At 42.8% G+C, this 72,089-nt stretch overlaps 1 protein-coding gene across 1 annotated transcript; it reads right to left on the bottom strand.

Annotated features, from left to right (window-relative positions):
- Nucleotides 1-20,953: 20,953 nt before the first annotated feature.
- SEC13 (SEC13 homolog, nuclear pore and COPII coat complex component) lies at nucleotides 20,954-71,081 on the bottom strand. The gene is made up of 9 exons (XM_068557322.1): nucleotides 70,981-71,081; nucleotides 68,231-68,275; nucleotides 59,987-60,102; nucleotides 57,141-57,292; nucleotides 56,559-56,692; nucleotides 37,668-37,801; nucleotides 37,111-37,234; nucleotides 35,953-36,099; nucleotides 20,954-21,389 (listed from the first exon to the last, which is right to left on the bottom strand). The coding sequence occupies exons 1-9, from the start codon at nucleotides 70,981-70,983 to the stop codon at nucleotides 21,276-21,278; spliced, it is 969 nt and encodes a 322-aa protein (XP_068413423.1). The 5' UTR covers nucleotides 70,984-71,081; the 3' UTR covers nucleotides 20,954-21,275.
- Between the last annotated feature and the right edge of the window lie 1,008 nt (nucleotides 71,082-72,089).

The following is a 72,089-nucleotide window of genomic DNA, read 5'->3' as shown; positions in this document are numbered from 1 at the left end:
CCCTGGAACCGGGCGACGGGCAACTGACGGGAGGTGCAGCAGCTGTTGGATAGGGGAGCGGCTTCGAGCGACTTGAAAAGGCGCCTTAGTGTCTCATCTGGTCAGTGGGGGATGGGTGGAACTTGGTCTTGAAAGCTTCCAGCTCTGAAACTTGATTTCAGGAAAACTTTTGGAGGGGGTGTAGGGGCCTGGGATGAGTGAGGTGGGACCCCAGCCCTGGAGAGGTTCGGGGGGCACAGCCAGAGCTCTGCAGCCTGTGTCACAGGCCTCCCACCTGCCTCTGGCGTCCCACCACCGCCGACATTTCAGACTCCTGGTTCTAGCGGAGCCAGGGCCTGCCGTTTGCTCTGTGGAAACTGGAAACATCCAGCCGTGAGTCATCAGCCACTGGAACCTCTTCCCCGCCTGGGCTAACTTAGGGTGTCTCTGGCCCCACTGGACCTGGCAGTCTCACCCGGAAAGTTCCCTGGTTTTAGTCTAAGGATTTGCAGGCCGATGAGTGGGAATGTGGCGGGTGGGGTCTCACACGTGGCGGAGGAGGCGCCTGGTGAGGGTCAGAGGGCAAGGGTTGGGGATTTGACCCCTGAGGGGAGGAGAGGCTGGGAGTAGGTGGAGGGAGGCCGAGGCTGGGCAGAGGAGACTTCCTGGGCCACCTGCTCGCTCTCTGCCAGACCGGTGATGGGGACACAGGGCTTGGGGACTGGAGTCCCCCAGACTGTGGGTCCCACCTCTGCCCCATGCAGGCTGTGGCCCCTCAACCCAGTGAGCTCCCTCGGCTGAACCTCGGTTCCTCATCTCTAAATGAGGGCACAGAAACCAGCCCCGCTGACCTCACAGGCGGTTGTAGAGGTTAAATGCTACGCAGGAGGGTAAAGCAGCCAGAAAGTGAGACCGCAGTTACTAACAGTAGTTACTAGGCACCAGCCGGGGATTCTGGTTTCCCTGCGTGCGGGTATCTGTCCTCGCCTAAACTCTTGTCAGAACCATTCCCCGGACCGCGGCTGCCCGACGGGTAACTATAAAACGCCTTCTCTCCTAGTTCTCCGTTTCTCTCTAAATGGCTCCCCTGCCCCGTGAACTATTCATCAAAGCTCAAGCAAGCCTGATGAGCCCCATCCTCGTCTACAGGTGGGGTTTGGTGAGAGCTGGGCCTGCCGCTCACCTGTGCAGGCCGCCGTCTGGTAAGATTTGGTAAGGTAAGGTCTGAGGGGCCTGTGAGTCAATCAGAAAGTTTTCTGCAGGAAACGCCTCCAGTCTGTGACCAGCTCTTTCTTCCTGAGTGTCTATTTGCTGGCTCCCCTCTGAGATCACCTGTCGTCTGCTGGCGCCCCCTCTCCCCTCTGCTTGAGGCTCATCCTAATACAGCAAAGTTGCTTAGATGTTTGCCTGTTGATCGGCAAAGCCGATCTCACTGAGCCCAGTGGTGCAGAGTCCACTGTTTTTGTGCTATTTAATGTTCCTTGAGTGGCTGGTAAGTGAGTCCCTGTGGATGGCCGCCTCTCCACGCCCTCCCGCGCCCCATCCCCTCCACTGCTGAAAGTACAAAACTGCAGAGGGACCCACCTGGATTTCCAGCTCGTCCCCTGCGCCTTCCGCCTGACTTCTGACTTCTGCGTCAAGCCAGCCTTCCAGGGCCCGGGGCTTCGGTTTGGCTGACAGCTTCTTGGATTCCTTTCTCTGCTGGAAAGAGGAGGTGTTCTCCTTAGGGCCCTAAGCCCCCCTGTCCTTCCAGAAGCAGAGTGAGGTGTGGGCCCACGGTCAGACCCAGAGTCCTCCTTTGTGCTCTGGGAGAAGAAGGCTGAAGCGCAGAGAGGGTGAGCCGCTGCCCAGGTCACGCAGCTCATGGCAGGGCTGCAATGCGATTCCCCAGTCAGAACGCAGGGCTCGTGGGGGGATGTCTCACCTGCACTTTCTGGTGTTCGGGGCTCAGGAAGCTGGAGCCCGCCATGGCCAAGTCCACCCAGAGCACACTGAGGAGCAGCAGGCTGCAGACGGTCCCTGGGGAGGGCATGGCCTCGGCTGGCTGGGGACAGATGGGCCTGGAGGAGAGAGCGTCTCTGGGCAGCATGCGCCCCCCATTCCATCCCCTCTTTTCCCCCTGCTTCCCTCCCTGTGCCTCTGAGCCCAGCAGACAGGCTGAAGGGCTCTGACCTGGACCTGGGGCCATGACTGCGGAGTAGAGCGGCTCTTAGCGCCCTCTCTGCCCGCCTCCCCCAGGTAGGAGCGATGGAAGGATGTGTGTGCTCTTTTCCAAGACTGTTCATCTGGGGGCAGAATGCTTGGCAGTGGGGCTCCCCATGTCCTTTATCCCAGGCCCCGAGGACCTTGTGCCAAGTTTCTCGAGGATGTATGAGGAAGCTGAACTGGCAAGGTCCCAGGAGACATGGGGGCACTGGGGTGGCTCCCAAGCCCAGCTCTGAGCAGCCAGGCTGCCCCAGGTCATGCGACTTCCCCGAGTTCAGATGGGCCTGCGGATGCCTGGCAGTGGAGGTGAATTAACCCATAAACAGACCCACCTACATGGCAAGGGAGTCGCCAGAGTGCCTACCTGGGATTCCTGGTGGAGGTGGCGACTGTTGGCTGCCTGGTCATTATATAGGCAGCCTGTGTTTGTTTTAAACCAGCAACCCCACCTCAGGGCAGCCCAGTATCCGGGGGCTGATTGACATTCCTTGGGAACTAAAAATGCTCACGTCGTCCTCTGGGTAGAAATCAACAGCGGAGGGCAAACGCCCCGAGAGATGTCTGGGTGGCCTGGGACAGCCACGTGAGGCGGCCATCTGCTGCTCCTCTCCGCAAGCGCGCCTGGCCCTGGTTTAGGTGGGAGGGAGGAGAGAGGCCCTGGGTCTGGTCTGGCTTTGCTGCTCTGGGGCCTTGGCTTACTGGCCCTTCTGCCACTCCCTTCCTCCCGGGATAGAACGAGGTATCCTCACTCGAACTCAGGAGCTTATCCTGCCCCTGCGCTCGCTGCTCTCCATGAGGGATGCTGCTCTGGCTCCCACACACCCCGAGCACATGGGACGCTGGCTCTTGGAATTCTCACACGTCCCCGAGGGAAGCCCCATTGTTCAGATGAGGAAACCGCGGAGGAGCAGGGCAGGGATCATCTCCAACAGGGGCTGAACTCCAGTCCTTTTTTTTTTTAAAATGCGTAGTATGATCCCATTTTATGGAAGAAATACAAGACAGAAAAATACAACAAATATAGACAGCCAACTGTCTGGAAGGACATATGCTATTCAATTTTTTCTTCTTTGGAATTATTTTTAGTGCTTAGGTTGAATATTCATTTGGTAATAAGAAACAAGCAAATAAGGAAAGTCTTACTTTTGTGTAACTCTTGGTAGAATCACATGCTCCACCTTGCAAAAAAAAATCAAACCTAAGTCTATAGATGCTGTAGTTTCAATAACCAACTCCCAAGAAATACAGGGGATGGAAGAGTGTGTAAAGGGGACCCACAGGGATGCAATCAGCCCAATACAAGCTGAGGGCCACAAGAAGGGGCAAGTGTCCAATCCTTTCTTCTGGGTGGTGGTGATGGCTGCGCTCAGCTTGGTCTTTCTTAATGTGCGCGCTTGTCTCCCCTCGCCCAGCCAGGTTCTGAGAGGAAGCAGAGTGCCCTGGGGGCAGGAGAGCCGGGACCTGGTGCTGCCACAGGTGACCACACACAGATTGGCCTTACGCAGATCACTAAGCGCCCCCCTGCTCACGGCTGCCTCTCAGAGGGGCTCTGAGGATTAACTGAGGTGATGGGTGTGAAATCCTTTATAACCTGTCAGGTACCATTCAGATGACAACTGTTTTTTGTACCCTGGCCAGCCTTTGCCACGTCAGATGTTCACGGACGAAGAGTGCATCAACCACGTGGGGGATTCCTTACGTGCCCGCAGCGGCTCATCCCACGGGATGCCCAGGTGGTGACTCCTAAGGGCTCGGTGAGTTGTCTACGTAGACGTTCTAGCGTTTCAGAGGAGGAGCTCACTTCTGGCTGGGCTCGGGCTGGGAGGGTAGGAAGGGCTCCATGATCCAGGCGGCGGAAGTGGAGCAGGGCTTTGAAGGGAGGGCACCGCTGCAGGCAGAGGGGCAGGAGCGGAGGGGAACAGCAGGCGTGGGTGTAGACTGTTTGTGGCCCCAGTGAGAAGGCTGGGTGCTCGGAGGAGGGTGGTAATGGGGCGGGTTGTAAGAAACGGCCTAGACGGAGGTGCGGGGCTGGGATAAGCAGCTTGGAAGCTGGTGGCCCAAGGAGTTTGGGCTTGATCTGGAAGAGGGAGGCCACTGAAGGCTCTTGAGCAGAGGAGTGACAGAACACGACCTTAAAGACCTGGGAGGCTGCACCCTTATTTCACGGGGAGAAAACCTGAATGCCACAGGGACCACACTTTCCCTAAAGCCACGCAGCCCTCAGTGGCAGTGCCCGGACGCCCAGCCAGGCTCCTGAGCAGGACGGGATGGGGCAGGGGAGCCAGCAGAACGCTGGTCATCCAGTGACCGCCTGAGATGGTTGTCAGGGGGCACTGGACCCTTGTGGAGACTCTAGGGACAGTGGGTGCCCGGGAGGGGCTGGACTGAGCCCCTCAGTAGAATGTGGGGACTGAGTACCTCCTGCTGGAAAACTTCTCACCACCAGTGCACTGGGGGGCCGGAATCCTCCCGCAGTCCCAGCAGAGAGTAAGCGTGTCACCTGGAGGCCTTCGCTCTTGCGGGCCACCTGAGCTGATGCCTCTGGGCCTCGGGGCTCAGAAGGGCTGAAGGTGGAGCAGGTAGGGAGATGCTAGAGAAGGCCTGCAACTGTTTCAGAGCGTGGCCCCTCCTGCCCCCCCGCCCCAAAAAACCCCAAACGGACTATGGTGACCAGGCCCCACAGAGACGTGAGGCCTCCTTCAGTCCCGGCCCTGGAGACAGGAGCTGCCAGTGTTGATCTTAGATAACACCCCGCAGGCAAACACCCACGCCGGCTGCTGCGTTCCCTTCCGGAGCAGAAAGGTGGCCTGCGGGCTGGAAAGCACCCGGAGCACATCCCGCAGAGCGGAGGCTGGTTGGGGGAGGGAGGAAGGAAGGATGCCGGATCCACTGAGGGAGGGGGAGGCGGCACCCAGAAAGTACCTCGCTGCCCACCCCCGGCTGTGGACGGGGTGTAGATGGGGTGGGGACGCACGCAGACCTGAGCCCAGAGGCCTTTGAGGAGGACTGGGTGGCCCGGGGGGGAGGACCGACTTGCCCCCAGCACGTGTTTCCCCTCGTTTGAGTGTGGATAATGCCAAGGCCAGTCTGTCCGTCTGTCTCCTTCTCTGAACCTTCCTCTGGATTGCTTGCTGGTTGGTGGCTTCCTTCCCACGGCAGGGTCTTGAGGGCCCGGCCTCATCCACAGATAAGGACACATCATCACTGAATTAATTGCTATATGTCAGTGGTGTCTGAGAACAGATTGTGTACGCTTTCCACTGTCATTCTGTTTGTACTGTTAAGTAGTCGGCTGAGCAAGGAGTTTTTTCATGAATTTGGCCAAACCTTGGTCTGAATGAGGCAGATTCTGGGGTAATAGAAATGGGTTTCATTTTTTTGAGATAGCTAGGGCTCCTTGGCGGGGCTTATCTTTTTCTCCCTGTTCTGGCTTCCATAACTTGTAGAACAGCATCGATCACTAGAAGTATCATGCCAGTCATGCAGTTAAAAATTCCTTAGGAGTCACATTAAAAAATGCAGAAAGAAACAGATACAATCAATTTTAATAATATACTGTAATATATCCAAAATACTATCAATTTGACATGTAATCAATGTTAATTAGGTATTTTGCACTGGTTTTCTTTTTACTAAATTTTCAAAATCCATTGTGTATTATATTTTCACAGCACATTTCAGTTCAGACCAGCCACATTTCCAGTGCTCAGCAGCTACTTGTGGCTCACGGCTACTGCACTGGACGAGTTCTAGATCATCATGGGTGTCACTCTTACAACTTCCACATCCTTAGCCCAGGGCTGTCTCATCCCTCCTGCTCCAAACCCAGCCTCTCCCACTGGGGCTTCCCTGTTCTCCTGCCATCATGGGGCTGGAGCCCCCAGTATTGGTCTCCTATCTTAAGTCTTTCTCTCCAACAGCTTTTGCCCTCAGCGTTAAAATATGCCCAGGTCTCTCTAATCCTGGAAAGGTCTATTGATGCCTTCTTGCCCTCATGCTACTGTGTCCAGGCAGAATTTCCTGTCCCTGTATCCTGTTCCTTATGGGTACTGGCCCCTCCAAACTCTGTAGCTTGACTCCCCGCACCCCCTGCCAACCACTGTGCTGAAACTGTTCTCAGAGCTACAGGTAGCGCAGTCTAGGGATGGCTAAGAGCCCTAGGATCTCAGGGTGAGGCCTGTAGGGTCATCTAATCTCAACCGCAGGGTGCAGACTTGTGCTGGGCTGCAGTGGATTCACAGGGGAAGCAGTAAGAAAGCAGACTTTTTTATGCCTTATCTTCGGATTCTGATCCAGTAAGTCTGCAGTGGGGCCTGAGATTCTGTATTTTAAGAAGTATCTCAGGCACTTCCTTTCTGATTATAAACTAATGTTTCCAGCAGAAAATTTGGCCGTATGTAAGATAAACTCTCTCTCCATGTATATTTGAACTTCTTCTTCTGGAAAATTTCAAAGTTACAAAGAAAGCAGAGAGAGTAATACAATGAGTCTCCACAAGCATTCATCATCAGTTTCAACATTTATTAGCATTTTGCTTTGTGTATTTATCCCCCATACTGTTTTTCTTTTGGGGGGAATATTCTAAAAGCAAATCTCAGCAATCATGAAATTTCAGCCTTAAAATCTTCAGTGTGTATCTCTAACAGATGAAACACACTCTCTTAGTCTACAACAACCCCCTTACCTAAACCTGATTCTTTTTCTGTTGTTTGTTTCTACATTTATTAGCATTTTTTCCTTCAGCAATTATTTTATCACGTTGATATACAGTTTGTACAGGAAAGGCAAGAAAAATACATGATTTTTTTTCTACTTACTAATGTTCAAAATAAGGACAGTCTCTAGATCCATCCACGTCTCTACAAAGGACCCAATTTCATTCCTTTTTATGGCTGAGTAATATTCCATTGTATATATGTACCACATCTTCTTTATCCATTCATCTGTGGATGGGCATTTAGGTTGCTTCCATGTCCTGGCTATTGTAAATACTGCTGCAATGAACATTGGGGTGCGTGTGTCGTTTTGAATTACGATTTTCTCTGGGTATATGCCCAGGAGTGGGATTGCTGGGTCATGCAGTAATTCTATTTTTAGTTTTATAAGGACCCTCCATACTGTTCTCCATAGTGGCTGTATCAATTTACATTCCCACCCACAGTGCAAGAGGGTTCCCTTTTGTCCACACCCTGTCCAGCATTTGTTGTTTGTAGGTTGTCTGATGATGCCCATTCTAACTGGTGTGAGGTGATAACCTCATTGTAGTTTTGATTAGCATTTCTCTAATAATTAGTCATGTTGAGCAGCTTTTCATGTGCTTCTTGGCCATCTGTATGTCTTCTTTGAAGAAATGTCTATTTAGGTCTTCTGCCCATTTTTTGGATTGGGTTGTTTCTTTTTTTAATATTGAGCTGCATGAGCTGTTTATATATTTTGGAGATTAATCCTTTGTCTGTTGGTTCGTTTGCAAATATTTTCTCCCATTCTGAGGGTTGTCTTTTGGTGTTGTTTGTAGTTTCCTTTGCTTTGCAAAAGCTTTTAAGTTTCATTAGGTCCCATTTGTTTATTTTTGTTTTTATTTCCATTACTCTAGGAGGTGGATCAAAAAAGATCTTGCTGTGATTTATGTCAAAGAGTGTTCTTCCTTTGTTTTCCTCTTAAGAGTTTTATAGTGTCCGGTCTTAAATTGAGGTCTGTAATCCATTTTGAGTTTGTCTGTTTGTTTGTTTGTTTATTTATTCATTCATTCATTCACACACACACACACACACACACACTGTATTTTATTTTTACAAGAGGTAGACTGACACCAAGCATTGTACCTGGATGACCACAACAAAAGCAACAATGATTGCAATTACCAAACATGAAACACACTCATACTGTGTCATAATATTGACATTCAGTCCAGTAATCCTCCACTGTGACAGCTCCTTTACTTTGCAGTGAAAATTGATTTGTATATTCTTTGCCTCTGAGTCCTTGTGGGATTTTTTTTTTTAATTCAAACAGAAAGTCACAAAAATTATACTCATCCTCATCAGTTCACTCAGTCCCATGTAATTAATTTTTTTTTCATCTTGATCTTTTGTTAGCACTTTTATAAGTTCATCAGTTTTTCATTAGAGTTCTGAAAATGCTTATTCCTTCAGTTCAGCAGTACAGTCAGTTACCAGAAACCTGTACTTGTCAGAGTCTTTTCCATGAATTTCTTGAAGATGAAACCCTTTTATAGGGACATATTTGCAAAAGCATCAGAGTACACCCAGAACTGTCTGTAAATGACAAAAGACTTAAAAATGACCACGGTTAAAGATTTGATGAAAGTTCATAATAATGCAGTTGACAAGAAAATTAGTTATTTCTGAGATATACATTTTAAAGTAATAACTAGGATTATGACTTATAACATTATACCAGAACATATGATTTTTAGAAATTTCATGTAATGTCTGAAACATTTATATTAACATATTTCCATACAAATAACCCAATGAAAGTTTAGTATTAGTTGTTTGTTTTTTTATACTGCAGGTTCTTATTAGGCATCAATTTTATACACATCAGTGTATACATGTCAATCCCAATCGCCCAATTCAGCACACCACCATCCCCACCCCACCGCAGTTTTCCCCCCTTGGTGTCCATATGTCTGTTCTCTACATCTGTGTCTCAACTTCTGCCCTGCAAACCGGCTCATCTGTACCATTTTTCTAGGTTCCACATACATGCGTTAATATACGATATTTGTTTTTCTCTTTCTGACTTACTTCACTCTGTATGACAGTCTCTAGATCCATCCACGTCTCAACAAATGACTCAATTTCGTTCCTTTTTATGGCTGAGTAATATTCCACTGTATATATGTACCACAACTTCTTTATCCATTCGTCTGTTGATGGGCATTTAGGTTGCTTCCATGACCTGGCTATTGTAAACAGTGCTGCAATGAACATTCGGGTGCATGTGTCTTTTTGAATTACGGTTTTCTCTGGGGATATGCCCAGTAGTGGGATTGCTGGGTCATATGGTAATTCTATTTTTAGTTTTTTAAGGAACCTCCACACTGTTTTCCCTAGTGGCTGTATCCATTTACATTCCCACCAACAGTGCAAGAGGGTTCCCTTTTCTCCACACCCTCTCCAGCATTTGTTGTTTGTAGATTTTCTGATGATGCCCATTCTAACTGGTGTGAGGTGATAACCTCATTGTAGTATTGATTTGCATTGCTCTAATAATTAGTGATGTTGAGCATCTTTTCATGTGCTTCGTGGCCGTCTGTATGTCTTCTTTGGAGAAATGTCTATTTAGGTCTTCTGCTCATTTTTGGATTGGGCTGTTTGTTTCTTTAATATTGAGCTGAATGAGCTGTTTATATATTTTGGAGATTAATCCTTTGTCCGTTGATTCATTTGCAAATATTTTCTCCCATTCTGAGGGTTGTCTTTTCGTCTTGTTTATGGTTTCCTTTGCTGTGCAAAAGCTTTTAAGTTTCATTAGGTCCCATTTGTTTATTTTTGTTTTTATTTCCATTACTCTAGGAGGTGGATCAAAAAAGATCTTGCTGTGATTTATGCCAAAGAGTGTTCTTCCTATGTTTTCCTCTAAGAGTTTTATAGTGTGCAGTCTTACATTTAGGTCTCTAATCCATTTTGAGTTTATTTTTGTGTATGGTGTTAGGGAGTATTCTAATTTCATTCTTTTACATGTAGCTGTCCAGTTGTCCCAGGACCACTTATTGAAGAGACTGTCTTTTCTCCTTTGTATATCTTTGCCTCGTTTGTCATAGATTAGTTGACCATAGTTGCATGGGTTTAATCTCTGGGCTTTCTATCCTGTTCCATTGATCTATATTTCTGTTTTTGTGCCAGTACCATATTGTCTTGATTACTGTAGCTTTGTAGTATAGTGTGAAGTCAGGGAGTCTGATTCCTCCAGCTCCGTTTTTTTCCCTTAAGACTGCTTTGGTTATTCAGGGTCTGTTGTGTCTCCATAAAAATTTTAAGGTTTTTTCTTCTAGTTCTGTAAAAAAATGCCACTGGTAATTTGATAGGGATTGCACTGAATGTGTAGATTGCTTTGGGTAGTATAGTCATTTTCACAGTATTGATTCTTCCAATCCAAGAACATGGTATATCTGTCCATCTGTTTGTGTCATCTTTGATTTCTTTCATCAGTGTCTTATAGTTTTCTCAGTACAGGCCTTTTACCTCCTTAGGTAGGTTTATTCCTAGGTACTTTATTCTTTTTGTTGCAGTGGTGAATGGGATTGTTTCCTTAATTTCTCTTTCTGATCTTGCATTGTTAGTGTCTAGGAATGCAAGAGATTTCTGTGCATTAATTTTGTATCCTGCAACTTTACCAAATTCATTGATTAGCTCTAGTAGTTTTCTGGTGGCATCTTTAAGATTCTGTATGTATAGTATCATGTCATCTGCAAACAGTGACAGTTTTACTTCTTCTTTTCCAGTGTGTATTCCTTTTATTTCTTTTTCTTCTCTGATTGCCGTGGCTAGGACTTCCAAAACTATGCTGAATAATAGTGATGAGAGTGGACATCCTTCTTGTTCCTGATCTTAGAGGAAATGCTTTCAGTTTTTCACCATTGAGAATGATGTTTGCTGTGGGTTTGTCGTAGATGGGCTTTATTATGTTGAGGTAGGTTCCCTCTTTGGCCGCTTTCTATCCTGAAAGTTTTTTTATCATAAATGGGTGTTGAGTTTTGTCAAAAGCTTTTTCTGCATCTATTGAGATGATCCTATGGTTTTTATTCTTCAGTTTTTTAATACGGTGTCTCACATTGATTGATTTGCGTATATTGAAGAATCCTTGCATCCCTGGGATAAATCCCACTTGCTCGTGGTGTATGATCCTTTTAATGGGTTGTTGGATTCTGTTTGCTAGTATTTTGTTGAGGATTTTTGCATCTATATTCATGAGTGATATTGGTCTGTAATTTTCTTTTTTTGTAGTATCTTTGTCTGGTTTTGGTATCAGGGTGATGGTGGCCTCATAGAATGAGTTTGGGAGTGTTCCTTCCTCTGCAATTTTTTGGACGAGTTTGAGAAGGATGGGTGTTAGCTCTTCTCTAAATGTTTTATAGAATTCATCTGTGAAGCCATCTGGTCCTGGACTTTTTTTGTTGGAAGATTTTTAATCACAGTTTCAATTTCCTTATTTGTGATTGGTCTTTTCATCTTTTCTATTTCTTCCTGGTTCAGTCTTGGAAGGTTATACCTTTCTAAGAATTTGTCCATTTCTTCCAGGTTGTCCATTTTATTCGCATAGAGTTGCTTGTAGTAGTCTCTTAGGATGCTTTGTATTTCTGTGGTGTCTTTTGTAACTTCTCCTTTTTCATTTCTAATTTTATTGATTTGAGTCCTCTCCCTCTTTTTCTTGATGAGTCTGGCTAAAGGTGTATCAATTTTGTTTATCTTCTCAAAGAACCAGCTTTCAGTTTTATTGATCTTTGCTATTGTTTTCTTTGTTTCTATTTCATTTATTTCTGCTCTGGTCTTCATGATTTCTTTCCTTCTATAACTTTTGGTTTCGTTTGTTCCTCTTTCTCTAGTTCCTTTAGGTGTAGGGTTAGATTGTTTATTTGAGATTTTTCTTGTTTCTTGAGGTAGGCTTGTATTGCTATAAACTTCCCTCTTAGAACTGCTTTTGCTGCATCCCATAGGTTTTGGATTGTCGTGTTTTCATTGTCATTTGTCTCTAGGTATATTTCGATTTCTTCAGTGATCTCCTGGTTATTTAGTAATGTATTGTTTAGCTTCCATGTGTTTGTGTGTTTTTACGTTTTTTTCCCCCTGTAATTGATTTCTCATAGTAATCTCATAGTGTTGTGGTCGGAAAAGATGCTTGATATGATTTGTTTTCTTAAATTTACCGAGGCTTGATATGTGACCCAAGATGTGATCTATCCTGGAGAATGTTCCATGTGCACTTGAGAAGAAAGTGTAATCTGCTGTTTTTGGACGGAATGTCCTATAAATATCAATGAAATCTGTCTGATCTGTTGTGTCATTTAAAGCTTGTGCTTCCTTATTAATTTTGTGTTTGGATCATCTGTCCATTGGTGTAAGTGAGGTGATAAAGTTCCCCACTATTATTGTGTTACTGTCGATTTCCTCTTTTATAGCTGTTAGCAGTTGCCTTATGTATTGAGGTGCTCCTATGTTGGGTGCATATATATTTATAATTGTCGTATCTTCTTCTTGGATTGATCCCTTGATCATGATGTAGTGTCCTTCCTTGTCTCTTGTAACTTTCTTTATTTTGAAGTCTATTTTATCTGATATGAGTATTGCTACTCCAGCTTTCTTTTGATTTCCATTTGCATGGAATATCTTTTTCCATCCCCCCACTGTCAGTCTGTACGTGTCCCTAGGTGTGAAGTGGGTCTCTTGTAGGCAGCGTATCTATGGGTCTTGTTTTTGCATCCATTCAGTGAGCCTGTGTCATTTGGTTGGAGCATTTAATCCATTCACATTTAAGGTAATTATCGATATGTACCTATTATCATTTTCTTAATTGTTGTGGGTTTGTTTTTGTAGGTCCTTTTCTTCTCTTGTGTTTCCCACTTAGAGAAGTTCCTTTAGCATTTGCTGTAGAGCTGGTTCGGTGGTGCTGAATTCTCTTAGCTTTTGCTTGTCTGTAAAGCTTTTGATGTCTCCATTGAATCTGAATGAGATCCTTGCTGGGTAGAGTAATGTTGGTTGTGGGTTCTTCCCTTTCATCACTTTAATTATATCATGCCACTCCCTTCTGGCTTGTAGAGTTTCTGCTGAGAAAACAGCTGTTAAGCTTTTGGGAGTTCCCTTGTATGTTATTTGTTGTTTTTCCCTTGCTGCTTTCAATAATTTTTCTTTGTCTTTAAGTTTTGTCAATTTGATTACTGTGTGTCTTGGTGTATTTCTCCTTGGGTTTGTCCTGCCTGGGACTCTCTGTGCTTCCTGGACTTTGGTGGCTATTTCCTTTCTCATGTTAGGGAAGTTTTCGACTATAATCTTTTCAAATATTTTCTCAGGTCCTTTCTCTCTCTCTTCTCCTTCTGGAATCCCTATGATGCGAACGTTGTTGCGTTTAATGTTGTCCCAGAGGTCTCTTAGGCTGTCTTCATTTCTTTTCATCCTTTTTTCTTTATTCTGTTCCACGGCAGTGAATTCCACCATTCTGTCTTCCTGGTCACTTATCCGTTCTTCTGCTTCTGTTATTCTGCTATTGATTCCTTCTAGTGTATTTTTCATTTCAGTTATTGTATTGTTCATCTCTGTTTGTTTGTTCTTTAATTCTTCTAGGTCTTTGTTAAGCAATTCTTGCACCTTCTCGATCTTTGCCTCCATTGTTTTTCCAAGGTCCTGGATCATCTTCACTATCATTATTCTGAATTCTTTTTCTGCAAGGTTGCCTATCTCCACTTCATTTAGTTGTTTTTCTGGGGTTTTATCTTTTTCTTTCATCTGGTACAAAGTTCTTTGCCTTTCCGTTTTGTCTATCTTTCTGTGAATGTGGTTTTCCTTGCACAGGCTACAGAATTGTAGTTCTTCTTGTTTCTGCTGACTGCCCTCTGGTGGATGAGGCTATCTAAGAGGCTTGTGCAAGCTTCCTGATGGGAGGGACTGGTGGTGGGTAGAGCTGGGTTTTGCTCTGGTGGGCAGAGCTCAGTAAAACTTTAATCCATTTGTCTGCTGATGGGTGGGGCTGGGTTCCCTCCCTGTTGGTTGTTTGGCTTGAAGCGACCCAGCACTGGAGCCTTTCCAGCTCTTTGGTGGGGCTAATAGCAGACTCTGGGAGGGCTTAAGCCAAGGAGTACTTTCCAGAACTTCTGCTGCTAGTGTCCTTGTCCCCATGGTGAGCCACAGCCGCCCCCTGCCTCTGCAGGAGACCCTCCAACACTAGCAGGTAGGTCTGGTTCAGTCTCCAATGGGTTCACTGCTCCTTCCTCTGGGTCCTGATGCACACACTACTTTGTGTGTGCCCGCCGAGAGGGGAGTCTCTGTTTCCCCCAGTCCTGGTGAAGTCCTGCAGTCAAATCCCGCTAGCCTTCCAAGTCTGATTCTCTAGGAATTCCTCCTCCCATTGCCGGACTCGTAGTTTGGGAAGCCCGACGTGGGGCTCATAACCTTGACTCCAGTGGGTGGACTTCTGTGGTATAAGTGTTCTCCAGTTTGTGAGTCACCCACCCAACAGTTATGGGATTTGATTTTATTGTGATTGCGCCCCTCCTCCTGTCTCATTGCGGCTTCTCCTTTGTCTTTGGATGTGGGGTAACTTTTTTGGTGAGTTTCAGTGTCTTCCTGTCCATGATTGTTCAGCAGTTAGTTTTGATTCTGGTGCTCTCCCAACAGGGAGTGAGCTCACGTCCTTCTACTCTGCCCTCTTGAACCAATCTCATGGATTTTTTTCTTAAAATATAAGTGTTTCAATCCATTATAGTCGTTTTCTTTTTGATGCTTCCATATTTGATGAGTTTATTCCTGTGTGCTTCTGACACAACCCTATCGTTTTTAATAGTTTGTTTTCTTTCTGTCTCATTAAGAAATCCTGGCCTCATGTTGTGTGTGTCCTTCCTGCTTCTGACCTTAATTTGCCATTTCTCTAAGAAGTTTTGGTTTCTTTTAGTGGGAAATAGTTTTTAAAGACCACAGATTGGATGCTAACTACTAGTATTCCTTCTAGGCCTTTTCAGTGCATAGATGAGAAGAACATAGTTTTTAGAAGGAGAAATATAGGTCATGAGTTAATACTGTTATTTCCAAGTAAAACTTAAGGTCACACAGTGCTTTCACTTCTTGGGTTTTATACTTAAATTCCTTCCTTCATCTTAAAAATCTTGGTTTCTAATTACATTAACAAAATTACCTCTATCTTGCTGTATCTTACTTACAGTATCAACATAATACATTCAAAATAAGACTATGACAATTACTACAAACCACAAAACAACTAAATGCAGCCTTAGGAATATACAGTCAAATGACTTAAACACTTTCTCTATGTGGTTATGCCATGGGCTTGATATATAACTCACATTACATCCAATTGTTTTTTCAGTGTTTAGGGATTTTTCCCCTTTATTTGTTAATTATTAAACATTATGTGGTTCCCAAGTCAATAGTATAAGATAAGGTACATGCAGAGACTATTATCTTCCATTCCTGTCCCCTTCATTCTGTTCCTTCTTTCCTCTATAGGTAACTATTTTTAATGTGATTTTTTTTCTTTGACCCATGAGTAATTTAGATGTATTCCTTAAATTTCCAAATATTTGAGGATTTTCCAAGTATTCTATTATTGATTTCTAGGTTACTTCCGTTATAGTCTGAGAATATGTTCTAGATAATTTTAATTCTGTTAGATGTGTTAGTTTGTTTTAGGGTCCAGAAATTAGTCTGTCTTGATGAGTGTTCCAGATGTACTTGAATGCGTTTAAGTGTTGCTGGGTAGAATGTTCTATGAGTGTCTGTTAGGTTAAATTGATTGATAGGTTTGTTTATGTATTCTGTAACTTTACTGTTTTTTAGGGTCCTATTTTTTCTACTACTGAAAGAGGAGTGTTGAGATCTCCAAGTGGAACTGTAAGTGACTTCAGTTCTGTGAGTTTTTGTTTCACATATTTTGAAGCTCTGTTTTAAGTGCATACATATTTAGGATTGTTGCCTTCTTGATGAATTGACCCTTTTATTATTATGCCCCTTTTTATCCCTTATAAGTATTTCTTATTCTAAAGTCTACTTTATCTGAAATTTCTTGTTCTAGAACCAGTTTTTTTTTTTATAGATTTATTTATTTTATTTATTATTTTTGGCTGCGTTGGGTCTTCGTTGCTGCGTTTGGGCTTTCTCTAGTTGCGGTGAGCGGGGGCTACTCTTCGTTGTGGTGTGCGGGCTTCTCGTTGCAGTGGCTTCTCTTGTTGTGGAGCATGGGCTCTGGGCGCATGGGCTTTAGTGGTTGTGGCTTGCGGGCCCTAGAGCGCAGGCTCAGTAGCTGTGGCGCACGGGCGTAGTTGCTCCGTGGCATGTGGGGTCTTCCCGGACCAGGGCTAGAACCCATGTCCCCTGCATTGGCAGGCGGATTCTTAACCACTGCACCACTAGGGAAGCCCTCTAGAACCAGTTTTATCTCATATTAATATAGACGCTTTATCTTTCTTTTTATCAGTGTGTATACAGGATATCTTTCTTCTAAATCATTTCCATTGTTTTAATCTGTGTGTTTATGTTTAAAGTAGGTTTTGTATAAACAGCATATAGTTTGGTTTTTTTTAAAATCCATTCTGGTAATCTGTTTTGACCAGGCACTTTTTAGACCATTGATATTTATTGTAATCACCTGTATGGTTTGGTTTAAAACTACCATCTGTTTCATATTTGACCCATCTGTTCTTTGTTCCTTTTTTTTTTCCTTTTTCTCTTTTCATGCCCATTTTGGCCTATTTTTATGGTATCATGTTAGTCAGTACTGGCTTTTTAGCTATATTGTCTGGTTTATTCTTGTGTGCTTGACCTAGGATTTACAAACACAACTTCACGACAATGTATCTTGAACAGATATGATATTCCTTCATAGATACTGTAAGACCCTTGAAACAGAATACTTTGATTTCCCTACTTCCATTATTTGTACTATTGTCACACATTTTATTTCTATATGCTCTAAGCCCCACGATGTAGTTTGGATAGTTAGTATTTTTCGAGGGGTTAAAGAAATTTTTAAAAAGTCTTATATTTGCTTAGAAATTTACTACTTCTGGTGTTCCTTATTCCTTGGTATAGATTCAGATTTTTATCTGGTAGTATTGCAGCTCTGCTGGTAATTCCGTCTTTCAGTTTTTACTTGAAAAAAGCCTTTATTTCACCGTTTTTGTTTTTGGCTGCGCCGGTGCAGCTTGCCGGATCTCAGTACACTGAGCATGGATTGAACCTGGGCCATGGCAGTGAATCGTAACCACTATGTCACCAGGGAACTCTCTATTTCACGTTTTTAAAAAAGATGTTTACACCAGGTATAGATTTTAAGCTGACGGGTTTTTGTTCTCTCAGTGCTTCAAAGACATTAATCTTCTGATGAGGTGCATAATTTCTTTTTTTTTAGAAAATTTATTTTTTAAAATTTTTGGCTGCATTGGGTCTTTGTTGCTGCGTTTGTGCTTTCTCTAGTTGTGGCGAGCGGGGGCTCCTCTTTGTTGTGGTGCACAGACTCCATAGTTTTGGCTTACGGGCTCTAGAGCTCAGGATAAGTTGTGGCGCACAGGCTTTGCTGTTCCACAGCATGTGGGATCTCCCCGGACCAGGGCTTGAACGTGTGTCCGCTGCATTGGCAGGCAGATTCTTTACTTTTTTTTTTTTTTTTTTAAGGGAACGCTATTTATTTTTTTATTTATTTTGGCCGTGTTGGGTCTTTGTTTCTGTGCGAGGGCTTTCTCTAGTTGCGGTGAGTGGGGGCCACTCTTCATCGCGGTGCACGGGCCTCTCACTGTCGTGGCCTCTCTTGTTGCGGAGCAGAAGCTCCAGATGCGCAGGCTCAGTAGTTGTGGCTCATGGGCCTAGTTGCTCTGCGGCATGTGGGATCTTCCCAGACCAGGGCTCGAACCCGTGTCCTCTGCATTGGCAGGCAGATTCTCAACCACTGTGCCACCAGGGAAGCCCATGGCAGGCAGATTCTTAAGCACTGCTCCACCAGGGAAGTCTGATTTGTATAATTTCTAATGAGAAGTTGGCTGTCATTCTTATATTTTTTCCTCTGTATGTAATGTGTCTTTTTTTTTTTCTGGCTGCTTATATAATTTAAAAAAAAATTTCAGTCTTATTATTGTGTGTGTGTATGTGTATTTTCTTCTGCTTGGCTTTCTTTAATTTCCTAGAATCTGTAGGGTTATAGTTCAAATCCAGTTGAGAAATTTTGGCTGTTTCTCAACATTTTTTTGTGTCTTCTTTGGAATCCAACTTGCACATATTTTAGACTACTTAATACTGTAGTCACAGTTGCCTGTTATTTTTGTTTTGTTTTGTCTTGCCAGTTTTTCTCTCTGTGCTTCAGTTTGCATAGTTTCTTTTGCTGTCTTCAGATGTACTGATCTTTCCTATGGCAGTGTCTAATGTGCTTTTACTACCATCCAGTTTATTTTTCACTTCAGATATTTAATTGTTCATTTCTAGAGACACCATTTGCAACTTTCTTATATCTCCCATTTTTCTTATGTTCATTTTCCTTTACATTCTTGAACATATATATAATAGCTGTTTTTAAGGTAGTCATCTGCTAATTCCATGGTCTCTCTCCTTTCTGAGTCTGTGGCTATTCACTTTTTCCTCCCCTGGTTATGGGTCATTTGCTTGCTTCTTTGCCTGCCCAGTAAGTTTGGATTAGGTGATGGATGTTGTAAATTTTATGCTGTCACATGCTGAATTTCCTTGTTATTCCTTTAAAGAATGTTGGGCTTTGATCTGGCAGGAAGTGAAATTACTGGTGGATCAGTTTGATGCTTTCAAGGCTTGCTTTTAAGGTCCAGAGCAGCCTTTACTCTAGACCTGATTGAAGATACACCATTGATGCATGATCTTTCTTAGGACTCTACCCAGTGCCCTTTGTATTGTGAAGCTGTTGCACTCTGGTTCTTGGGAACATGAACTACTCGCCCTCTGTTGAGTTCCAGGAATTGTTTGGTCTACTGCTTTTCAGTCACGAGAGTTTCACCCTTCCCATAAGCAGGTTAGTACTTGGTCAAAAGTCTAGGAGACCCTCCTGAAGATCCCAGGAGCTGGCTATCTGAGCAGCTCTCTCTTCTCTAGTACTCTGCTGTGTAAATGCTACCTTTGCCTTTCTGAACTCTCATGTGTCTTTTTAACTCAGTGAGGCTGCTCTGGATTCTGTTTCCCTGCCCTTTCCTGGGAACCGCCTCTAGGAAGAAAGCTGCGGCAATTGTGGTGCTCCCCTCCCACGCCCACTTTATCCTCTTCTTCCAAACACTGCCTGTTGTCCTACATCGGAAAGCAGTTGTTTCATGGATTTTGTGTTTTTCTAGCTGTTAATGGCTTGAGGGAAACTCATGGAGCTGTGAATCCTTCATGTGTGGAAGTGGAAATCTCCCCCTTATGAATGGTTTGGCCCTAGTCCTTGATGTTTCAGAGTTTGAGGAGCTACCTGAATGTCATCCGGGGGTTTCTTTTGCTATCCTAGTTGCTTTGCTTTTGTGAAAGGATTGAAAATCAGTGTGGCTGCTACTGCCATCTTGCCCTAACTAGAATTCTCTCTGTATCTTTTAAATTGCCCTTACATTCCTCTCATTTGGGCTTGGCAACTGCCCTGAAGATGGACACAACATGGCATTGCACTTGGTTGGCCTGTTTTGTTGTAACAAATTGGAGGTATTTCCCTTACACCAGGAATGGCTAACATGTTACCACCCTAAGCATAAACTGTTGACAGTGGTAATTTCATTTACCTCTAGATTATTCAGACTGATTCTGGTGGTGTAAGCTATGAATACAGCCTATGGCCAGGAGCCCAATGACGTATCACTAACCCACTGTGTGACATGGGACCAGTCCCTTCCCATTATTCATTTGTAGATGGTAGCAGGCACTATAAGGAGGACCAGGCCTGCCCTCTTGAGCACAGAGCTTGTTAGGGAAGGCAGATACGTAGAGCTAACTAGAATTCAGTGTAATTTGTGTCCATTGAGAAGCCTGAGCAAAGGTGCTTCCTTGACCTTTCTCTTCACATCTGAATAACGGAAGGGAAGAAGCAGCAATTCTTCTATTGTTCTGGGAAGGTAGGATTTTGCGGAATGCTTTTGGAGGCCTAGTGGGCCGGGCCTCTCTATCCTCACTTCAACCAGTGTAGTTACACTTTTTCCAATTTTATATGTTATGATCTAAGATTTATTTCACAACAGGGATTCTGCTGCTGAAAAATGGACAAAGAACAGGCAGAAGAGGGGTCCACACTTATCTGTGCACACAGCCTCCTGCAGTGAGCGGCCTGACCTTTCATCGGTGTGTGCGCACATAAAGGCCTGGCATGAGCTCCACTCCTTGATTACGGCTGAGGAGCCCCAGCACCAGGTCCCGGATTCCACCCTTGAGAGTTCTGAGCTGAGACCGATCTGGATGCCAGTGGTGGCTTTAGCATATGGTGGTGGACGGCCCAGGGCAGCCCTTGACCTTCTTGCCATTTTCTTCACCAGTAAGTTGGGGGTATGTGCCTACACAGGTTGGCTGTGCTGCTTCACGTGTGAAAGCTCCAAGTTCATGCCACTGATACAGGTCTCAGCTACTGCTGTGACTGCTGTTTCAGTTCAGGGTCCCAGGGCCTCCCATTAGAGGTGATCCTTGGTTCAGTCGGTGAGCCTCTCCTTCCACTGACTGGGCAGTAAACCAGGTGAATTGTGCCTGCTTTCCTCGTCAGTCTTGTAACTCTTGGGATATGGTCGATACCACCCTGTATGTGCAGGGCAGACGTTATTAGCCTCAGTCTCCAGCAGAGGATGTATACTCAGGATAAGTAGCAGAGCTGGGGGCTGCAGTCCCATCCCTGAAGGCGAAGTGTAGCTTTGTATGGTGCCTTCAGCATAAACTGAGTCACAAGGACTCTTACACAGTGACAGATCAGCTCTGTGGGCAGCACTCAGCTAGGCCCACAGGGACCTGGGTCTTGGTAAATGCTGTTCTAGGACACTAACCAACAAGAGTTAAAACAAGCTTTGCAGGGAGGGGTTAGAAAAATGCAGGAAGAATTATAAGCAATACAAGTTTATTTAATTACTTTGGAAACAGTCCCCCCCCCCCAAAATGATGCCTGAACCTAAAAGGTACATAAAAATGACCAACAATATCTTAAAATAATAGAGCTGACAGTTAATTGTAGTTATCCCCTCAGAACAAGTGTGTGTTCAGCTGGACAGTAAATTACAAACCATATCAAATCATGTTAAGGCAGATGATAAATCTGGTTGCGTTTGTTAACGACTGCCAGGAAAGTGATGTGTGGGAGCTGGGTGTTCTTCCTCCCAGCAGTTTGGTCAGTTGGCCCACGAAGGGGCAGTCCTGGAGGCAGCCGGTAGAGACCAGGCCCTGCCTGTCTTGTCACTGCTCGTTCTGCTGACCCTCTGTGACGGAAGTGGACACAGAACCCTGGCCCTTGTTGACATCACTGATGCACACCCATTGCCCGTCAACCGACTCCTTCCACAGGGTCACCTGCAAGCCAGCACACACATCCTGTTACAGGTATGTACCCCTGCCCTTACCTCCCTGGGTTCTCTAAAGAGGGTAAAGATCTCCAGCAAGGACTACAGCTCACAGTCTTGTGGGTAAAGAGAGCACTTACCTTGGCTTCCCCCACTGAAATCCCACCAAAATGGAAGTAAAGGAAAAAGTATCCACACAGAGTAAGAAAGAAAGGGAGGAGTATGGAGAGTGATGTCATGAAGATGGTGACACAACTTGTTCCTGGCTTCACTTTCCCTCAAGAGAAGAACTAACAGCTATTCACAGAGACACACCACTGAACAAATCCTACAACACAGGAGTGAGGCTGAAGTAGACCGACTGCATTAGAAGGTAAGAGAAGGGGCCACATGTGGATCCCAGCATCCCTTCCAGGGGCTGGCACACTACCACGGGGAGGGGCCTCCCCTGAGGCTCTGGCCCCTCCAGTGAGAAAAGAGCCCCGGGTGACATCCAGCAACCTGTCCCCCCTCCCACTGAATTGTGGTCATCACTTTGCAGGTGCTGATACTCTGGTTTTGCTCCACCAGGATCACAGCTGAATCTGTGAGGCCCAGCTGCTGAGAATTGGATTGTGACCAGAGAGGACTTCCAACAACCAGCACTCAGATCTCTCTGCAGCCTGAGTCCCTACCTGCAGGGCCCAAGTGAGTTTGTTCTGACAGGGAAGCTGGGGCACAGGTAGGCTTCAGTCCAGACCACAAAGCATTAGTAACCTTAAAGCTGCTTCCTTGGAAAGCACACCAGTTCATAGCTGCACTTCCTACTGAATACAGCCTTCGGACTGCCCAACCAGCGAAGCCACATAGCCGGTCAACAACCCTGCTTAAGGTAACACGGGAATAGAAAGCACAGCCGGTGGCATTCACTGTCTGCATAGCAAATCTGGTGGCCTCACCTGACCAGGAATTCAGTGCACACTCTTGACTCTTCAGCTCCCCCCGAAATAAGCCATGCGTTCTCTGGATCCCATCCTGCTGTGTGCTGCCAAGGCAAGGAAGGTAATTCTAGCCTCACCTACTGCTGAGTCGAGTAGCCAGTCCTGACTGTCTAGCAAGCTTGACCAGAGAATCCAGGCAGCTGTGAAGCTGATGCTCCAGCCTCACTGGTAAGAAACCAGCTGTCCTATCATCTACCTGATCTCAGCCCGTGGCATATTCAGAGTTGAAAAAAGTGCCTCAACCCAAAACAGAACTTAATAGCAGGTCCTTTCAACCTAAGAACACTAATAGGAGAGAAAGCCAGAAACCCAAATTGAGCTGACTAGTGAAGAACTGTTATCTGCACACTTCCAGAGGTACAATGAATTCTTCGAAAAAGAATTCAAAACGGCCCACTGTCAAGAAGCCCACTTCCAATCTCTTGCATTCCTATAAACTAACAGTGAAAAATCAGAAAGAGAAATTAAGGAAACACTCCCATTTACCACTCAAACAGAATAAAATAATACCCAGGAATAAACCTACCTAAGGAGGCAAAAGACTTGTATGCAGAAAACTATAAGACACTGATGAAAGAAATTAAAGATGATACCAACAGATGGAGAGGTATACCCCGTTCTTCGATTGGAAGAATCAACATTGTAAAAGTGACTCTACTACCCAAAGCAATCTACAGATTCAGTGCAATCCCTTTCAAAGTACCAGTGGCATTTTTCACAGAACTAGAACAAAAAACTTTGGAAACACAAAAGACCCCAAATAGCCAAAGCAATCTTGAGAAAGAAAAACAGAGCTGGAGGAATCAGGTTCCCCAACTTCAAAGTATACTACACAAAGCTACAGTAAGCAAGACAGTATGGTACTGGCACAAAAACAGAAATATAGATCAACTGTACAGGATAGAAAGCCCAGAGATAAACCCACGCACCCATGGTCAACTAATCTATGACAGAGGAGGCAAGACGATACAATGGAGAACACACAGCCTCTTCGATAAGTGGTGCTGGGAAAACTGGACAGCTGCATTGAAAAGAATGAAATTAGAACACTTCCTAACACCATACACAAAAATAAACTCAAAATGGATTAAAGACCTAAATGTAAGACCAGACACTATAAAACTCTTAGAAGAAAAAACATAGGAAGAACACTCTTTGACATAAATCACAGCAAGATCTTTTTGGATCCACCTCCTAGAGTAATGGAAATAAAAACACAAACAAATGGGACCTAATGAAACTTCAAAGCTTTTGCACAGCAAATCAAACCATAAACAAGACAAAAATACAACCCTCAGAATGGGAGAAAATATTTGCAAATGAAACAGACAAAAGATTAATCTCCAAAATATATAAACAGCTCAATATCAAGAAAACAACCTAATCCAAATATGGGTGGCAAAATCTAAATACACATTTTTCCAAAGAAGACATACAGAATGCCAAAAAACAAAAGATGCTCAACATCACTAATCATTAGAGAAATCAAATCAAACTCCAACAAGGTAGCACCTCACACCTGTCAGAATGGCCATCATCAAAAAGTCTGCAAACAATAAATGCTGGAGAGGCCGAGGAGAAAAGGGAACCCTCCTACACCACTGGGGGTAATGTAAATTTGTAGAGCCACTATGGAGAACACTACAGAGGTTCCTTAAAACACCACAAATAGAGCTACCATATGATCCGGCAAGCCCACTGCTGGGCACACATCCGCAGATAACCATACTTGGAAAGCCGACACTTGCACGTTCATTGACTGCAGCAAGACCTACAACAGTCAAGGTTTGGAAGCAACCACAATCTCCATCCACAGGGGAATGGAGAGAGAACATGTGGTACATATACACAATGGAATGAACACTCAGGCATTAAAAAAAATGAAATAATGCTATTGGCAGCAAGGTGGACAGACCTAGAGATTATACTAAGTGAAGCAAGTCAGACAGAGAAGAACAGATATCATATGATTTCACGAAGAGGTGGAATCTAAAAATTGATAGGCGTGAACTAATGTACAAAACAGAAACGGACTCACGGACATAGAAAAGGAACTTAGGGTTACCAAGGGGGAAAGCATGGGGGGAGGAACAAATGCTGTGGTTGGGATTAACCTGTACACACTAATATTTATAAAATGGATAATCAACAAGGACCTTCTGTGGAGCATAAGGAACTCTACTCAACAATCTGTCATAACCAATAAGGGAACAGAATCTGAGAACAGATCTATGTATCTGCATAATTGAAACACGTCACTGTACACCAGAAACAAAAACAACACTAAATTTACAACACTCCAAACTAAAATCAGAAGTAAAAATACAATACAATAAAATCAAAAGAGAAAGAAATGCCTCCTCTATTCCGTGTTGGCTTAGGGAACCTGGGCTACTGGCACTCCCCTGGAGCCTGGGCAGCCAGTAACACAAGGCTAGAGTGTTCTGGGCCTGAGGGAGCTGGGGAGGATGTACCAGCAAATGAGCCCCCCTTGGACCTGGAGTGTCTGGTCCCCTGGGGATGTCACCACAATCTCCAGATCCAGGCAGACCCTCCCGCAGCTAAAGCCAACATTGTGCACCCAGAGGACGGTGGACTCTCTGGCCGGGAAGAGCTCTGAATAGTCTCCTAGTCTCCATGTCTGCTGGTGGTGGCCTTCCCACCTTCAGCTGCCTTCATTAGGGTCACCCCACCCATGTAGGACAGCACCCTCAGCATTGGGGTTTTGTAGGGGTTAGGACCTGTCTGGGAGGGGGGCAATGAAGTAATGAGATACAAGCCCTTGGGTGTTTGTGCTGACACATTCCACTAATTCACAACCCAGGAACACGACTTCCCCTTAGGCTGTACATGCAGGTGTAACCAGAGTTGGGCATGAAGAAATCATGCCACCTTTTGGCCGTTTACAGTAACAACAACTTTAAAGCAGGTGCTCAGGGGAACTTCATATTCTCAAAGCCTGTGAGCCTGTAAAGACACCTGCCGTCACGAAATGCCCAGGAGCAGGTAATAGGAAAGGAATTCAAAACAGGGCCCAGTTTTAAGAGGCCAATTTCCAGAGGTACATTTTACTCATAGTGTTAAAAAGAGAGGCACATGAAAAGATGCTGAACATTCCTAAATATTAGAGAATTGGAAATCAAAACTGCAAGGAGGCATCACTTGACACCACTCAAAATGCCATGAACAAAAAGTGTACAAACAATAAATGTAGCAGAGGGCATGGAGGAAAGGGAGCCCTCCTATGTTTTTGGTGGGACTGCAGTCTGGTAATAACTACTATGGAGAAAAGAATGGCGGTTCCTCAAACAGTAAACACACAGCTACCATATGATTCGGCAGTCCCACTCCTTGCCACACACGTAGATAAAAGTATAACTGGAAAATGTACGTGCACCCCTATGTTCATAGCAGCACTATTTAGAATAGGCAAGACATGGAAACAACCTAAATGTCCACTGACAGAAGAATGGGTAAAGAATATGTGCTACATATATACAATGGAATCATTATTATTATAAAAAAGAACAATATAATGTCATTTCTAGCAACATGGGTGGACGTAGATATTATATCAAGTGATGTAAGTCATGATGAGAAAGACAAATACCATATGATATCACTTACATGTGAAACAAAATATGACACAAGTTATCTATGAAACAGACTCCAAGACTTAGAGAACAGACTTCTGGTTGCCAAGTTGGATGGGGGGTGTGGGAGGGATCCATTGGGAGTTTGGGATTAGGAAACGCTAAGTATTATATATAGAATGCACAAACAACAAGGTCCTACTGTATAGTACATGGCACTATATTCAATATCATGTGATAAACCAAAATGGAAAGGAATACGAAGGATATATATATATGTGTAACTGAATCACTTTGCTGTAAAGTAGAAATTAATACAACATTGTAAATTATACTTCAATAAAACAAACTAAAAAAAATTAAAAATAGAACTGCCATATGATCCAGCAATTCCACTTCTGGGTATAAATCCAAAGGAAATGAAACACTAACTTGAAGAGACATTTGACCCCCGAAGTTCATAACAGCAGTATTTACGATTAGCGATACATGGAAACAACCTAGCTGACCATCAACAGAGGGGTGAATAATTAAGTTGTATTTATATATAAATATGCACACACACACACATAAAATGGAGTATTATTCAGCCATAGAAAGCAAAGAATATGTGATATTTGCGACAACATATATGGACCTTGAGGGCATTATGCTCAGTGAAATAAGTAAGACAGTGAAAGACAACTGTACTATCTTACTTGGATGTGTAATCTAAAAACAAAAAACCAAACTCATAGAAAAAGGTATCAGATTCATGATTATCAGAGGCAGTGTGTGGGGGAGGGGGAACAGGAGGAAGGTGGTCAAAACCCACAAACTTCCAGTTGCATGATAAATAAGTACTGGTATGTAATGTACAGCAATGATGACTACAGCTAACACTTATGTATAATATATATGAAAACTGTTGAGAGTAGATCCTAAGAGGTAACATCACAAGGAAAGTAATTTTTTTCTCTTTATTATATGAGATGATGGATGGTAACTAAAGTTATAGCGGTAATCATTTAACAGTACATGCACGTCAAAACCATTATGCTGTACACTGTTACCTTATACAGTGATGTATATCAATTATATCTCACTACAACTGGAAGAAAAGATTAAACAAAATGCATATGAGTAACTACTGTTACTGTTACTGAGGGGCAATGCTGTGAATAATGATGTAACATGAAATATTGACAATAATGATAATGTAAACATGGATGCCGTTTAACCAAATTGACAGAGCTCCAGTGAGAGGTTATGGGGTGTTAGAGTGGTTCTCAAAATGTGGTCCCAGACCAGAGTGTGTGTAGCATCTGGGAACTTGTTAAAAATGCAAATTCTGGGGTCCCAGCCCAGATCCACTGGTTCAGAAGCTCTAGGGGTGGGGTGGGTAATCTGTTTTAACAAGTTTAGCAATGCTAAAGTTTGAGAATTGTGGTAGAGGAAGACAACAGATCAACAGGTATGTTATTTATACACTGAAGTAAACAGCAGAAGCAGCAGCTAAAAGTTGAAAAGGTTTGCCCCCGTACAGGGAAAATTAGACTGCATTAAAAAAAAAAATCATAGGGACTTCCCTGGTGGCGCAGCGGTTGGGAATCCACCTGCCAGTGCAGGGGACACGGGTTCGAGCCCTGGCCCGGGAGGATCCCACATGCTGCGGAGCAACTAAGCCCGTGCACCACAACTACTGAGCCTGTGCTCTAGAGCCTGGGAGCCACAACTACTGAGCCCACACGCCTAGAGCCCATGCTCCGCAACAAGAGAAGCCACCACAATAAGAAGCCCGCGCACCACAACGAAGACTAGCCCCCGCTCGCCGCAACTAGACAAAGCCCACACGCAGCAACGAAGACCCAAGGCAGGCAAAAAAAAAAAAAAACAACAACAACACACAAAACACCAAATAAAAACTATCTAAAGCTATGTACATTAACTTGATAAAAAAATGATTCTAAGAACTGCTGCCTTAGGGATAGACTTTATTCACTAAGCATGCACTGTGTAGAATGCTCTGAAGTGAAAACATACCAAGTCCTTCAGCAAAGGAATGCTATAAAGACAGCAATAGCGCTGAGCTCTTTGTAGGAAACAGGCTTATAAGGAAGAGTAAGAAGCATAAAAGACAGCAGACCCCAAAACGTGGAACGTACAACCAGGTACTTGCCCACTGATTTGTAAACATTACTGAGGGCAGTCAGGGTACAGTGGCCTGTCCTGGGTGCCACCAGACCTGGGTACTAGTCCTGATATTGGCACTCACTAGAAATAGGGTTAGATTAGCTGTCCTTTGAGGGTCATTCCAGCTCAAATTCTATGGCTTTTAGATAGGGCCTGATGGATCTTTCTGGGACCACTGAACACAAAAGGGACCCTAGGCTGAGTAAAAGCTGTCTGCAGAGGGTCTTGAAGAGATATTACTTGTGCACCCATGTGCATTGCAGCATTATTCACAATAGCCAAAAGGTGAAAGCACCCCAGTGTCCATCAACAGAGAATGGATAAATAAAATGTGGCACAATGGAATATTATTCAGCCTTCAAAAGGAAGAAACTATGACATATGCTACAACATAGGTGATCTACAACACAGATGAAGACACTACGCTAAGTACAAATCAAAACTACAATGAGGTAGGTGTGAGGTACCACTTCACACCAATCAGAATGGCCACCATCAAAAAGGCTACAAATAACAAATGCTGGAGAGGGCATGGACAGAAGGGAACACTCCTACACTGACAGTGGGAACGTAAACTGGTGCAGCCACTATGGAAAACAGTATGGAGGTTCTCAAAAAACTAAAAACAGAGCTACCAATATGATCCAGCAATCTCACTCCTGGGCATATAGCCAGAGAAAACTCTAATTCAGAAAGATACATGCCCCCCTATGTTCATAGCAGCACTATTTACAACAGCTAAGAGTTGGAAACAACCTAAATGTCCACTGACAGATGAATGGATAAAGAAGATGTGAAACATACATACAACGGAATATTACTCAGGCATAAAAAAGATTAATGCCATCTGCAGCAACATGGATGGACCTAGAGATTATCATATCAAGTGAAGTAAGTCAGAAAGAACGACAAATACCATATGATATCGCTTACATGTGGAATCTAAAATATGACATGAACTTATCTACGAAAGAGACTCCGAGACATGGAGAACAGGCTTCTGGTTGCCAAGGTGGATGGGGGGTGCAGGAGGGATGGATTGGGAGTTTGGGATTAGCAGATGCAAACTATTATATATAGAATGGATAAACAACAAGGTCCTACTATATAGCACAGGGAACTATTCAATATCCTGTAATAAATCATAATGGAAGGGAATATAAAAAAGAATGTGCATACACATAATTGAATCACTTTGCTGTACAGCAGAAATTAACACAACATTTTAAATCAACTATACTTCAATAAAAAAATAAAAAGACACTGCTGAGATTGGTTCAAGATGGCAGAGTACAGGGACATGCTCTCACTCCCAATAGCGAGAGCACCAGAGTCACGGCTGACTGCTGAACAGTCATCGACAAGAAGACACTGGAACTCACCAAAAAAGATACCCCCATGAAAAGACAAAGGAGAAGCCACAATGAGATGGTAGGAGGGGCGCAATCACAATAAAATCAAATCCCATAACTGCTGGGTGGTGACTCACAAACTGGAGGACACTTATACCACAGAAGTCCACCCACTGGAGTGAAGGTTCTGAGCCCCACGTCACGCTTCCCAACCTGGATCTGGCAACAGGAGGAGAAATTCCTAGAGAATCAGAAGTTGAAGGCTACCGGGATTTGATTGCAGGACATCGACAGGACTGGGGGAAACAGAGACTCCACTCTTGGAGGGCACACACAAAGTAGTGTGCGCATCGGGACCCAGGGGAGGGAGCAGTGACACCATAGGAGACTGAACCAGACCTACCAGCTAGTGTTGGAGGGTCTCCTGCAGAGGCAGGGGGTGCCTGTGGCTCACCATGGGGACAAGGACACTGGCAGCAGAAGTTCTGGGAAGTACTCCTTGGCGTGAGCCCTCCCAGAGTCTGCCATTAGCCTCACCAAAGAGCTGGGTAGGATCCAGTGCTGGGTCGCTTCAGGCCAAACAACCAACGGGGAGGGAAACCAGCCCCACCCATCAGCAGAAAGGTGGATTAAAGTTTTACTGAGCTCTGCCCACCAAAGCAACACCCAGCTCTACCCACCACCAGTCCCTCCCATCAGGAAACTTGCACAAGCCTCACAGATAGCCTCATCCACCAGAGGGCAGACAGCAGAAGCAAGAAGAACTACAATCCTGCAGCCTGTGGAACAAAAACCACATTCACAGAAAGATAGACAAGATGAAAAGGCAGAGGGCTATGTACCAGATGAAGGAAAAAGATAAAACCCTAGAAAAACAACTAAATGAAGTGGAGACAGGCAGCCTTCCAGAAAAAGAATTCAGAATAATGATAGTGAAGATGATCCAGGACCTCGGAAAAAGAATGGAGGCAAAGATCGAGAAGATGCAAGAAAATGTTTAACAAAGACCTAGAAGAATTAAAGAACAAAGAGATGAACAATACAATAACTGAAATGAAAAATACACTAGAAGGAATCAATAGCAGAATAATTGAGGCAGAAGAACGGATAAGTGACTTGGAAGACAGAATGGTGGAATTCACTGCTGCAGAACAGACTAAAGAAAAAAAGAATGAAAAGAAATGAAGACAGCCTAAGAGACCTCTGGGACAACATTAAACGCAACAACATTTGCACTATAGGGGTCCCAGAAGGAGAAGAGAGAGAGAAAGGACCTGAGAAAATATTTGAAGAGACTATAGTCGAAAACTTCCCTAACATGAGAAAGGAAATAGCCACCCAAGTCCAGGAAGCGCAGAGAGTCCCAGGCAGGACAAACCCAAGGAGAAATACGCTGAGACACATAGTAATCAAATTGGCAAAAATTAAAGACAAAGAAAAATTATTGAAAGCAGCAAGGGAAAAATGACAAATGACATGCAAGGGAACTCCCATAAGGTTAACAGCTGATTTCTTGGCAGAAACTCTACAAGCCAGAAGGGAGTGGCATGACATATTTAAAGTGATGAAAGGGAAGAACCTAAAACCAAGATTACTCTACCCGGCAAGGATCTCATTCAGATTCGATGGAGAAATCAAAAGCTTTACAGACAAGCAAAAGCTAAGAGAATTCAGCACCACCAAACCAGCTCTACAACAAATGCTAAAGGAATTTCTCTAAGTGAGAAACACAAGAGAAGAAAAGGACCTACAAAAAAACCCCACAACAATTAAGAAAATGGTAATAGGAACATACATATCGATAATTACCTTAAATGTGAATGGATTAAATGCTCCAAGCAAAAGACACAGGCTCTCTGAATGGATACAAAAACAAGACCCATATATATGCTGTCACAAGAGACCCACTTCAGACCTAGGGACACATACAGACCGAAAGCGAGGGAATGGAAAAAGATATTCCATGCAAATGGAAATCAAAAGAAAGCTGGAGCAGCACTACTCAGATAAAATAGACTTTAAAATAAAGAAAGTTACAAGAGACAAGGAAGGACACTACATCATGATCAAGGGATCAATCCAAGAAGAAGATATAACAATTATAAGTATATATGCACGCAACATAGGAGCACCTCAATACACAAGGCACTGCTAACAGCTATAAAAGAGGAAATCGACAATAACACAATAATAGTGGGGGATTTTAACACCTCACTTACACCGATGGACAGACGATCCAGACAGAAAATTAATATGGAAACACAAGCTTTAAATGACACAATAGACCAGATAGATTTAACTGATGATATTTATAGGACATTCCGTCCAAAAACAGCAGATTACACTTTCTTCTCAAGTGCGCACAGAACATTCTCCAGGATAGATCACATCTTGGGTTGCAAATCAAGCCTCAGTAAATTTAAGAAAATTGAAATCATATCAAGCATCTTTTCTGACCACAATGCTATGAGATTAGAAATCAGTTACAGAGAAAAAAACATAAAAAACACAAACACATGGCTAAACAGTACGTTACTAAAAAACCGAGATCACTGAAGAAATCAAGGAGGAAGTCAAAAAATACCTAGAGACAAATGACAATGAACACACGACGATTCAAAACCTATGGGATGCAGCAAAAGCAGTTGTAAGAGGGAAGTTTATAGCTCCACAAGCCTACCTCAAGTAACAAGAAAAATCTCAAATAAACAATCTAACATTACACTTAATGGAACTAGAGAAAGAAGAACAAACAAAACCCAAAGTTAGCATAAGGAAAGAAATCATAAAGATCAGAGCAGAAGTAAATGAAATAGAAACAAAGAAAACAATAGCAAAGATCAATAAAACTAAAAGCTGGTTCCTTGAGAGGATAAACAAAATTGATAAACCATTAGCCAGACTCATCAAGAAAAAGAGGGAGAGGACTCAAATCAATAAAATTAGAAATGAAAAAGGAGAAGTTACAACAGACACCGCAGAAATACAAAGCATCCTAAGAGACTACTACAAGCAACTTTATGCCAATAAAATGGACAACCTGGAAGACATGGACAAATTCTTAGAAAGGTATAACGTTCCAAGACTGAACCAGGAAGAAATAGAAAATATGAACAGACCAATCACAAGTAATGAAATTGAAACTGCGATTAAATATCTTCCAACAAACAAAAGTCCAGGACAGATGGCTTCACAGGTGAATTCTATCAAACATTTAGAGAAGAGCTAACACCCATCCTTCTCAAACTCTTCCAAAAAATTGCAGAGGAAGGAACACTCCCAAACTCATTCTATGAGGCCACCATCACCCTGATACCAAAACCAGACAAAGATATTACAAAAAAAGAAAATTACAGACCAATATCACTGATGAATACAGATGCAAAAATCCTCAACAAAATACTCGCAAACAGAATCCAACAACACATTAAAAGGATCATACGCCACGATCAAGTGGGATTTATCCCAGGGATGCAAGGATTCTTCAATATACACAAATCAATCAATGTGATACACCATATTAACAAATTGAAGAAGAAAAACCATATGATCATCTCAATAGATGCAGAAAAAGCTTTTGACAAAATTCAACACCCATTTATGATAAAAACTCTCCAGAAAGTGGGCACAGAGGTACCTACCTCAACATAATAAAGCCCATCTACGACAAACCCACAGCAAACATCATTCTCAATGGTGAGAAACTGAAAGCATTTCCTCTAAGATCAGGAACAAGACAAGCATGTCCACTCTCACCACTATTATTCAACATAGTTTTGGAAGTCCTAGCCACGGCAATCAGAGAAGAAAAAGAAATAAAAGGAATACAAATTGGAAAAGAAGAAGTAAAACTGTCACTGTTTGCAGATGACATGATACTATACATAGAGAATCCTAAAGATGCCACCAGAAAACTACTAGAGCTAATCAATGAATTTGGTAAGGTTGCAGGATACAAAATTAATGCACAGAAATCTCTTGCATTCCTAGACACTAATGATGAAAAATCTGAAAGAGAAATTAGGGAAACACTCCCATTTACCATTGGAACAAAAAGAATAAAATACCGAGGAATAAACCTACCTAGGGAGACAAAAAACCTGTACTCAGAAAACTATAAGACACTGATGAAAGAAATTAAAGATGATACAAGCAGATGGAGAGGTATACCCCATGTTCTTGGATTGGAAGAATCAATATTGTGAAAATGACTATACTACCCAAAGCAATCTACAGATTCAGTGCAATCCCTATCAAATTACCAATGGCATTTTTTACAGAACTAGAACAAAAAATCTTAAAATTTGTATGGAGACACAACAGACCCTGAAATAGCCAAAGCAGTCTTGAGGGAAAAAAACGGAGCAGGAGGAATCAGGCTTCCTGACTTCAGACTATACTACAAAGCTACAGTAATCAAGGCAATAAGGTACGGGCACAAGAACAGAAATACAGATCAATGGAACAGGATAGAAAGCCCAGAGATAAACCCACGCACCTATGGTCAACTAATGTATGACAAAGGAGGCAAGGATATGCAATGGAGAAAAGACAGTCTCTTCAATAAGTGGTGCTGGGAAAACTGGACAGCTACATGTAAAAGAATGAAATTAGAACACTCCCTAACACCGTACACAAAAATAAACTCAAAATGGATTAGAGACCTAAATGTAAGACCGGACACTTTAAAACTCTCAGAGGAAAACATAGGAAGAATGCTCTTTGACAAAAATCACAGCAAGATCTTTTTGGATCCACCTCCTAGAGTAAGGAAGTAAAAACAAAAATAAACAAATGGGACCTAATGAAACTTCAAAGCTTTTGCACAGTAAAGGAAACTACAAACAAGATGAAAAGACAACCCTCAGAATGGGAGAGAATATTTGCAAAGGAATCAATGGACAAAGGATTAATCTCCAAAATATATAAACAGCTCATGCAGCTCAATATTAAAAAAACAAACAATCCAATCAAAAAATGGGCAGAAGACCTAAATAGACATTTCTCTAAAGAAGACATAGAGATGGCTAAGAAGCACATGAAAAGCTGCTTAACATCACTAATAATTAGAGAAATGCAAATCAAAACTACAGTGAGGTATCACCTCACACCAGTGAGAATGGGCATCATCAGAAAATCTGGTGATTTTCAAACAACAAATGCTGGAGAGGGTGTGGAGAAAAGCGAACCCTCTTGCACTGCTGGTGGGAATGTAAATTGATATAGCCACTATGGAGAACAGTATGGAGGTTCCTTAAAAAACTAAAAATAGAATTACCATATGACCCAGCAATCCCACTACCGGGCATATACCTAGAGAAAACCATAATTCAAAAAGACACATGCACCCCAATGTTCATTTCAGCACTATTTACAATAGCTAGGACATGGAAGCAACCTAAATGCCCATCGACAGACGAATGGAGAAAGAAGATGTGGTACATATATACAATGGAATATTACTCAGCCATAAAAAGGGAACAAAATGGGGTCATTTGTAGAGACATGGATGGATCCAGAGACTGTCATACAGAGTGAAGTAAGTCAGAAAGAGAAAAACAAATATCGTATATTAACGCATATATGTGGAACCTAGAAAAATGGTACAGATGAACTGGTCTGCAGGGCAGAAATTGAAACACAGATGTAGACAACAAACGTATGGACACCAAGAAGGGAATGCGGTGGGAGGTGGTGGTGGTGGTGTGATGAATTGGGAGATTGGGATTGACATGTATACACTAGTATGTATAAAATGGATAACTAATGAGAACCTGCTGTATAAAAAAATAAAATTCAAAAAAAAAAGACACTGTGCTAAGTGAAACAAGCCAGTCAGAAAAAACAAATTCCTTATAATTCTACTTACAGGAGGTCCCTACAGTAGTCCATTCATAGAGACAGAGAGCAAAATGGGGGTTGCTAGGGGCTGGGGGAGGGGGAATGGGGAGGTGCTGTTTGAAGAGCACGGAATTTCAGTTTGGGATGAAGAGTTCTGGGTTGATGACAGTGATGACTGCAGAATAACGTGGATGTATCAGTACTTAACACTACAGAGCTGTACACTTAAAAAAAGTTAAGACGGTAAACTTTGTTATATGTATTTTACATATAACTAAACGTTACCATGAAGATGAGGTTGTCAAATGGTCAGGGTGATGGACGGCCAGGGTGGTGGCTTTGGATTTACCTTGGGTCTGATTATTGGCTATGCCACCGAACAGCTTCATGACCCCTATGCAAGTCAAATCTCTGTCACCCTCTCCATCTGTATAAGGGGGATATACAACCCCTCGGGGTTGGGTGGGGGGGTCGTAAGAATTAGTGATGTAAATAAGAGACATGCTCAAAACAGTCTTCATTCAGGTTCCTCCCAACCCTGCCATTAGATGGAAGATTCAACTGTGCCCTCTACTGGACAAACTAAAGACAAACAGGGGCCTGTGTGCCATGTCATGGAAATAGGGTGTATGTACCTTATTATCTCCGCCTGAGACAGCCAGGATGTTGGCTGTGATGGACCAGCTCACATGCCATACAACATCATTGAACTTGTGCAGCAGTTTGGGGGACCACGCATTGCCCGAGGCATCATCACAGGTCCAAATGAACACTCGACCATCCTGGGAAAAGACAGGCTAGAGTCAGGAGATGGGGGCAGCAATCCTGCCCTAGTGATATCCTCTCAATCGGAAGCTATATTGGACTTTTGCAGGAATAGGGTGGGGGATTCAGGGCAAAGCACAGCCAAGGACCTCCTCGGTGTTCACAGCTTTGAGGACTAATTTCCAGCCCAGCACCCTTGCTTTTATCCCTTTACCCCAGGAACACACTTCAAATTGGTCAGGAGTCTCCCAGGTTCCTTTCCTCGTACTGGTTTCACTGTCCGCACTGCTAATTCTCAAATTTTCTCTGGGGCTTTCCTCATGTCTGCCAAGTCACTTCGTTGTTTTGGCTCCCTCTGGCGCTGTACTTTCTCAACTGAATGGGTATAGCTGCCTAAAAGCCAAGCTCAGAGAATGAGATGGGACCAAGAAACAAAACAAAACAAAACACACACACACACACACACACCCCCCAAACCAAACCGAACTAAAACAGAACAAACAGAATTACCTTTTACATCATTTAAGCCTGTTCTACTTGGTCCTCTCAAATTTAGGACCAAGTACAAGAGGCTCAAATGACATAAAAGGCCAGGCTTAACTCTCATCTTGAGTGGTAGCATATAATTAAAGGCTTATCCTTGGTCTTACTTTTGTTACCTGTCTGGGAATAGTGAGTAGGTAGACGAGCCCAAGGTCTTACAATTTCCCATTGTTCCTGGTCCTTGCTTGGGAACACTTTCAGAATGATGCCTGGGTACCTCCATTCCCTATCCACAAAAGGGTCAGGAGGGGAAACTAGTCCTGAATTTGGTCTTGCTCTTGGCTCAGTGGAAGAAAGCCACTGTGGCTTCTGACCAAGGCTTCACTCGTGATGGCTGGGCTCCAGGTGCTCCCTTATTTACAATGGTCTACAGTTGCCTGTCTCCTGCCCTTCCCCTTGAAGGATTTCCCCCAGGGGAACTGTAAGGGCTGATGGGACTTCCTGAGATTAACTAACACAGGATGCTTGCACAGGTCTGAGCTGACCTGGGAGCAGCTGGCGATTGTGCTGGTGGGCAGGCCGATGGAGGGGGCCCAGGCCACATCTCGAACCCAGTCACTATGTGCTTCCAACTTCTGCTCTTCCTTCCACTGGCCGTCCTCTTCCTCCCTAACAGGGGAGATGGTGGGGAGAATTCAGCAGGCAGCAGCCCAGGTGCCATTCCCACACCTCCATTCCTCCCCCACCCCACAGGCTCCACAGGGGTGGAGAAGCTATTCCACCTTTCTGATAAACATTTGTTGAACCTACAGAATTTTATTCAGTTCACCAGCTATAAAGAAGCCCTCCAGGAAATGCTCTGTTCCTCCACAGCCAGCAAGTCGGCTCTAGCAGTTGTGAATTAGGAAGAGTCCAAGCTCCTGAGTAAAGGGCAAGTTTTTTTTTTTTTTAAAAAAAGGATGTCCTCTGAGAGATTGAAGACAGTATTCTATGGGCAGAAGGGAAAAAGACAGGTGATCCAGTTTCTGGTGAACTGAGGCTGAGTCACGGTAGGGTAGAAGGTGAGAAGTGTCCCCTTGAGAAGTTCACCAACCCCACTTACTTCCACAGTTTGATGAGGTTGTCACAACCGCCTGATGCAAACTTCTTGATGTAGTTGGGCTTCTGCCCAGATGGCTGGTCTATGAGGCTTCCAGGTACGACAGCAGGGGCCCAGCTGACGGCATTGCAGCCAATCTGTAAGGAGGGGGAAGGGGGACTTGTGGTGACTCTGCCCCTTTGCCTGGCAAAAGGATACTGCTTCTGCAGACCCAACGCTGATGTTTATTCCCTCTCCAATTCTCAGGACTGGATTATGCAGGGCAGCTGTTTTAATGAACTAAGGATTAGCCACCCAGAACTCTTCTTCAAGGATTCCTAACAGTGCATGTATTTTTCAGCAACATGTATTTAAAGAAGGAATTAGGGAATCTCAGGAATTTAACAAACAGAACATTTTCCAAACATATGAAGGGAGGGCACAGATCCAGAAAACCACACAAAGTAAATATATGGATTAATGAATTACTCTAAAGCACTCTTGTAATCACTCCCAGGTCAAGAAATAAAACTACCATTTACCCAAGAAGCCCTATCATTTATGTCCTACCTGAATCATAGCCCCTCTGTTCCCCTGTAAGTAACCATTATTCTGATTTCTAATGTCTATTTTTTAGCTTTGTCACCCAAATGTGCATCCCTAGGCACTAGTTTAGTTTTGCCATTTAAAATTTTGTTTAAATTGCAATATTCTCTTTTTTATTGAAATACAGTTGATTTGCAATACCATGTTAGTTTCAGGTGTATAGCAAAGTAATTGAGTTATACATATACATTCTTTTTCAGATTCTTGTCCATTATAGGTTATAACAAGATATTGAATAGAGTTCCCTGTGCTATACAGTAAATCCTTGTTGGTTATCTATTTTATATACAATAGTATGTGTCTGTTAATCCCAAACTCCTAATTTATCCTCCTCCCTTTCCCCTTTGGTAACCACAAGTTGTTTTTTTTTTTTTTTTTTGGCCACGCCATGCGGCATGCAGGATCTTAGTTCCCTAACCAGGGATCGAACCTGTGCCCTCTGTATTGGGAGCACAGAGTCTTAACCACTGGACCACCAGGGAAGTCCCATAAATTTGTTTTCTATGTCTGTGAGTCTATTTCTGTTTTGTATCATTTTTTTAAGATTCCACATATAAGAGATATCATATGACATCTGTCTTTCTCTGTCTGACTTACTTCATTTGTATGATAATCTCTAGGTCCATCCATGTTGCTACAAATGGCATTATTTCGTTCTTTTAATGGCTGAGTAATATTCCGTTGTAAATATGTACACCACATCTTCTTTACCCATTCGTCTGTTGATGGACACTTAGGTTGTTTCCATGTCTTGGCTATTGTAAACAGTGCTGCTATGAACATTGAGGTGCATGTATGTTTTGGAATTAGAGTTTTTGTTTTGTCTGGATATATGCCCAGTAGTGGGATTGCTGGGTCGTATGGTTGCTCTATTTTTAGTTTTTTAGGGAATCTCCATACTGTTCTCCATAGTGGCTGCATCAATTTACGCTCCCACCAGCAGTGCAGGACGGTTCCCTTTTCTCCACACTCTCTCCATTTATTATTTGTAGACTTTTTGATGATGGTTATTCTGACCAGTGTGAGTAAACCTTTTTTTGATGTTTCTCGCATCTTCTAATTTATAGATTCCCCTTCTGATCTTACTGGATCAGACTCAGGTTTCTTCCCTTTGCCAAGAATACAGGTGGTGGTGTATTCCTTCATCAGGAGGCACATGATGTCAGACTGTCTCTCTTTTTATGTTATTATCATCTGTCAATAATTTATGCCTTTCTCAATTCACTGGGCATTACAAAATGGTGACACTGTCATTCTATTCATTTCTTTGTCATTTATTACATGGAATACTCTAGACAGGGGCAATTTCACTCATTAATATTTGCTTCCCCAGGGGTACAGATCAGATAAGAAAGGCAAGATAAATGCTTGATTCTTTCTGAACTAGTTCCCTGTCATTCTCCAAAGATGACTGATTCTCTTTTAAATATCAGGATGAACTCATGGATTTAAGCATATTTGACGGGTTTCAGTTCACTGCCATTATTCTAATTTTTTACACTCAAACTGCCCATCTTTGGCAGTGTGAGCCTGTTCAAGTTGGCTCCTTTGACATAACCCTAGTATGTCAAAAAGTATGTCACTGATCATTTCTATCTGGTATGACAAGATGTTTGTATTTTTCCTGCCTGAGACCTGGGATCAGCCATTTCCTCAAGAGCTCTGGTTTCTTTTAGTGAGGAACTGTATTTAAAGTGTATTTCTGGTGCTAGGGATGTTCACTGGTACATAATTATTTATTTCATTTAACACACAGCAGAATAGTCTCAGAATAATATTGTCAATATGATTACTAATAACATTAAAAGAAGTGTTTGCAATGCTCTCCCCATCGCCCCCCCCCCCGTTTTTTGGGGGGGTATTTTCGTGTGAATGGTATCAGCTGCTTGTGCTGCACACCGTTTTTTTTAACAGTTGTACTCTATCTTAGCAGAGCACACGATCAGGACCTTGTTCAGTCTTAGTTCTTTACAATTAACTGTATATTTATATGGATGTCTTTCTAGTCATTTTTGTTGTCTAAAACTTATTCTTTAGTAGACACCTCAGGCAGGGCTCATGGAAACAATAGTCCTTGAGTTCTTGCATACTGGAAACAGTTTGCATTCTTTACACTCCAAATTTTAAAGAAAGATCTAATTGACATTAACAGAACATAAAGTGCACAAGTTGATGAACTTTGACATCAGTATACTCTGTAAAACCATCACTACAATCAAGATAACAAATGAATCTCAAAGTGATGAAAGAAAAAAAAAAACTTCCAACCAAGAATACTCTACCTGGCAAAGCTACTGTTCAGAATTAAAGGAAAGATAGTTTTCCAGATAAGCAAAAGCTAAAGGAGTTCACCACCACTAAACTGGCCTTACAAGAAATGTTAAAGGGACTTCTTTAAGCTGAAAAGAAAGGGTGCTAATTAGTAACAAGAAAACATATGAAAGTATAAATCTTCCATATGTTTTATACTCATAAGGTAAATATATATTAAAGGCAGTGGATTAATTGCTTATGAAGCTATCATGAGGGTTAAAAAAAATTAAAACTGTAACTACAGTAATTAAAGATACACAAGATAAAAAGATGATAATGTGACATCAAAACATAAAAGGTGGGTGGGGGAGGGTAAAAATGTAGAGCTTTAGGGACTTCCCTAGTGGTACAGTGGGTAAGACTCTGCACTCCCAATGCAGGGGGCCCGGGTTTGTTCCCTGGTCAGGGAACTAGATCCCACATGCATGCCGCAACTAAGAGGTCCGCATGCTGCAACTAAGAGTCTGCATGCTACAACCAAGAAGTCTGCATGCTGCAATGAAGACCTGGCATGATGAAAATAAATAAATAGGTAAATAAATAAATAAAAAATAGCTACCTGGCTCTTTGGTGGTGCTAATGGAGGACTCTGGGAGGGCTCACGCCAGGGAGTACTTCCCAGAACTGCTGCCAGTGTCCTTGTACTCACAGTGAGCCACAGCCACCCCACGCCTCTGCAGGAGACCCTCCAACACTAGCAGATTCCATATATATGTGTTAGCATACGGGGCCCAATCACACTTGGGTAAGAACCACTTGGCCTATTTCACAGCTTCCATGGACCCCTGATTGCTGCTTGAGGAGAACTGCCCTGTGGATTTGACTGACCAACGACTGTGATATAAGCAGATGGACATTTAGATTAAGATTTTTTCTACTAAGAATATTCCCGAGAGCCTCCCATCAAGCCTCTTAGATAGCCTCAACCACCAGAGAGCAGACAGCAGAAGCAAGAAAAACTACAATCCTGCAGCCTGTGGACCAAAAACCACATTCACAGAAAGATACACAAGATGAAAAGGCAGAAGGCTATATACCAGATGAAGGAACAAGATAAAACCCCAGAAAAACAACTAAATGAAGTGGAGATAGGCAACCTTCCAGAAAAAGAATTCAGAATAATGATAGTGAAGATGATCCAAGACCTCAGAATAAGAAAGGAGGCAAAGATCGAGAAGATGCAAGAAATGTTTAACAAAGACCTAGAAGAATTAAAGAACAAACAAACAGAGATGAACAATACAATAACTGAAATGAAAACTACACTAGAAGGAATCAATAGCAGAATAACTGAGTCAGAAGAACTGATAAGTGACCTGGAAGACAGAATGGTGGAATTCACTGCTGCAGAACAGACTAAAGAAAAAAGAATGAAAAGAAATGAAGACAGCCTAAGAGACCTCTGGGACAACATTAAACACAACAACATTCGCATTATAGGGTTCCAGAAGGAGAAGAGAGAGAGAAAGGACCAGAGAAAATATTTGAAGAGATTATAGTGGAAAACTTCCCTAACATGAGAAAGGAAATAGCCGCCCAAGTCCAGGAAGTGCAGAGGGTGCCAGGCAGGACAAACCCAAGGAGAAATACACTGAGACACATAGTAATCAAATTGGTAAAAATTAAAGACAAAGAAAAAGTATTGAAAGCAGCAAGGGAAAAACGACAAATAACATACATGGGAACTCCCAAAGGTTACCAGCTGATTTCTCAGCAGAAACTCTACAAGCCAGAAGGGACTGGCATGATATACTTAAAGTGATGAAAGGGAAGAACCTACAACCAAGATTACTCTACCCGGCAAGGATCTCATTCAGATTCGATGGAGAAATCAAAAGCTTTACAGACAAGCAAAAGCTAAGAGAATTCAGCACCACCAAACCAGCTCTACAGCAAATGCTAAAGGAACTTCTCTAAGTGAGAAACACAAGAGAAGAAAAGGACCTACAAAAACAAACCGACAACAATTAAGAAAATGGTAATAGGAACATACGTATCGATAATTATCTTAAACGTGAAAGGATTAAATGCTCCAACTAAAAGACACAGGCTTCCTGAATGGATACAAAAACAAGACCCATATATATGTTGTCTACAAGAGACCCACTTCAGACCTAGGGACACATACAGACTGAAAGTGAGGGGATGGAAAAAGATATTCCATGCAAATGGAAATCAAAAGAAAGCTGGAGTAGCAATACTCATATCAGATAAAACAGACTTTAAAATAAAGAATGTTACAAGAGACAAGGAAGGACACTACATAATGATCAAGGGATCAATCCAAGAAAAAGATATACAATTATAAATATATATGCACCCAACATAGGAGCACCTCAATACATAAGGCAACTGATAACAGCTATAAAAGAGGAAATCGACAATAACACAATAATAGTGGGGGACTTTAACACCTCACTTACACCAATAGACAGATCATCCAAAATGAAAATAAATAAGGAAACAGAAGCTTTAAATGACACAATAGACCAGATAGATTTAATTGATATTTATAGGATATTCCATCCCAAAACAGCAGATTACACTTTCTTCTCAAGTGCGCACAGAACATTCTCCAGGATAGATCACATCTTGGGTCACAAATCAAGCCTCAGTAAATTTAAGAAAATTGAAATCCTATCAAGCATCTTTTCTGACCACAACACTATGATATTAGAAATGAATTACAGGGAAAAAAACGTAAAAAACACAAACACATGGAGGCTAAACAATACGTTACTAAATAACCAGGAGATCACTGAAGAAATCAAAGAGGAAATCAAAAAATACCTAGAGACAAATGGCAATGAAAACACGACGATCCAAAACCTATGGGATGCAGCAAAAGCAGTTCTCAGAGGGAAGTTTATAGCTATAAAAGCCTACCTAAAGAAACAAGGAAAATCTCAAGTAAACAATCTAACCTTACACCTAAAGGAACTAGAGAAAGAAGAACAAACAAAACCCAAAGTTAGCAGAAGGGAAGAAATCATAAAGATCAGAGCGGAAATAAATGAAATAGAAACAAAGAAAACAATAGCAAAGATCAATAAAACTAAAAGCTGGTTCTTTGAGAAGATAAACAAAATTGATACACCTTTAGCCAGACTCATCAAGAAAAAGAGGGAGAGGACTCAAATCAATAAAATTAGAAATGAAAAAGGAGAAGTTACAACAGACACTGCAGAAATACAAAGCATCCTAAGAGACTACTACAAGCAACTCTATGCCAATAAAATGGACAACCTGGAAGAAATGGACAAATTCTTAGAAAGGTATAACCTTCCAAGACTGAACCAGGAAGAAACAGAAAATATGAACAGACGAATCACAAGTAATGAAATTGAAACTGTGATTAAAAATCTTCCAACAAACAAAAGTCCAGGATCAGATGGCTTCACAGGTGAATTCTATCAAACATTTAGAGAAGAGCTAACACCCATCCTTCTCAAACTCTTCCAAAAAATTGCAGAGGAACGAACACTCCCAAACTCATTCTATGAGGCCACCATCACCCTGATACCAAAACCAGACAAAGATACTACAAAAAAAGAAAATTACAGACCAATATCACTCATGAATATAGATGCAAAAATCCTCAACAAAATACTCGCAAACAGAATCCAACAACACATTAAAAGGATCATACACCACGATCAAGTGGGATTTATCCCAGGGATGCAAGGATTCTTCAATATATGCAAATCAATCAATGTGAGACACCATATTAACAAACTGAAGAATAAAAACCATAGGATCATCTCAATAGATGCAGAAAAAGCTTTTGACAAAATTCAACACCCATTTATGATAAAAACTCTCCAGAAAGTGGGCATAGAGGGAACCTACCTCAACGTAATAAAGGCTATATACGACAAACCCATAGCAAACATCATTCTCAATGGTGAAAAACTGAAACCACTTCCTCTAAGATCAGGAATGAGACAAGGATGTCCACTCTCACCACTATTATTCAATGTAGTTTTGGAAGTCCTAGCTACGGCAATCAGAGAAAAAAAGAAATAAAAGGAATACAAATTGGAAAAGAACAAGTAAAACCGTCACTGTTTGCAGATGACATGATACTATACATACAGAATCCTAAAAATGCCACCAGAAAACTACTAGAGCTAATCAATGAATTTGGTAAAGTTGCAGGATACAAAATTAATGCACAGAAATCTCTTGCATTCCTAGACACTAATAATGCAAGATCAGAAAGAAATTAAGGAAACAATCCCATTCACCACTGCAACAAAAAGAATAAAGTACCTAGGAATAAACCTACCTAAGGAGGTAAAAGACCTGTACTCAGAAAACTATTAAGACACTGATGAAAGAAATCAAAGATGACACAAACAGATGGACAGGTATACCATGTTCTTGGATTGGAAGAATCAATACTGTGAAACTGACTATACTACCCAAAGCAATCTACACATTCAATGCAATCCCTATCAAATTACCAATGGCATTTTTTACAGAACTAGGACAAATCATCTTAAAATTTGTATGGAGACACAAAAGACCCCGAATAGCCAAAGCAGTCTTGAGGGAAAAAAACGGAGCTGGAGGAATCAGACTCCCTGACTTCAGACTATACTACAAAGCTACAGTAATGAAGACAATATGGTACTGGCACAAAAACAGAAACATCGATCAATGGAACAAGATAGAAAGCCCAGAAATAAACCCACGCACCTATGGTCAACTAATCTATGACAAAGGAGGCAAAGATATACAATGGAGAAAAGACAGTCTCTTCAATAAGTGGTGCTGGGAAAACTGGACAGCTACATGTAAAAGAATGAAATTAGAATACTCCCTAACACCATACACAAAAATAAACTCAAAATGGATTTGAGACCTAAATGTAAGACCGGACACTATAAAACTCTTAGAAGAAAACATAGGAAGAACACTCTTTGACATAAATCACAGCAAGATCTTTTTGGATCCACCTCCTAGAGTAATGGAAATAAAAACAAAAATAAACAAATGGGACCTAATGAAACTTCAAAGCTTTTGCAAAGCAAAGGAAACCATAAACAAGACGAAAAGACAACCCTCAGAATGGGAGAAAATACTTGCAAACGAATCAACAGACGAAGGATTAATCTCCAAAATATATAAACAGCTCATTCAGCTCAATATTAAAGAAACAAAGAACCCAATCCAAAAATGGGCAGAAGACCTAAATAGACATTTCTCCAAAGAAGACATACAGATGGCCAAGAAGCATATGAAAAGATGCTCAACATCACTAATTATTATAGAAATGTGAATCAAAACTATAATGAGGTATCACCTCACACCAGTTAGAATGGGCATCATCAGAAAATCTACAAACAACAAATGCTGGAGAGGGTGTGGAGAAAAGGAACCCTCTTGCACTGTTGGTGGGAATGTAAATTGATACAGCCACTAAGGAGAACAATATGGAGGTTCCTTAAAAAACTAAAAATAGAATTACCATATGACCCAGCAATCCCACTACTGGGCATATCCCCAGAGAAAACCGTAATTCAAAAAGACACATGCACCCCAATGTTCACTGCAGCACTATTTACAATAGCGAGGTCATGGAAGCAACCTAAATGCCCATCGACAGATGAATGGATAAAGAAGTTGTGGTACATATATACAATGGAATATTACTCAGCTATAAAAAGGAACGAAATTGAGTCATTTGTTGAGACGTGGATGGATCTAGAGACTGTCATACAGAGTGAAGTAAGTCAGAAAGAGAAAAAGAAATATCGTATATTAATGCATGTATATGGAACCTAGGAAAATGGCACAGATGAACCAGTTTGCAGGGCAGAAGTTGAGACACAGATGTAGAGAACAAACGTATGGACACCAAGGGGGGAAAACTGAGGTGGGGTGGGGATGGTGGTGTGCTAAATTGGGCGATTGGGATTGACATGTGTACAGTGATGTGTATAAAATTGATGACTGATTAAAAATAAATAAATAAATAAAATATATATATCTTTTAAAAAAATGTAGAGCTTTAGAATGGGTTCAAACTTAAGTTGTAATCAACTTAAAATAGACTATTAATATGGATTGTTATATATGTAAACTTCATTGTAAGGACAAAGGAAAAACCTATAGTAGATACACAAAAGATAATGAGAAAGGAATGTAAGCGTACCATTAAAGGTCATCAAACCGCAAAGGAAGAGAGCAAAAGAACTATAAAAAGCCAGAAAAAACCAAAATGGCAATAAGTACGTACCTATCAATAATTACTTTAAATGTAAATGGACTAAATTCTCCAATCAAAAGACATCATAGAGTCGCTGACTGGATTTAAAAAACAAGAACCATCTGTATGCTGCCTATAAGAGACTCACTTCAAATTTAAGGACACACACAGACTGAAAAAAGAAGGGATGGAAAAAGATATTCCGTGCAAATGGAAACCAAAAAAGCTGGGGTAGCTATACTTATATCAGACAAAATAGACTTTAATACAGGGACTGTAATAAGAGACAAAGAAGGGCATTAGATAATGATAAAGGAGTCAATTCAACAAGAGGATGTAACATTTGTAAACATTTATGCACTCAACACAGGAATACCAAAATATATAAAGCAAATACTAACAGACTTAAAAGGAGATATAGGCAGCAATATCATAATAGTAGGGTTATGTCAATGGATAGATCATCCAGACAGAAAATAGCCTTAAAGGACACATTAGACCAGATGGACTTTACAGATATATAGAGAACGTTCCATTCAAAAGTAGCAGAATACAGGCATACCTCACTTTATTGTGTCTTGTTTCATTGCGCTTGATAGATAGAGTTCTTCACAAACTGAAGGTTGTGGCAACCCTACGTCAAGGAAGTCAATTGGCATCATTTTTCCAACAGCATTTACTCACTGGCTGTCCGTGTGTCACATTTTGGTAATTCTCCTAATATTTCAAACTTATTCATTATTACATTTGTTTTGGTGACCTGTGATGAGTGATCTCTGATGTCACTGATGCAAAAAGATTACGACTTGCTAAAGGCTCAGATGATGGTTTTAGCTTTTTCACCTATAAAGCATTTTTAAATTAAAGTATGTACATTGTTTTAGACATGATGATATTACTGTACAGTCAGTAGACTAGTAGAGTTTAAACATAACTTTTATGTGCACTGGGAAATCAGAAAATTCATGTGACTCCCTTTATTGTGATATTCGCTTTATTGTGGTGGTCTGGAACTGAACCTGCACTATCTCCATGGTATGCCTGTATACTTTCTTCTCAAGTACACATGGAACATTATCCAGGATAGATCATATGTTAGGCCAAAAAAAGTCTTAATAAATTTAAGAAGACTGAAATCCTATCAAGCATCTTTTCTGACCACAATGATATGAAACTAGAAATCAATTACAAGAAGAAAACTGGAAAATCCACAAATATGTGTAGAATAAACAACATGTTACTGAACAACCAATGGGTTAACAAAGAAATCAAAAGAGTAATAGAAAAATACTTTCAGACAACTGAAAATGGAAATACAACACACCAAAATTTATGGTATGCAGTAAAAGTAGTTCTAAGAGGGAAGTTCACAGCAATAAATACCCACCTGAAGAAACAAACAGACAAACAAGGTCTCAAAAACACCCTAACTTTACATCTCAAGGAACCAGAAAAAGAATAACAAATGAAGCCCAGTTAGTGGAAGGAAGGAAACAACAAAAATCAGAGCAGAAATAAATGAAATACAGACTGATACCACAAAAATACAAAGGATCATCAGAGTCCACTATGAACAATAATATGCAAACAAATGACAACCTAGAAGTAATGGATAAATTCATAGAAACACAGAACATTCCAAGACTGAATCATGAAGAAACAGAAAATCTAAACGGGCCAATAACTATGAACAAAGATGATAAAATCCTCAACAAAATACCAGCAAACCAAATTCAACAATACCAGCAAACCAAATTCAACAATACATTAAAAGGATCATACACCATGATCAAATGAGATGTATTCCAGGGATGCAAGGTTGGTTTACCACCCACAAATCAATCCACGTGATACACATTAACAAAATGAAGGATAAAAATCATAATTATCTCAATAGATACAGAAAAAGCATTTGATTAAACTCAGCATCCATTTATGATAAAACTCTCAACGAAGTGGGTATAGAAGGTATGTACCTCAACATAATAGAGGCCATATATGACAAACCCATAGCTAACATCATACTCAATAGTGAAAAGCTGAAAGCTTTTCCTCTAAGATCAGGAACAGGACAAAGATGTCCATGCTTGCCACTTTTACTCATTAAAGTATTGGAAGTCCCAACCAGAGCAATCAAGCAAGAAAAAGAAATAAAAGCCATCCAAACTGGAAAGGAAAAAGTAAAACTGTCAGTATTTGGAGATGACATGATATTATATATAGAACATCCTCAAGACTCCACCAAAAAACTGTTAGAAATAATAAATGAATTTAATAAAGCTGCAGGAAACAAAATCAATGTACAAAAATCTCTTGCATTTCTATACACTAACAATGAACTATCAGAAAAGAAATTATGAAAACAATCCATTTACAATTGCATCAAAAAGAATAAAATACCTAGGAATAAATTTAACCAATGAGGGGAAAGACCTGTACACTGAGGACAATGATGAAAGAAATTAAAGACAACACAAATGAAAGATATCCGTCCACATGGATTGGAAGAAATAATATTGCTGAAGTGTCCATACTACCCAAAGCAATCTACAGATTCCATGCAATTTCTATCAAAATTCCAATGCCATTTTTCACAGAACAATCCTAAAATTTAAATTGTTTGTTTAGAACAAACAATCCTAAAACTTGTATGGAATCACAAAAGACCCCTTTATTAAAAAGATACAGTGATCAAACAGTATGGTATTGGCATTAAAAACAGACACATACTCTTTACAACACTGTTACTGGCTATCTACAATTTACTTGTCTACCTGATATTTTCTACCATCACTAAAATGTAAAAAAGAAAAACCAAAAACAAAAACAAAAAAACAAACAAAAAACCAACCAGACACATAGATCAATGGAACATAACAGAGAACCCAGAAATAAACCCATGCATATGTGGCCAGTTAATTTATGATAAAGGAGCCAAGAATATACAATGGGGAAAGGACAGTCTCTTCAACAGACAGTGTTGGGAAAACCTGACAGCCACAAACAAAAGAACAAAACTGGACCACTATCTTACACTGTACATAAAAATGAACTCAAAATGGATTAAAGAATGTGAGACCTGAAGCCATCAAACTCCTAGAGGCAAACACAGGTGCTAAGCTCCTTGACATTGATCTTGGTGATGATTTTCTGGGCCTGACTCCAAAAGCAAAGGCAACGTAAGCAAAAATAAGGGGAACTACATCAAACAAAAAGCTTCTGTACAGCAAAATAAATCATCAACAAAGTGAAAAGGCAACCTACGGAATGGGAAAAAATATTTGTAAATCATGTATCTAATAAGGGGTCAATATCAAAAATATAAAAGAACTCATACAACTCAATAGTAAAACCAAATAATTCAACTTAAAAATGGCAGAGGATCTGAATATATGGTTTTCCCAAGAAGATACACAGATGGGTCAACAAGTACATAAAAAGATGCTCAACATCACTAATCATCAGGGAAATGCAAATCAAAACCACAATGAGATATCACCTCACATCTGTCAAGAATAGCTATTATCAAACAGCCAAGAAACAGCAAGTGTGGAGAAAAGGGAACCTCTTTGTGCACAGTTGGTGAGAATGTAAATTGGTGCAGCCACTATGGAAAACTGTACGGAGGGTCCTCAAAAAATGAAAAAGAGAACTATCTTATGACCCAGCAATTCCACTTCTGGCTACTTACACCAAAAAACAAACAAAAACCCAACAAAACCCCCTTAATTCAAAATATATCTGCACCCCCCACGCTCACTGCAGCATTATTTATAATAGCCAAGACATGCAAACAAGCTAAGTGTCCATCAATGGATGAATGGATAAATAGGTGGGGTGTGTACACACACACAGAGGAATATTATTCAGCCATAAAAAAAGAATGAAATCTTACCATCTGCAACAACATGGATGGTCCCTGAGGGCATAATGCTAAGTGAAATAAGTCAGAAAGAAAAAATCAAAAACTGTATGATCTCACTTACGTGTGAAATTAATAAAAACCCCCAAGCTCATGGATACAAAGAACAGATTGGTGGTTTCCAGAGGTGGGGATGAGGGATGGAAGGTACAACCTTTCAGTTATAACAGCCTATAGGCTCCAGTGCCGGGACGCTTCAGGCTAAACAACCAACAGGGTGGGAACACAGCCCCATCCATCAGCATACAGGCTGCCAAGTCTTCCTGAGCCCACAGCTGGCCCTGCCCACCAGAGGTACAAGACCCAGCTCCGTCCACCAGTCCCTCCCATCAAGAAGCCTGCAGAAGCCTCTCAGACCAGCCTCATCCACCAGAAGCAAGAAGAACTACAACCCTGCAGCCTGCAGAACAGAAAACGCAATCACAGAAAGTTAGACAAAATGAGATGGCAGAGGAATATGTCCCAGACAAAGGAACAAGATAAAACCCCAGAACAACAACTAAGTGAAGTGGAGATAGGCAATATACCCAAAAAAGAATTCAGAGTAATGACAGTAAAGATGATCCAAGATCTTGGAAAAAGAACGGATGCACAGACTGAGAAGATACAAGAAATGTTTAATAAAGGGCTAGAAGATCTAAAGAACAAAGAGAGATGAAAAATACAATAACTGAAATGAAAAATACACTAGAAGGAATCAATAGCAGAATAAGTGAGGCAGAAGAACGCTTAAGTGAGCTGGAAGACAGAATGGTGGAAATCACTGCCACGGAACAGAATAAAGAAAAAAGAATGAAAAGAAATGAGGACAGTCTAAGAGACCTCTGCCACAACATTAGATGCACCAACTTCATATTATGGGAGTCCCAGAAGGAGAAGAGAGAGAGAAAGGACCTGAGAAAATAGTTGAAGAGATAATAGCTGAAAACTTCCCTAACATGGGAAAGGAAAGTCACCCAGGTGCAGGAAGTGCAGGGTCCTAGGCAGAATAAACCCAAGGAGGAACAGGCTGAGACACATAATAATCAAATTGACAAAAATTAAAGACAGAGAAAATATTACAAGCAACAAGGGAAAAAAAAAAATAACACACAAGGGGAATTCCCATAAGGTTATCAGCTGATTTTTAAGCAGAAACCCTGCAGGCCAGAAGGGAGTGGCACAATATATTTAAAGTGATGAAAGGGAAGAACCTACAACCAAGAGTACTGTACCCAGCAAGGCTCTCATTCAGATTCGATGGAGAAATCACAAGCTTTACTGACAAGCAAAAGCTAAGAGATTTCAGCACCACCAGACAGCTTTGCAATAAATGCTAGAGGAACTTCTCTAGGCGCGGGAAAAAACGGCCACAACTAGAAACAGGAAAATTACGAATAGAAAAGCTCACCGGTAAAGGCAAACATACAGTAAAGGTAGGAAATCATCCAGACACAAATATGACATCAAAACCAGCAATCATGAGAAGAGGAGAGGACAAATGCAGGAATGCATTTAAAATGAAAAGACCAGCAACTTAAAACAACCTTGTTTATATATAGACCGCTATGTCAAAACCTCATGGTAACCACAAACTGAAAATCTACAATAGATACACACACAAAAAGAAAAAGGAATCCAAACGCAACACTAAAGTTAGTCATCAAATCACAAGAGAAAAACAAAAGAGGACGGGGAGAAAAAAGACCTACAAAAACAAATCCACAACAATTAGCAAAATGGCAGTAAGAACATACATATCAGTAATTACCTTAAACATAAGCGGATTAAATGCTCCAACCAAAAGACACAGACTGGCTGAATGGATACAAACTTTCAGTTATAAAATAAGTTAAGTCATGGTGATGTGATGTACAGCTTGGCGACTAGTTAATACCTCAATAAAAAAAAGAAGTGATTAGTTAATACCTCAATAAAAAGAAGAAGTGATTAAAAAGATAACTATTGGTAAAAAAGAGAATGAACACATCTATCATCCCCAAGTTTCCTGGGATCCCTTTGCAATCCATCTCTGCCGCCCACACCCCCCAAGCTTAGCAACCACTGATCTGCTGTCACTACAGTTTGCTTTTCCATGCTATGAAATCACAGTATGTACTTTTTGTCTGATTTTTTTCCAGTCAGCATAATTATTTTAAAATTCATTTATCTTGTGTTTATCAATAGTCATTTCTTTTTATTGCTAGGTAGCATTTCTGTAGTATGGATATACCACAATTTGTTGACTCATTCACCTGTTCATACACATTTGGATTATTTCCGGGTTTTGGCTATTAAAGTTGCTATGAACTTTTGTATATAAGTCTTTGTGTGAACTTGAAAGTCAACTTTGCTAGTTATAAATCCTTGGCTCACACGTTCTTTCCTTGAGTATTGTAAATGTGTTCTCCATTTTCTCATGCACAGATCATTGCTGTTGAAAAGCCAGATAATCCAATTGTTTCCCTTGTTAGTTACATGGCTCCTTTTGCCTAGATGCCCAAAGGACTTTTTTTTTTTTCCCTTGAAGGCCAGTAATTTCACTATACTTAGGTCTTTTTGCTGGTGATTCTGGGTTGGTAGTCTTAAGTATAGGGTATGCTCTATATGTAGTTTCAAATATTGTTTTAAATTTTAAGGTAGTCTTCTTGAATCAGTTTTTAGTATTTGTTCTGTTTTCTTCTTCTGGACTCCTAATATTCACGTTTGATCTCTGCTTGTCTTCACTTTTTGTCAAAATCTTTTTATTTCTTCATTTTTTCTTTTTTTCCTTTTTCACACTATTTCTCTTAAGGCATTATCTGTTGTGTTTATTTGCTCTGGTATTCCTTCTAGTTTAGTCTTTATTTATGAAATAATTTTTAATTTCTAACTCTTTCCTGAGTTCTGTCACCTCATTTCTTCAGAGTCTTTCTAATTTTGATTTATGCTATTTTTTTTTGATTTATGCTATTTTTTAATGTCTTATGTCATTTAAAAAAAGTCTCTTAGCTTGACTGGAAATAGTGGGTGACAACTGGTTCTGTTTTTGTGGGCATGTCTTTCTTTCACTGCCTGTGAGAATGTTATTCTGCATATTCATTTTTTCTTAAAGGAAAAAACTTTCTTAAAGGAAAACTTTTGAGATTTCACCTCAAATACTTTTTTGTTATTTTTAAGTGAAATTAGTCTTCCTGATCAAATGAGGTTCAGGAAAGCCTTTCTAAGTCCAGAAGTGTCTGTTTTTGTGTAGTGGTAACAAACGTGACAGCTTGCTTCTGGGATTTCCTGGCTCTGTTCCTCTCCCCCACTTTGGTCTACATCCTCTCTTTCCTTTCAGTGTGTGTCCCTCTCTGGCTCTGTGTCCCTCTGCTCACGAGGGGCACTATTGTGGAAGCAAGCCCAGTGGCTCATGAGGGTCCGATTTCCCCAAGTCCCTTTAGTCTTTCTTTTGGTGGGCTCCCTGCACTCACCTGGTATGAGGTCATGCAACCCCCAGGCCCCATGTCAGTTCTCCAAAGAAGAGATACAAATAGCCAATAAGCACATGAAAAGATGCCCAACACCATTAGTCATTGGAGAAATGCAAATCGAAACCATGATGAGGTACTACTTCACACCCACTTGGATGGCTATCATCAAAAAGAAGACAACAAGTGTTGGCAAGGATGTGGCGAAACTGAAATCCTCATACACTGCTGGCAGGAATGTAAAATGGTGCAGTTAATTTGGAAAACAGTTAGCAGTACTTCAAAAAGTTAAACACAGAGATTCCATGACTTGGCAATTCTACTCCCAAGCAGTTACCCAAGAAAGTTAAAAACACAAAAACGGACACACAAACGTTTGTAGGAGCATTATTCATAATAGCTAAAAATGATCACTAACTGATGAATGGCAAAATAAAATGTGTGTATTCACACAATGGAATATTATTCAGCCATAAAAAGGAATGAAGCACCGATACATGCTATGATATGGATGAACCTTGAAAACATGCGACGTGAAAGAAGTCAGTCACAAAAGACCACATACTGTATAATTCCATTTACAGGAAATGTCCAGAATAGGCAAATCCATAGAGACAGAAGGCAGATTAGCGTTGCTTGGGGCTAGGGGTAGGGTGGGGTGGAGAGTAACTGCTAATGGGGTTTCTTTTTGGGTGATGAAAAAGATCTGGATATTAGCAGTGAGAGCTGTACAACTTCGTGAGTATATTAAAAACTACAGAACTGTATACTTCTAAGAAAGGGTGAATTTTATGATATGTGAATTTTATCTTAATTAAAAAAAAAAGTTACAGACAAAAGTACAAAATTCCTGTTCTCAAACAGCTGCTGTTCACCAACCAGCCAGCTATGCTTTCCAGTGAACACCTGTTGGCTCTTCTGGGGGTACTCCTCAGGTGTGCTGGAAGGCATCGCATTACTTCTTCCTCCTGCTCGGATGCCAATACCTCGCAGTCTTGCGGTTGGTTGTCAGTGGTCCATTGCTCTCTGCTTGTATTTTGGAGTTTGTGGAAATACCTTGCTACCCAGTTTTGTTGTCAACTGTTGTTCAGGAGGTTTTGGTTTTGCTACCTAGTTGCTCTGCTGGTTTCTATGCAAAGATTGGAAAAGACTCAAGCACTATGTTGCCATTCCCCACCATCTTCCCAGAAGCCTCTCAGCCTATTCAGTTTTGCAAGTTATTCAGCAGATGGGGATCACAGGGTCCCAAGTAACAAGACCCTGAGACAGGCTCCTGGGGCCTTGAAGGCTGGGCAGGCTGTGGACCCCCTGAATTTGAGAACTGCAAAAGTACAGTGTCAAACTTGGGGCTGCTGACTTCCATCTGGGTAGTTTTCAGAAGTGCTGGGGCCATGGAAGCTGGACTGCTGTGTAGGCAGAAGGTACATGGATTCCAGGGTTCTAACCTCAGCACGGTACCTTCTCTAAGTCGCTTACTTTTTCTAAGCCTCACTTACCTAATCATAAAATGAGAACAGGACTGGTTACCTTGCAAATCTGTACATTTGTTATTTTTTCCTTCATTCACAAACATTTGAGAGGATTACATGACATACAATAGACGCTCAATAAATGTGAGATTTCACCTCACTGTCCACCTTGCTTTCTTTCTTTCTTTTTTTAAATTTACTTAATTTACTTTATTTTATTTTTGGCCGCGTTGGGTCTTTGTTGCTGTGTGCGGGCTTTCTCTAGTTGCGGTGAGCGGGGGCTATTCTTCATTGTGGTGTGTGGGCTTCTCATAGCGGTGGCTTCTCTTGTTGCGGAGCATGGGCTCTAGGTGCGTGGGCTTCAGTAGTTGTGGTGCATGGGCTCAGTAGTTGTGGCGCACGGGCTTAGCTGCTCCGCGGCATGTGGGATCTTCCTGGACGAGGGCTTGAACCCGTGTCCCCTACATTAGCAGGTGGATTCTTAACCACTGTGCCACCAGGGAAGCCCCACTGTGCTTTCCTGACTGTTTTAACCTTAATGTCCAATGACTACAAGTAGAGAACTAAATTCCTATGATGATTTTTACCACCACTCAGTTCCAGGAGTCCCAATGACCACTGCAGGCCATGTCAACTTGAGGTGTCCATAGCAAGAGTGGCAGTTAGGCAGCCTACTGCTGCCACCTTGCCAGTGCCCTGGCCCTCCACGACTTGGAGGAACCAGTGCCAACCCTGCCATGGGCTGAATGAGGCTGGTGCCAACTGGCCTCCCTGGATGCAGCCTGTCTGGCTTCAGAGCAGAGAGGCTCAGAGCTGCTCTCCCAAGCATGTCTGATCAGCAGCCCCCTCCCCTGGCCCACTGCACAGCAGTGACACTGTTCCTGCCACTCTCTAAGGAGTGAACAGGGGACACGTGGCAAGGCCACAGAGCTACCCCCTATACACAGGAAGGGTGTGACTTACAGTGTGAGCATTGTTGATCTTCTTCACTTCCCACTGGCCCAACCCAGTGTAAGTCAGCAGAGAGATGGCTCCATCCGAGCTCCCACAAGCTAGGATCAGGCCGTAGTCATGGGGGGCCCAGCACACAGAGTTTACTGCAGGAAGGAGGGAGGCACAGTGAGCAGACTTTCAGTTCTGAGACTTACTGTTTTACTAAATTTCTAAAAAAAAAAATTGTAGGGATCACCAGGGGGAGGTTGTAATTTTGTCAATTAAGGAGATTTTAAAAACCCATCACTAACATCATCATAAACTAAAGCCTATCTTATAATCTGAGAACAAGGCCAGTACTTAAAATGAATAAACCTTAAAAAACCAAAAATCTCGCTATGTTGTCTTTGCTTTTCTCATTTTGCTTTGGATTGGCTTTAGGTCTTAAGGCCTTACCTCTGCTGTGGACAGAGTAACAGAAAAGCAACTGAAGCCCAAGGGACAAACGAGGAGCATCACAAGAGGAAAGCTGAGCGTTAGCCAAGACAGAGGACTCCCCCTCTCCCCCAGGGCCCCTCTGCCCGCCGCCCTCTCCCGCCACACTCAGTGTACCTGAGGAGTCGTGTCCCGTGTGCTCATGCGTCTTCTCCCAGGTGCCATTTTCCTCTTTCCAGATAATGACTTTCCGGTCGTAGGAGCACGATGCCAGGACATTGCCATACATGGGATGGGCCCAGGCCACTTGCCACACAGGACCCTCATGACTGCAAGGGGAGAGGGTCAGAGGTTGCTCAAATGGGCCAAAGGAACCCACAGTGCTCTGCCAGCCACTACTTTGGACAGAAGTGAATGGCTTCTCAGGACAGAACTGCCTAAAAATTTCAAAACGGAGAGCTGTGTATAATGTCACTCCAAAAGGGACCGTCATTGGGCAGTGAGGACCCTGAGGCCGAAGGCGAGTCAGCCCCTCTGTCCCGACCCGGCAGAGCCCTCACCTACCCCAGACGGTGGCCAGCATAGCCTACATCTACTGGCATCAGCACAGTCACCAATAGATCCAGGGTTCACCCCCACAAGTGCTCAGGATGTATCTGTAGATGAATCACTACTCATCTTCCCAGACGGTCACCTTCTTGAGGAGGCAGTAACTATTTCATTTTGATACTTGCCACTACTCTTTTAACTTTTTCAAAAGGCATGTCTCTCTCTTCTCTTCCCATCTCTGTGCGTTCACTGTCTGAGCACGTACCCTGTGCTAGGCTCTGTACTGGGGCCATCCCTCAGAACGGGGGGCACCCAGCACACAAGAGGTGGATGGCACAGAGGGGATGGGACAGGCTCTTTCACACCCACTCCACACTCACTAGCTGCTTGACTTTAGGCCAGGGCCATATCCTCTCTTTGGCTTTGTCTCTTAATAGAGATGTCAACAAGACTTCTTTCACATGGCGGTCATGAGGGAAATGTTCGTGATAACTCAGTAAAGAGCTTAGAACAGTGCTTGGTACAAGAAAAGGAAAAAACACAAGCTTGATGCCTGTTAGCTCTGAGCACTGCTCCCTGCTCACCCATTCAGCCCGGGACTGCTGACACTCAGAGCTCTCCTCCCTCCAGCTGGGACAATGGTCCATCCCCAGTCTCTACAAAGGAGCTGCTAATGAAACTCCTGTAGACTCAAACGTCCTACAACTAGCATAATTTTAACTGAGGGAACAAAGAATGGGGGCCTGAATTTATTACCCTCCAATATTTTTCATACTTTGAGCACAAGAAAAACACAGAGCAGAGCACCGAGTGACAGGAGACGTGCAGCCCCCGCCAGTGCTGGCAGCCAGGCCTCACCCTCAGAGCCCTCCGCTCAGCCACGGGCTACTGAGCAGGGAAGGCGACATTTGGCTCCTCAGCCACTGGACTCCTGACACTCAGGAAGAGGTGGAACTTCTAGGCCTTTCCCCCTAAATGGCTACTGACTTAGCTATGTCTTTTTTAATCCATTCACAAACATGTACTGAACACCCACTTGTCAGCGACTCTTAACTTCTCCTGTGCAGTCTGGTGAACGTTATGGTCCCTTCTCAGAATAATGGATAAAATACATAGAACTATGATTATAAAGAAAACCCAATTATATTGATATACAGTTATCAAAACGTTAAAGAACAATTTATGTTATTAGTGATACGTGTGCTTCTTTGTTAACACTTTAAGTAACAAACTCTAGTGGCAAGTCTAATAACCATTCTAACTTCAAAGTAGTGATAAGCATAAATGCTGTTTTGAGAAAGCTACAACAACTGTAATGTGATATAAAAATATCTGTGACGGTATTCCCTGGTGGTGCAGTGGTTTAGGATCCGCCTGCCAATGCAGGGGACACGGGTTCAAGCCCTGGTCCGGGAAGATCCCACATGCCGCGGAGCAACTAAGCCCGTGTGCCACAACTACTGAGGCTGCACTCTAGAGCCCACGAGCCACAACTACTGAAGCCCGTGCGCCTAGAGCCCGCGCTCCGCAACAAGAGAAGCCACCACAATGAGAAGCTTGCGTGCCGCAATGAAGAGTAGCCCCCGCTCACTGCAACCAGAGAAAGCCCACATGCAGCAACAAAGACCCAACTCAGCCAAAAATAAATAAATAAATAAATTTATTTAAAAAAAAAAATCTATGACTCCTATTGGTAACAAAGTGACAGGTCTATGAATACTACTCTGGTTCCTGGCCTATAGCCATAATTGAAGGAAATGCTAAATATCAGAGTCACTGAAAATAAAGAGGTAATTTTTTCCCTTTCCCAGTTCACCACCTCCTGAATTCTACCCACAGAACCCTTGGAGATCCATGGTACCCAGGTTAAGAACCCCATCTACCTGAGGTAGTGAACTGAGGGAAAGCACTAGCGTGCGGCCACAAAAATGAGAGCCAGGATCTCAAGAATCTCAACAGGGAGAAAGGTAAATCAAACATTTGTAAATATTCACTGAGTACCTGCCATGGGCAAACAGGCAGAATTATGGGATTTATATAATTACTATTACATTCTTAGATCACCAGCCTTGAGTCACTTTAGATCATGTGGTAGCTAAACTTGTTTAAAAAAAAAAAAGCTAGTTTCCCACTTTTGAAAACAGCAGTGGCCGCTGGACGCTTGTTGCAAGTAGGCTCTACCTGGGCGGAGACAGCGGCAGCCTGTGTTGGGGGTGAGTGGGTGGAGGCTCTGGGAGCCTATAACTGACTCCCTCGCCCCAGGTCTGCCAGTGGGCATTTGGGCGGCAGAATTGGCATTCGCTCCTGGCTCCATCGGCCTGGGATACCTGATGAGGGCAGCCGGCTGGCTGGGACCAGGTGTCCTCTCCGCTGACTGCACTGCGGGCTGCTCTGATCTGGCCCTCGGCCCTTCCTGCCACGTCTGAGAAGCCCAAACACTCTCTGAGACCTTGCCCGGGGTCGGCTGCACTCACCCCCTGAGGTCGGCGATGAGAATCTGCCCTCCGTTGCGCACGTCGAAGATCTTCACGGACCTGTCTGATGAGCAGGTTGCCAGGCGGGTGCCGTAGTAGTCCATCTGGGCGTCATGCTGCAAAGAGAGGACAGCTCGGGAAGCCGGCAGGCTGGGCGGAGGGGCGTGGGGTGGGGGCAGTCACCAGGACTGAGTCTAGTGTGGACCAGAATCTACCTGAAATTAATCAAACCTCAAAGAACCATCACTATCGGGCAGGAAGCTAGCATGTCAACATTCTCACTTCTCTGACAGGGAATTTCCTTCTGAAAGGGACAAGAAAAACCACACCCAGCTGCTTTTAGACCCTTTACATCACAGGGGAAGTCCTTCCCAACCCTGTTCTGCAGGGAGGGTATGGGAGAAAAGAAGATTGCCTAGCTTCCCTCTTCTTCCTCCTTCCTCACGCCCCACTGTGCTCTGAGGCTCCGTGGCTGCCAGGGAGGTTTGGCTCAGCGCCAGAACCCAGGGCTAATGCTGACCCAAAGAAGCAGGCCACTGACTGCCCGCAGGCCCCAATCAGGTCCTCCATGATGCACATCTGGCCTGCACACACGGTTCCATTCAGACATTAGGCTCCTTCCTCCACCCATGGCCCTGGATCCTTTGTGGACCTTTGTTCCTGGGTTTCTACTTGACCTTTTCCCTAGTAGTGTGCCCAGTACCCCAGACTCTCCACTCATGCCTTAAATGTCACTGGTCCCATCACTGATGAACCGACGTCATCGATGCTGCCTGGCCATCCAGACCTAGGGCTGGGCCCTGCTCACAGCTCCTTTTCCATCTGGGCGATGGCTCCTCTGAGCCAATCCACCTGCTGCCTCACTGTACTTACTGGCCCCTCCTGTTTGCTGGCCCTGCCTATTCCAATGGATGACGCTTTCTTCACTGTTGCACCTTGGGGGTTTCAGGAACTATTAGCTGTCACTCTTGTGGTCATCAGGGGCAATCACATCCTTTCAAAGGGAAGCAATCATTTCGTCTGCTTCAACATTCCTTCCTCACCTCCCTACCCAAGGAAAACACCCTGATTCTTCTTGGGAGGTCAATCCCCTCCACCATTCCAGGTCTTGGCTTCTTGGAAGGTAGGCATGACAGGTGTTAAGACAGAGCTTCTCTGCAAGTGTTTTCCGAAGCACTGCTCCTGCAGAGTGCTATCACACACTTTGGGAGGAAGTAGGGCAAAGAACCTAAGAGATTTAAATCCTACATCAAGTTATCTGCTGTGCAACCTTAGGAAAATTCCCTAATACCCTTGAACCTAGTTTCCTTATCTTTAAGTGGAGTTAATGATGGCATCGACTTCGAGGGTTGTTATGAAGGTTAAATGAGAAGTATTCAGCATGGGGTGTGATGCACAGTGAGCATGCAGACGTCAGTCATTACTGCTTTGTCTCATCTGTTCCCCAAGATGAACCCACAGAGAGAGGTAGCATATCCATACTTTTCCCCATCTTAGCTATGAGGAAATCAGGGCTGGCTCAGAAAAGTTAAGAGATTGACTAGGAGTTTGGTTCAAGATGGCAGAGTAGAAGGACATGCCCTCACTCCCTCTTGCGAGAGCACCGGATTCACAACTAACTGCTGAACAATCATGGACAGGAAGACACTGGAACTCACCGAAAAAGATACCCCCCCATGCAAAGACAAAGGAGAAGCCACAATGAGACAGGAGGAGGGGCGCAATCACAATACAATCAAATCCCATAACTGCTGGGTGGGTGATTCACAAACTGGAGAACACTTATACCACAGAAGTCCACCCACTGGAGTGAAGGTTCTGAGCCCCACGTCAGGATTCCCAACCTACGAGTCCGGCAATGGGAGGAGGAATTCCTAGAGAATCAGACCTGGAAGGCTAGCGGGATTTGACTGCAGGACTTCACCAGGACTGGGGGAAACAGAGACTCCCCTCTTGGAGGGCACACACAAAGTAGTGTGTGCATCAGGGCCCAGGGGAAGGAGCAGTGACCCCATAGGAGACTGAACCAGACCTACCAGCTAGTGTTGGAGGGTCTCCTGCAGAGGCAGGGGGTGGCTGTGTCTCACCGTGAGGACAAGGACACTGGCGGCAGAAGTTCTGGGAAGTACTCCTTGGTGTGAGTCCTCCCAGAGTCTGCCATTAGCCCCACCAAAGAGCCGGGTAGGTTCCAGTGTTGGGTCGCCTCAGGCCAAACAACCAACAGGGAGGGAACCCAGCCCCACCCATCAGCAGACAAGTGGATTAAAGTTTTACTGAGCTCTGCCCACCAGAGCAACACCCAGCTCTACCCACCATCAGTCCCTCCCATCAGGAAACTTGCACAAGCCTCTTAGATAGCCTCATCCACCAGAGGGCAGACAGCAGAAGCAAGAAGAACTACAATTCGGCAGCCTGTGGAACAAAAACCACATTCACAGAAAGATACACAAGATGAAAAGGCAAAGGACTTTGTACCAGATGAAGGAACAAGATAAAACCTCAGAAAAACAACTAAATGAAGTGGAGATAGGCAACCTTGCAGAAAAAGAATTCAGAATAATGATAGTGAAGATGATCCAGGACCTCGGAAAAAGAATGGAGGCAAAGATCGAGAAGATGCAAGAAATGTTTAACAAAGACCTAGAAGAACTAAAGAACAAACAAACAGAGATGAACAATATAATACTGAAATGAAAACTACACTAGAAGGAATCAACAGCAGAATAACTAAGGCAGAAGAACGGATAGGTGACCTGGAAGACAGAATGGTGGAATTCACTGCTACGGAACGGAATAAAGAAAAAAGAATGAAAAGAAATGAAGACAGCCTAAGAGACCTCTGGGACAACATTAAACGCAACAACATTCGCATTGTAGGGGTCCCAGAAGGAGAAGAGAGAGAGAAAGGGCCAGAGAAAATATTTGAAGAGATTATAGTCGAAAACTTCCCTAACATGGGAAAGGAAGTAGCCACCCAAGTCCAGGAAGCGCAGAGAGTCCCATACAGGATAAACCCAAGGAGAAACACGCCGAGACACATAGTAATCAAACTGGCAAAAATTAAAGACAAAGAAAAATTACTGAAAGCAGAAAGGGAAAATTGACAAATAACATGCAAGGGAACTCGCATAAGGTTAACAGCTGATTTCTCGGCAGAAACTCTACAAGCCAGAAGGGAGTGGCACGATATAATTAAAGAGATGAAAGGGAAGAACCTACAACCAACATTACTCTACCCAGCAAGGATCTCATTCAGATTCGACGGAGAAATCAAAAGCTTTACAGACAAGCAAAAGCTAAGAGAATTCAGCACCACCGAACCAGCTCTACAGCAAATGCTAAAGGAACTTCTCTAAGTGAGAAACACAAGAGAAGAAAAGGACCTACAAAAACAAACCCACAACAATTAAGAAAATGGTAATAGGTACATATCGATAATTACCTTAAATGTGAATGGATTAAATGCTCCAACCAAATGACACAGGCTCACTGAATGGATGCAAAAACAAGACCCATAGATACGCTGCCTACGAAAGACCCACTTCACACCTAGGGACACGTACAGACTGACAGTGGGGGGATGGAAAAAGATATTCCATGCAAATGGAAATCAAAAGAAAGCTGGAGTAGCAATACTCATATCAGATAAAATAGACTTCAAAATAAAGAATGTTACAAGAGACAAGGAAGGACACTACATCATGATCAAGGGATCAATCCAAGAAGAAGATATAACAATTATAAGTATATATGCACCCAACATAGGAGCACCTCAATACATAAGGCAACTGCTAACAGCTGTAAAAGAGGAAATCGACAATAACACAATAATAGTGGGGGACTTTAACACCTCACTTACACCAATGGACAGATCATCCAAACAGAAAATTAATAAGGAAACACAAGCTTTAAATGACACCATAGACCAGATAGATTTAATTGATATTTATAGGACATTCCATTCAAAAACAGCAGATACACTTTCTTCTCAAGTGCACATGGAACATTCTCCAGGACAGATCACATCTTGGGTAACTAATCAAGCCTCAGTAAATTTAAGAAAATTGAAATCCTATCAAGCATCTTTTCTGACCAAAACACTATGAGATTAGAAATCAATTACAGGGGGAAAAAACGTAAAAAACACAAACACATGGAGGCTAAACAATACGTTACTAAGTAACCAAGAGATCACTGAAGAAATCAAAGAGGAAATCAAAAAATACCTAGAGACAAATGGCAATGAAAACACGACGATCCAAAAGCTATAGGATGCAGCAAAAGCAGTTCTCAGAGGGAAGTTTATAGCAATACAAGCCTACCTCAAGAAACAAGAAAAATCTCAAATAAACAATCTAACCCTACACCTAAAGGAACTAGAGAAAGAGGAACAAACGAAACCAAAAGTTATAGAAGGAAAGAAATCATGAAGACCAGAGCAGAAATAAATGAAATAGAAACAAAGTAAACAATAGCAAAGATCAATAAAACTAAAAGCTGGTTCTTTGAGAAGATAAAATTGATAAACCTTTAGCCAGAATCATCAAGAAAAAGAGGGAGAGGACTCAAATCAATAAAATTAGAAATGCAAAAGGAGAAGTTACAGCAGACACGGCAGAAATACAAAGCATCCTAAGAGACTGCTATAAGCAACTCTATGCCAATAAAATGGACAACCTGGAAGAAATGGACAAATTCTTAGAAAGGTATAACCTTCCAAGACTGAACCAGGAAGAAACAGAAAATATGAACAGACCAATCACAAGTAATGAAATTGAAACTGTGATTAAAAATCTTCCAACAAACAAAAGTCCAGGACCAGATGGCTTCACAGGTGAATTCTGTCAAACATTTAGAGAAGAGCTAACATCCATCCTTCTCAAACTCTTCCAAAAAATTGCAGAGGAAGGAACACTCCCAAACTCATTCTACGAGGCCACCATCACCCTGATACCAACACCAGACAAAGATACTACAGAAAAAGAAAATTACAGACCAATATCACTCATGAATATAGATGCAAAAATCCTCAACAAAATACTCGCAAACAGAATCCAACAACACATTAAAAGGATCATACACCATGAGCAAGTGGGATTTATCCCAGGGATGCAAGGATTCTTCAATATATGCAAATCAATCAATGTGATACACCGTATCAACAAATTGAAGAAGAAAAATCATATGATCATCTCAGTAGATGCAGAAAAAGCTTTTGACAAAACTCAACACCCATTTATGATAAAAACTCTCCAGAAAGTGGGCATAGAGGGAACCTACCTCAACATAATAAAGCCCATCTACGACAAACCCACAGCAAACATCATTCTCAATGGTGAGAAACTGAATGCATTTCCTCTAAGATCAGGAACAAGACAAGGATGTCCACTCTCACCACTATTATTCAACATAGTTTTGGAAGTCCTAGCCACGGCAATCAGAGAAGAAAAAGAAATAAAAGGAATACAAGTTTGAAAAGAAGAAGTAAAACTATTACTGTTTGCAGATGACATGATACTATACATAGAGAATCCTAAAGATGCCACCAGAAAACTACTAGAGCTAATCAATGAATTTGGTAAAGTTGCAGGATACAAAATTAATGCACAGAAATCTCTTGCATTCCTAGACACTAACAATGCAAGATCAGAAAGAGAAATTAAGGAAACACTCCCATTTACCATTGCAACAAAAAGAATAAAATGCCTAGGAATAAACTGACCTAGGGAGACAAAAGACCTGTATGCAGAAAACTATAAGACACTGATGAAAGAAATTAAAGATGATACCAACAGATGGAGAGATACAGCATGTTCTTAGATTGGAAGAATCAATATTGTGAAAATGACTATACTACCCAAAGCAATCTACACATTCAATGCAATCCCTATCAAATCACCAATGGCATTTTTTACGGAACTAGAACAAATCATCTTAAAATTTGTATGGAGACACAAAAGACCCTGAATAGCCAAAGCAGTCTTGAGGGAAAAAAACAGAGCTGGAGGAATCAGACTCGCTGACTTCAGACTATCCTACAAAGTTATAGTAATCAAGACAATATGGTACTGGCACAAAAACAGAAATACAGATCAACTGTACAGGATAGAAAGCCCAGAGATAAACCCACGCACCCATGGTCAACTAATCTATGACAAAGGAGGCAAGGATATGCAATTGAGAAAAGACAGTCTTTTCAGTAAGTGCTGCTGGGAAAACTGGACAGCTACATGTAAAAGAATGAAATTAGAACACTCCTTAACACCATACACAAAAATAAACTCAAAATGGATTAGAGACCTAAATGTAAGACTGGACACTATAAAACTCTTAGAGGAAAACGTAGGAAGAACACTCTTTGACATAAATCACAGCAAGATCTTTTTGGATCCACCTCCTAGAGTAATGGAAATAAAACCAAAAATAAACAAATGGGACCTAATGAAACTTCAAAGCTTTTGCACAGCAAAGGAGACTACAAACAAGACAAAAAGACAACCCTCAGAATGGGAGAGAATATTTGCAAATGAATCAATGGACAAAGGATTAATTTCCAAAATATATAAACAGCTCATGCAGCTCAATATTAAAAAAACAAACAACCCAATCCAAAAAATGGGCAGAAGACCTAAACAGACATTTCTCTAAAAAAGACATACAGATGGCCAAGAAGCACATGCAAAGCTGCTCAACATCACTAATTATTAGAGAAATGCAAATCAAAACTACAATGAGGTATCACCTCACACCAGTGAGAATGGGCATCATCAGAAAATCTACAAACAACAAATGCTGGAGAGGGTGTGGAGAAAAGGGGAACCTCTTGCACTGTTGGTGGGAATGTAAATGGATACAGCCACTAGGGAAAACAGTGTGGAGGTTCCTTAAAAAACTAAAAATAGAATTACCATATGACCCAGCAATCCCACTACTGGGCATATACCCAGAGAAAACCATAATTCAAAAAGACACATGCACCCCAATGTTCACTGCAGCACTATTTACAATAACCAGGTCATGGAAGCAACCTAAATGCCCATCGACAGACAAATGGATAAAGATGTGGTACATATATATAACGGAATATTACTCAGCCATTAAACGGAACGAAATTGGGTCATTTGTAGAGACGTGGATGGATCTAGAGACTGTCATACAGAGTGAAGTCAGAAAGAGAAAAACAAATGTCGTATACTACCGCATGTATGTGGAACCTAGAAAAATGGTACAGATGAACCGGTTTGCAGGGCAGAAATAGAGACACAGATGTAGAGAACAAACGTATGGATACCAAGGGGGGAAAGTGGCGGCGGGGTGGTGGTGGTGTGATGAATTGGGAGATTGGGATTGACATATATACACCAATATGTATAAAATGGATAACTAATGAGAACTTGCTGTATAAAAAAATAAAATAAAATTCAAAAAAAAAAAAAAAAAAAAAAGAGATTGACTAGGGATCTCAGACCGGATCTTCCTACCCAAGGTGCCATGCTGTCTCCAAGGAGGTGTGGTCTCACAGCTAGAACACACATGATCCCATCCAGGGAACTTACAATTCTGAGACTAGGCAGCCCCTCAGAAACTCAAAAGCAACTGCTGGTGGGAAGGTTGTGAGGGCAGGATGCCTGGGATGAAATGCTGTAGGCTGACTGACCTGGGTCCTGTTCAAAGGCTACCTGGACTCCTTGCCCTGCAAGAAGCAGAGTCCACATCTTTGCTGCCGGAGACTTTAACCTCTGGACCTTCTCCCACAGCCCTGTTGTCTTACACCAAACCCTATGTTTGCCTCTCAGGAAACGCCTTGAGTTAATGACTTCTGGTTCAAAGAGTACTGTCTGGCCTGCTGTCTGTGGCGGTCCTACCTGGCTCTGCCTTTGTATTGAGTCATTTTCCTATTTTTTTCTTCCCTTTCCAATGGGGCTAAGAAGTGACAGCAGGAGGAAGATAGGTGGGAAGACTAATTCAAACCTCTGCACCCACTTCCATCCCATCCCAGAGACGGTTACTTTTTGGCCAGGAGACTGAGGACCTTGAGCTACAAACTGTTTCCAGGTTTCTCCTGCCATACAGTGACCAGACTATCACAGCCCTGCCAACTCAGAGGGCACTGCTGGGAGACTGACCATACCCCTCAGGTTACAGCCTAACTAGCAAAGGCTGCAAAGCCACAGTGGATTCATAAATGATCAACAGAAATGCCCATGTCCACAGCATGTGAGGAAGGGCTAAAGGAATACTTACAATCATGTCCTCATGGGAAGTATCCACGGTGTTAATTACTGACACCTAGAACCAAAGATATTGTTGGTAAATGCACTGATAGTAGTTAGAATGCAATCATCTCATTGAACCCACTGATCATTTTTGAAGTTCTTGACTGTATCTGTTCATTCATTTATTCATTCACTAAATGTTCACTCTAAGTGCCTTCATTTTGCCTAGCGCTGTGCCAGGAACTGGAGATGCAGACACGAAAAAGAGGTACTTCTTGCCCCTGAGAAACCTGCACATAAGTAACCCCAACAAAGCAAGATAAATACCTTAATGGTGGTTAACATGTGCTATAGCAGTCTGAGGGGCTGGTGGTGGTGGACATAAACTGGGGCTCAGATGATGAGGAATTTGCCAGGTGGCACAGGGGAAAAAAGTACAGTCCAATCAGAGGGCATAACATGAGCAAAGGGGGGATGGCGGCATGAGAAGTCCTGGCTACATTTGAGGCTGAAGAGGGACCCTGAGGGAGCTATGGCTGGGGTTCCTTCCTGGACGACAGAGCCTCTGATGTTCCAGGCAGTTTTTTGTGTAACAGGGTTAACACCTAACACTTTGATTAATTGGTTCAATTGATTCTCCTGAGGCTGCTCCCTGGCACACCATCTGTGACAGAGCCCAGTCTGTAGGGCTGGAACAGAGCTGCCATGGTCATCACCTTCCTGCCCATTCTCTGATGTTCAGCTCAAATTACGCTGCCCCCGCCCCTCGCCATCTTGAAGATTCCCAGATTCCCCAACTGGCTGGATTCCTCTGAATATCAACAATGAATGTCTACAACACTTTACACTGTTTCTTCTCCCAACTAGAAGGTGAGCTCCCTGGAGCCAGGGTCGGTGTCACTGGCCGTTCTGAATCCTCTCAAATCACCCAGCACAGTGCTTTGCAACCAGAAGGAACTCAGTGACTATCTGCTGAATGAATAAGTAAATGAACAAAAGTGCACAGTTTTACTTTGTTCAACCACTATTCTCTCAAAACTCTTGGGGTAGAAAAGGGACGGAAAAGGAGGTTTCAGACTGGAAATGATATTTCTTACCATTTCCCCCATTTCATCTTTTTCCAGCACAAGCCCTGCAGGTATAAAGTCTGACCTGACTTTTCAGAAAGGTGGATACTGGAAGAGGATGGCTGCAAAGCAGTTCAAAAGGTACATGTCAAGTAAGCATAGGTTCTCTCACCAAAGTCTAGATGCCCTACAAAGCAGGCCCCCGAGGTCTGCAAAGGCAAGTAAGGAAGATAAAGAGAAGCATCTCCTACGTGTGCCAAGCTGTCCGGGTTACAAAGTACTCTCACATGTGCACTGGGAAGGCCAAAGGGCAGAGTTCATCAGAGCTGTCTGATTGACTAAGGAGATGAAGAAGCCCAGGGAACAGAAAGCACCTGCTCAAGTTACAGAGCTAGTTAAAGGTGGAGCTGGGAGAAGAGCCCCACCTGCTAACTCCCAGCCCACAAAGCTTTCCACTTGACTAGGCTGCCCATCTAGTCCTTACATCCAATTCCCTAAATCAATGGCTGAGGGCTAAGCAGAGGCAGGAAGAAAGCTTACTGATAGTTTCATACTAGTTCGCCAGAGGACCTTGGAGATAACCAGCATTTATTTTGAACCACTCTCACGCACCAACCAGGATTGATGAACAAGTGCTTTTTTTTTTTTTTTTTTAAAGCTCTTTAAAAAAAAAAAGTCCCTCCTCCTAAGCACCTCAAGATGTCCGGTCTTCCTTAAGTAGTAAAAGACAGCCCTCAAAACAATTCAGCTCTTCAGAATTACTTAATGAGTTAAACACTCATTTAAAAAGAGCTGAGTGTCAGGTGTAAGAGACCCCAACTCTACTTAGCAGCTGAAGAATCAGAGACCAAAAAAACCCCGAGAAATTTAAAACCCAGTGCCCTGCAAAGCAAGAACCAAACCCAGCGTCCAGACTTCTGGGTTCACCCATGTTTCCTCAAAAACACAGGCACAGCCATTTTCCCAAGAGTACCGGCTTACTGAACCCCCCCTCTGTGCCAGGCTCAGGCTAGATGCTTCTATCCATTAGTCCCCACTGGCGGTCATTCACTGGATGAGTAAGTGTGGAGTGAATGTACACTGTGGATACCACAGAGGTTTAAAAGCCCGAGCCCCTGCCTCACAGGGGCATTCAGCTCATCCTTACATCAGTTTCCTGAAGTGCCCGTCATACCTCGGGGCCCTGGGTGAAGCACCTGTTCCACAAACATCTCTGCTGGGAGAGGCGGAAGGTGGGAGAAGGGAATGGTTGTGAGGGTTTGAATCTCAGCTCTGCCACTTGTTCCCTGTGCAAGAGGCTCCACCTCTCTGAACCTCCAGCTTCCTCATTTGTCAAAGGTCGATAATAACAGCCCCGACTTCATGGGGCTGTTAGTAGGGTGAGATTAGGAACAATGCTTGGAACCTACTAAGGGCTCAGGCCACAGTAGCTCCAACGGTGTTTGGGGTTTTGTTGTCAATTGTTGGGGAAAGAGAAGGAAAAGAAGCAGCAGACGCGGCCCGCAGAGTTCTGGGAGGTTCCGCGGCCTCCGTCTGTCCTCCCCCTCCGAAAGGTCCGGACTGGCAGGGCCAGAGCCCCCCAGACCCGAAGCGGTGCGGGAGAGCTGAACGGCTCCAGCTCGGGGCTTGAACCTTAGCGCGGCGAGGAACCCGGGAGGGCCGCGACTACGGCCAGAACTCCGCTCAGCGACCCCCGGCCCTAAGCACTCACCATGGTGGCGGCGGCGGCAGCTCCAGGCCTCGGACGTGGCAAGTCCCGGCGGCGCCTCGGAACAGCTCACTTCCGGTGCCGGGCTAGCAGGCCGCCGGGCCGGGCGCAGGAGCCTCCGGGCAGCAGCGCGCTCCGCTCGCACAAAGGTTCCGTCCTTTCTGGGGCGGTGCCAAGCCTTCCCACGGCCCCTCCCCTTCTCCGTGCGTAACGCTCGAGACCAAAGGGGTGGGAGTCTCGTTTCCCAGGCAAGCCAAGTCCGGGACTTGAAATCTGAAGCTCTAACCTGTCTTCCCTCGTGACCAACCCTTCCCTTTTCCTGAGATCCATACATGAAAAAAGGGACTCATACGTAACTACACCTCCACCCACCTCTCTGCGGTTCTGGGTGCGACTGGCCTTATGATGAACAATTTAGGATGACTAATTTTGGGAATAGTGGCCAGACTGGTCTTAGTGCTTCCTTGTCAGTCTCTCCTCAGGACCCAAGGCTGGGACCAGGGGCAAAGAAGCCCAGGGAATAACCCCCTAGCCAGAGGCTCAGCCTCTCGCCCTGCCCTCTCCAAGCCAGAGGACCCATGCCTTCAAACTGCCCCTTCCTCATAGCTCTGGGATCCTGTGAGTCTGGCCCACCGGGTAGATTCCCCAGGCAAGGAAGGATCTCAGCCAGACTCCTGCAGCTAGAGCCCAGGACCCAATCGCCAGTTTCCCCAACCCCTAGGTCCCTGGCTTCCCACTGGCACAGTGAGAATGCTGTACAGCTGGACAGAGCCTGGGGGCTCCCCTCAGCCACACGTGGTCGGGCAGCCCTTGACCTCTCATGGCTTTAAGGAGTTGAGTGACCCAGGATGGAGTCTAAGCTTCCCTTGGGTGAGTCAAAATCCCTGTTTCCCCTCTTGAAACTGGAGGGAAGAGTCCTAGCAGGAGATGGTCACTGCTGGAGGGACAATGTTAAGGCTCAGAGGGTGTGATAGACCCAGACCATCAAGGAGCTTTGGAGAGGGTGTCGGGGAGTGGGGTCTTACAGAACTCAGGGCTGGGTCTCCCGGTAGCAACTCACCCTCCACCCCCACCCCAGCTTTCAAGACCCATAATTTCCCTCTAATGGAAAA

This window comes from Eschrichtius robustus, chromosome 12 (genome assembly GCF_028021215.1).
Source record: "Eschrichtius robustus isolate mEscRob2 chromosome 12, mEscRob2.pri, whole genome shotgun sequence".
Lineage (NCBI taxonomy): Eukaryota > Metazoa > Chordata > Mammalia > Artiodactyla > Eschrichtiidae > Eschrichtius > Eschrichtius robustus.
This window is presented reverse-complemented; position numbering and strand designations above follow the sequence as displayed.

Bases quoted from the DNA above. Each gene is read 5' to 3' on its own strand.
- SEC13 (XM_068557322.1), bottom strand. The intron at 56,693-57,140 runs GTACACTGAGTG...TCCTTCCTGCAG, and splicing joins CACGGGACACGACTCCTCAG to TAAACTCTGTGTGCTGGGCC. The intron at 37,235-37,667 runs GTAAGTGGGGTT...CTCCCCTGTTAG, and splicing joins AACCTCATCAAACTGTGGAA to GGAGGAAGAGGACGGCCAGT.